We start from the raw sequence: 72089 nt of genomic DNA on the forward strand, positions 1-72089 counted from the left end.
TCTGTCCTTCAAAAGACTTGATGTTCTTCTTGCTTTGTTGTACCTCGATATTTTTGACTTCATATTTAATAATTTCGGTCAGGATTCTTTGAGGGAGATGAAAGGAAGCTGAATTAATTGTGCAATAGCTGCATGAAAGAATCTGTGTTTGCACCATCTTGTTCACACTTCCCCCCACCACCTCTCTGTGGGATCGAGTGAAGAGCTCCAATGGCTTTATTAACTACAGATGATGAAATCCCAATACAGGAGTCAGGGTCACAGCCAGAGAGAACTCAAGTGACATTAGACGGCTTGAAAAGGCTGCAAGTGACAGAGCTGAGGGTTAGGCTGGGATTATTTGTGTAGTGCCTTCAGGCTGAAATCAATTGAAAGGCCATGGTAGCCATCCCCATAGGATATCCTGTACATACACATTTATTTTTTAAAAAATGTGATTGGTGAATGGTTAATGACAAATAAGAACATTGCACAGCTTTGAAAAACCAGGGCAAGGGGCAACACTTCACTTCACTTTGGCTTGCTGCAGAAATTGAAATTTTTGCAGCTGTTCTTGGTGATCTGAACATTGACTTAATCCAGACTCTGCGCCGACGATCAGAAAATATTTACGTGACCGATTTACGTAGCAACATTTACAAAAAACGTTGTTCGTCAACCAGTCCTTGGGTTGGCTAAAGAATGGATTTAATTGACTAATCAACTCTCAAATTTGCAGCCAACCTAAGCATTCCATGTCAATTGACCAAACCTTTTCCCACTTTGCTCATAATGTACAGAGAGCAACCTATCAAGGTTCCTTCCCATTTAACTCCCTTTTATACACTGTAAGTAACAGAAAATAAGGAAAAAAGATGAAGAATGTTCAAATAATCAGGGATTTTAATAAACATTCTGTTGGACATATCTGAGTGCTGTTGCGGTAAACCGCTGTAATATGCTTCCAGCAGCAGCTGGACAGAAAGGCTGATGTCGATCTGACAATAAATACATTACAGATAAAAGAGATGTTCTTGATCGACCTTAATCCAAAGAAAACTGTACAGTCAGATCTGTTAGCTTTACATTAGTAGTAAGGAAAATACAAGACTCTAGGCCCGAAACGTCAGCCTTTCTGCTCCTCTGATGCTGCTTGGCCTGCTGTGTTCATCCAGCTCTGCACCTTATTGTCTCTGTTATTAAAGGTTGTGCTAAATGGTTGCTTGGATAATAATGATCAGATTGAAAATAATCAGCATGGATTTGTGAATGGGAAATTGTCTTTGCCAGTTGGAGTTTTTTGAGGATATTATGAATAGAATTGATAAAGTGGTGGATGTGGTATAGGTGGATTTTCAGAAGGCTTTTGATAAAGTCTTGCACCAGAGGCTGGTTAGCAAAATTAAAGCATTTGGGATAGAATGCAAAGAACTGGCATGGATTAATGATGAGCTAACAGTCAGAAAGCAGAGGATAGGAGTACATGGGTCATTCTCACGTTGGCAGGCTGTGACTAGTCAGGTATTTGGGCCCCAGCTGTCCACAATATCTATATACGAATTGTATATAGGGACCACATTTAATATTTAAGAGTTTAAGAATGTCACAGAGCCAGGTTGGGATGTGTATTGTGAGCGAGATACAAAGCACCTTCGAAAGGATTTGGACAGACTTAGTGAGCTGGCAAGAACATGGCAGTGGGATATAGTGTGGAAAGATGTGAGGTTATCTGCTTTGGTAGGAGGAACGGACATAAGGGATATTTCTCAAATGGTAAGTGGTTAGGAAGTGTAGATGTTCAAGGGAACCTGTATGTCCTCGTCAGTCAGTCATTGAAGGCTGACATGCAGGTGCAGCAAACTATTGGTTAGACCAATGGAATATTCGCCTATATTGCAAGAGGATTTGAATACAGGAGTCGTGAAATCTTGCTTCAATACATGGAACCTTGGTTAGATTACTTCTGGTGTACTATGTGCAATTTTGATCTCTCTTATCTCAAGAGAGATATTCTTGCCTTTGGATGGAGTGCAATGTAGGTTTACCAGACTTGTTCCTTTCCTACAAAGAGAGATTGGACAAATAAAGACTGTATTCTCAAGAATTTTGAAGAATGAGAGGTCATCTCATTGAAACCTACAAAATACTTAAAGAGTTAGACAGAGAGATGCAGGTGAGATTCTCCCCTGGTTGGGGAGTCTAGAACCAAGGGACTTTCAAAATAAGGGCAAAAGCCTTAAAGCCAAAATTAGGTAGTCTTTCTTTACTTTGCTTTGGAATTTTTTTAACCCAGAGGGCCGTGGAAGTTCAGTCATTGAGTATGTGTAAAGTAGAGATTGACATATTTGAAATACTGATGCTGTAAAGGGATATAGAGGTAATGTGGAAAAAGGCATTGAAGTGGATATACCCCCAAGGTCATATTTAATGGGAGAGCTGACTCAATGGGCTGAATGGCCTGCTCATATTTTGCTATCAAAAATGTTTGCTCAGCATAAACTCAAGTTAAAGCAGTTATTTAATTATTTCTCTTTTTCACCCCAGTAACACAGCTTCACATCAAACCCAAGGATAATTGAGGCTTCTGAGGGTTTTGAGGTGTTTTGTATCTATGTGGCAAGTGTACAGATGAGTCTCATGGTACCAAAAAAGTTAAAACTTACCAGTGATTCACAGCTATGCCAAATCTCACTCTGTTTAACCACACAGCAAAATCTATTCTGTTTGCATTTGAAATAACTTCATAACCTCAGTTCAAAGTGCTCCATAAGACTCTGTCGGTTGAATCCTCAATGAAGCTGGAGCTGAGCTGAAGGAAGCAGCAAGATTTAGAGGTTGATTCCAGTTTGTATTGAGCTCACAGACTGCAGCCAGATTAGTACTTTATGTCCTGGCATCTGATAGGTTTTGATTACTGTTGAATACTTACTGATGACAGAAACACTTCAGATTGGTTTTTTGTAACTAGTTGTTGTGCAGGGAGTCATGATGAAATCTCCACCTCTTGTTATCCATCACCATTCTTGATTGGATGTTGTCAGGATTGAGAGCTGTACTCTGATCAATTGTTGCTTAGCTCTTTCTGCACCCTGCTGTCTTTAACATTGAGCTTCATGGTTCGTAGCTCACTGTAAGGTGCAGCTGCTGTTGCTTTCGACACACCTTTGACCTTTAACATTGAAGCTGGATTGCTCTTCAGGCCTAATGGTGCCCTAACACTGGGCATGAGGTTACATATTGTGGTGGGACATAATTCTGCTGCTGGTGATAGTTTACAGAGTCTCATGGATGCCTAATTATTGGTTATTCGCTCATCCTTAAGTCTGTAAAATGCAATGTTGTTGTGCCACATACAGGAAAAGAGTGTCCTCACTGTGAAGTCCCAACTTTATCTTCTCAAGGTCTATCTTACCAATATAATTATGGGCAGATGTACTCATGATAGGTAGATACAGAATGAGGGCAAAGTTCAGTTTTATTTCCAGAAATCACGATACTGTCTGAATCTGCTGTTTAGCCCCCATCAACCACCCCTCCCCACCCACACACTACCACTGTACATAACAGTGGTTATTTTTCTTCCCCACGTCACCCGTGGTTGTGTGCGCAGTGACTCAGTGAAAAAGACACCGTTGTGTAAGAGCTTTATTCAATATTTCCACCATCAGGAAAAACACCTATGCGGCCAGTGAACCGGAAATAAGCAATGCCTGAACAAAGTTCAATTATTATCATTGTGAAGGATTTGAGGGATTGATTAAATGCTCCAAGACTACTTTTTTAAAATTCATTCATGGGATGAGGACGTCATATCTAGGCCAATATTTATCACTCATCTTGCCCAGTCAAGAATCAACCATATTGCTGTGGGCCTGGAATCACATGTAGGCCAGACCAGGGAAGGATTGGAAGCCTTGGGAGCCTACAACCCAATGGTTTCAATGTAGACTTTACCAGTTTCAAAATCTCCCCAACCCCAGCCTCATCCCACGACCAACCCTCTCTGTCATCCCCGCCTCCTTGACCTGACACAACCTGTCCATCTTCTCTCCCACCTATCCTCCCATCCCACCTCACTGACCAATTCCCACCACTCTCTACCTACACTCACCTATCACCTATTGAGGAGAGGTGATGGTCTAGTTGTATTATCGCTGGACTGTTAATCCAGAGACCCAAATAATGTTCTGGGGACCTGGGTTCAAATCTCACCATGGCAGATGGTAGAATTTGAATTCAATAAAATATCTGGAATTAAGAATCTAATGATGACCATGAATCCATTGTCGATAGTTGGGAAAAACCCATCAGGTTCACTGATATCCTTTAGGGAAAGAAACTGCTGGTCTGGCCTACATGTGACTCCAGACCCACAGCAATATGGTTGACTCTTAACTACCCTCTGGGCAATTAGGGATGGGCAATAAATGCTGCCTAGCAGCAAAGCCCTCATCCTGTGAATGAATAAAAAAAAAATCCCCCCTACCTTCCCCAGCCCCATCCCTCCTCTCTCTATTCATTTCGGAGCTCCCTTCCCCCTCCCCCATTTCTGAAGAAGGGTCCTGACCCAAAACATCAACTTTCCTGCTCCTCTGATGCTGCCTGGCCTGCTGTGTGCCTCCAGCTCCACACTGTGTAATCTCTGACTCCAGCATTGGCAGTTCTTACTATCTCCCAGAGAAGGCTGGCAGTTTCTTTCCCTGAAGAACATTAGTGAACCTGATGAAAACTGTTTAAGGTTTTGTTATTGCACTTCCTACACTTCCATAAGCTGGTTCCCTAGCATTGACCCATGCTGTTCATTTCTCTCCCTCTTAATGCACATTGTTTTGGCTAGAACCCTCACTCCCTGCCTGACGGGAGACGTCCTAGACATGGCGTTCATTTCCATGTCCACTGAAATAAATCTACTTCACCTTTCAACTTGTTACAACTCCCTATCAGAAGTGAATGAGATCATTACAATGAGAAACTGACAATGCAGAAAATTCCTTACTGAAAATTATCTGATAGGCTGCCCAAAACAACTCAATTTACTTTCTCAAAATCTTATATTCTCTACAACTTTATTCAGTTGGAAAAATTAGAACAGGAGGACACGTTGTAAATCAATGTGATCAGCTTTTCAAACATCAGACGTTAGGAAGGAACGTGGTCATATCTGAGTTGGGAGCGCACGTGGGCAGTGCAGCCCCTCGAACCTACTCTGCAATTTGATATACTCATGGCTGATCTCATTTCAGCTTCAACTCCATTCATCTGCCTGCTCTCCATAGCCCTTCAACCTACTGCCAATTAAAAATCTGTCTATCTCCTCCTTAAATTTACTCAATGTCCAGCACTAATGGCACTCTGGGGTCATGAATTCCCATAATACAGTATATTGTAGCTGGAGTCAGAGTTATTAATTCCAGTTCACGAGAATGAAGACACCAAATTTATGTGGGTGAGGAAATAGATATTCAAACTCAAGTCATCCTAATAATTTTCTGTCAACCAATTCATCGAAAAATTTCAGGCCAATAGTTTTGTTGGGTGATTCCAGCCAACTGAATCATTGGGTCACGTCTAGTCTACAGCAATGGGAAGTGAGGTAATTTTGTGTTTAGGTATTGATTTTATAAGCAGATTCTTTTCCCATGTGTTCCTGTGAAACATGTTAGCACAGGACATACAGTAAATCAGGTTTACACTTATTTAGCAGCAATGAATGACCAGCAAGCTGACTTCATTATGTGGCATTCTTGGCTCATTTAGATTTGGTGCTAAAGACACAACAGAACTGGGGATCCTGGAGGAAAGTGTAGGTGTGGATCACACTTGGTAATCTATTACGTATTATAAAATATCTCTGTCCATTTCCTGTCAACTATTGTGATATATATTCCTATGTCCACTTTTGTAGTAGGATCTATCTTTGTATTTGTGTCGCACTACCACTCCGCTTATTCCTACTCTCTGTGCCCTGCTCCAACAATCCCCTCACCTTTCGCTCTGTTTCAGCCAGATATCATACTTTGTTGTGCAGTGCACACTGAACTACAAGATTGATTCTTTGCTAATCAGGGGCAGCAATAAAATTAACCAAGGCAATGCAACTTTTCTATTGATCACAGGATGTGGGCATCTCTAGTAAGGCTGTGATTCACTGTCCACCTTTAATTGCTATTGAGAAGGTGGCAGTGAGCTAACTTCTTAATTGATAACAATTGGGAGGCTTGCTCAGCTATGCCAGAGCCAGTTAAAAGTTAACCACGTTGGCATAGGGTATCTTTTATAGTAGGCTTTTATGTGGAATTCTAGGATACTGGCTAATGCCAGCATAATAAAGTTGAAGCCAGTCCAGGGGCAATCAGCAGATTTGAATCGTCCGATGTAACCATAAAACTGGATTGATGAGTCTGCTCTGATGTATGGAATTGGATCTAATTGCATAATTACCATGAGCCTGATCCCAAATTCTGAAATCTACAATCTGACTTTAAAGCTCAAAATAGAACTCATTTTAGACGCCGACATCCCTAAATGGAGTCAATAGTCTCGCAGGGGCCACACAATAATCAAATATTGATTTCATTTTCAAATGCTGCATGTGCATCCTGAAGAGATTGTCAATCTATTCAGCAAATCCAAAGTGACATTAATGGGACTTTGCTGACAGTGCAAAGCTGTCAATGATGCCCATGGTCCCAGCATATGAGTAATATTTTAGATGACAAGAAATTGCTTTCCGCACTGTTAAATGGAGGATGGGTTAGGGTTAAGTGCTTACAAAGATGCAGAGTTCATTATCAAAAGATGAATACAGTAATTGCCATATAGTGAAAGCTGAAGACAAACCAGTAAACGTAACCGAAATGGAGCAAAGATGCTTTTTCGATTTTTTTTTTAAAGAGATTTTGGGGTCCCTATGCTTTGAAGATGGGTTGATTGAGGTGAACTGCCAAATACAGCATCGGTCAAATGTGATGTCCACTGCTCACTCCCAGGTGATCTAAGACCATTTACTTCACATTTCATTCCTCTCATGTAAACAATCTGGGTAGGAGATCTGGGTCTTTTTTCTTTTAGCTGTTTTTACAAGATTTCTGGTGAGGCCAGCATTTATTATTACTCATCCCTGACTGTCCTTAAGAAAGTGATGATGAGTCACCTTACTGAATTTCTGCAGTAACTGCAGCAAAAGTGTTGCTTTAGGGACAGACGTCAAGGATTTTGACAAAGTGACAAGGAAAGAACTGTAATATTTTTCCAAGACAAGTTGGAATATGACTTGTAGGGGACTTGAAAGTGATGGGATTCTCATGCATTTGCTGCCGTTGTCCTTTTAGATGCTAGAGGTTATGGGGTTGGGAAGGTGCTGTCAAATAAGCCTTGCTTTTGCTGAGTGTGTTGAGGTACATACTGTTGTCACTGTGTTGGAATGTTTAAAATAGTGATGGGGTATTGATCAAGTTTACTGAATTTTCCTGGATGTTGTTGAGCTTCTTGAGTGTTGATGGGTTGGAATGCACCCAGGAAAATGGAGAGTATTCTGTTGCAGTCCTGACTTATGTTATGTTTTATAGTCAACAATCCTTGTGGAGTTGCCATTAAATGCCAACCTTTGTCCTCTTATTGATGTAGTACTTGTGTTTCTGGTCAAATTAGTCTTGACCGAGGTCATTCTAGATTTGGTCAATACAGTAAAGGATTTGCTTTGGAACTGATTGCCTTAATGTACTAATGGGTCATTTTTGTAAGTTCACTTTCTTTGTTGTTTACCTGCATCCTCCAGACATTTATTGATAAGGTACCTAGACTAGCTCGAAATCCCTAGTTTCATTTGTGCTCAATCCACTGTCAACAAAAGATAACAAATTGTTGATAACAGTACTAACGCTTTCAGCAATACATCACTTGGCTCATGCCTCAGAATTATGCAGGGAGGTCCAAAATTAAACAGGAATTGCCAGAGGATAAAAGTCCTTAAAATTAATACGAAAAGAAGAACCTGTGCAAGGAACTCGCTTTAATTAACTGTTGGCGTAATCTTCAGTGGTGAGAGATTATGATATTGCTACTTAGAGCTACCAAGCCCGGGATCAGTTTCCTGGGTGAAATGGTGCAGGGTCTTGTAAAGCCATGAACAAATGCAGATCTCCATCACAAAGGTGACAACTTGCCTCCAGATTCCCTTTGTACAGAGTAAATTATTAAGGTCTTAGGGGGTCTGCATTGAACTATGACCTTTTGAGATCCTACATCAATTGGAAAGGCTTTATGGGTCTGTATGTTCTGTGAGGTTTTGAGGATCTGTTTAATTTGGGAGATTTAAAGAGTGTCTGCATGCACCAACTATGAACAAACACGTCTTTTTTAATATTCTGCAACTGCTCAAGCAGTGCTGGACCTGAGCTGTTGATGTCCTGTGAGTGCAGACAGCATCTTTACTGTTCAACTCAGCTCTGCAGATGAAATCCAATATTATTGAATTTATGTCAATTGGCCCTCTGAGGTTGCTTAATGAAGACACCTCACTCACTGTCCTGTCATGTGTAGTATCCATCAAAATGAATGCTCCTCACGAGAAGTGTCCATCACCTGGGACCACATGAATAGTGGGTTTCAGTGCATTTACTTCAGGATAAATTTTGACTTTTTGCTCTGTGAATTAAATAATTGTAAATCATACAGACTACAAATCAGGAGATCAACCATCAATTGGCTCTCTGAAGATAGTTTCATTGGTTAGGGTCAATGCATTGTTAGGTACAAAATTCCCTTTACACTGTTCTATCAATCACCCAAGGGCAGTTAGAGATACAGCATGGATTAGAAACAGAATAAAGCTTTAAAGAAAGGTACAGAATGTATTTAATTCAGAGTACAACTCCAGTCAAAATGCCAAATAAATCTCTCTCTGCACAGCTCCATCAAACACTTGGTGTGCAACTGAAGCATGGGTTCAATACAGCATGAAGCTCTTTTGAGACTGTCCCATGAAAGATGTCAAAGTTAGTGGAGCATCTTTTAAATGCACAGTAAGTCTCTCCTTGCCCTACCCCATTAAAAAATCTCAGTCCAGGTATAGCATGGCTTATGCCGAGTAAAATACAGTCAGTTTGCCTATGAAACAATCTCAGGGCACATATAGCACAGATTAAATACAAAATGAAGCTGCTTCTACATTGCTCTATCAGCACTCTCAGGTCACACACAAAAGTATCTGATCCATTCCAACAACTAATCTTTCTTTTATTTGTCTATGATGGCGTTGTCATTATTTGAGTTGTGAGACAAACTGAACATTATTCATTCCCTTATAGTGAATCCTCTGTAAAAACAAAGAAAAACATTGAGCTACCAATGATATTGAGAAGCCTCTCAAGTCCATTTACCTTAAATAGCTTAAGATTTGATTGTAATAGTTGTGGATCAAGAGTGACACAGAGGCATTGACAGTTATATCACTAATATTGCACTACATGATTTCCAAATTTCCAAATATCTTTTGTTCCTGCAGAGTATGGTTAAACAAGGGTTAACAATGTTCTGCTGCAGGGCTCTGGGAACCTTTCATTTACTTGCTTACCCATTCACTAAATATTTCATTGGATATTTTGCCACCAGGCAGCTAAATTCCAATAGTCGAAAGAGCAAGACTCTGTCCCACTTCAAAGCTGATTGGAAAGCACTAACTGGAGACAGCCTAGAGGGACTGAAGTTAGTAAATTCTGGTTTAATCTTACCAATATTAAATCTCATGGTATTACATATGTAATGAGGCAACGTAATTCAGCTCATAAAGAATAGAGACACAATCCTTTTGCGGGCACTCTTTATGATTTCCCTAATTTTATTTAATAGACATTTTTAAAGACAAGTTAGAGAGCTTTGGGGGAAAATAAACAGGTTAGTTCAGACTGAAGTACCACATTGAAACCTCAAACAAGGTCTTAGCCGCTGACGAGTAAATGTTAATGGAGGTCCTGCGTGTTTATCTTTTTCCAGGCTTACTGTGAGATAAAATACCATTTTATAACAGACCAGTTTTGTGGTAAATATATTTATATTTATTACGTGGGCTCCTCTGAGATGATCCAGTGCTTGGGAGAGACTGTGGGGTCAGACACTCGGCTGTTGACCTGAGCAAATTTAGCTGCTTTCAGTTCAGCGCTGGGATAAGGTGACCAAATAGGCTTCCTGTTTACTCTCATCCTTCTGTAATACCTGCTGCGGGTAGACCCTTTTCAGTCTCCATTTGTACTTAAGGATGAATTGACCCAATGTCCTGCACTGCCTAGGTTTGTGCATTTGCTTTTCTATGTTCGTTCTTGGATGTGGGCTCCTCTGGCAAGGGCAGCATTTTCTCATTAGTTCAGAGTTAACCACTGTGGATCTGGAGTCACATGTAGGTCAGACCAGGTAAGGATGATAGATTTCCTTCCCTGAAGGCAGGAGGTTTTTACAACAATTCATAGTAATTGTTGGATATGCAAATTTAGTTTAAATCCTAACAATCCCATGCTGGGATTTGAACCTGTGGTCCCAACATATTAACCTGGGGGTGTGCTATAAATTATATGATATCACTTTTATAGTGAATGAATAATTGGACAAGTTGCAGGATTAAATTGAATTGAATGCAGTGTAGCACACAGTTCACTGAGGGTGGACCACTATTGAACAACTACTTATCAGCTGTATATACATATTGCATCGGCTGTCTTTTAGTGTATGGTACTGTTACCTCCCAGTTAGAAGCTGGTAGATTCAAATCCCACAACAGAGATATAAGCACAAAATCTAGGCTGATATTTCCAAAGCAGCATTGATGGGGGTTTAATGTTTTGGATGGAATGCTAAACTGCTTTCTCAGGTGATTGTAAAAGATTCCAAATGTTTCAAAAAGTTCTCCCCATTGGTGGCTAGCACCCAAACATCATCCAACAGTATGAAAATAGATGATCTTGTTAGTTATCTTGTTACTGCTTGAGAGAGCTTGTTCTGCACAAATTGACTGTCAGGTTTCCTAAATTACAATTGTGACTACACTTCAATAAGTATGACTTGAGTGTGCGGGAGTCTTCGGATGTCCTGAGTCATACAAGGCACTGTAATACTGAAGGTTTACTTGAGGGTCAGATTATGGAAGACATGAGGGGGATAATATTTGATGCTTATCAGAACTGAACAGAAAGGACAAACAGAGGGAGCAAAGAGGCTTCTTATCACAGTTACACAAATCAAAGTTGGAAGAGGAAAGCGAATGTTAATCTTAACTTCAAAAATGGTCAAAATCCTGGAACTCACCCCGTACATTATCATTAAAGAAGTCACTACCCACTCAAGGATAATTAGAGATGGGCAATAAATGCTGGCCCACATCCCACAAATAAGAAACCAAACAGCCATGCACAAGGAAAATAAAAGGAAATAATGCTGTAATTTCAGTACCTCTGTCGTTAAACCTCAACACTCATGAACCAAATGTCACTGTAGTTCCAACCGTTGAGCTACTCAGGAATGTGAGCTGGTTTAACCCATCATTCCACCTACTTGTAATACAATAAGGGGCAGTTATTCTCTGATTAATAATGTATAAAAGGCCAGAACAATATCTGAGAAGATACCTCCTGCAGGAAGAAAAATATCATCCAAACCACAGAATACATTGAGAGTTCAAAATCACTGAAAGAAGAGATATTCTGATGTATCTGACTCTTAGCCTCCGTGAACACATTAGGCTCTGAGCCAGTCTGTGTGGGAAGCTGCTGCAGGCTTCTATAATTAGCAGCAACAAAAATATATAGAGTCTTTATACTAAATGTTACATTTTTGTTCCTTTCAAAAACCAAACTTTATAGATCAGAAGAGTATCTGCTCTGAAGTTGGTTGGTGTTAGTGCACGATAATTAGCCTGAGTATCCCCAAGAGGATTGCTGTGACCCCTGTTGGCAAGTGTTTTCTTTTTCATTCATTCAAGAATGTGGGTGGTGCTGGCATGTTAGCATTTATTGCTTGTGTCTCATTGCCTTTGAGAGGCAGTGCATGTGATGCCCCTTCAATACTGTATAGTGGTTTGGTGCAACTGAGTAATTTGTTGGTCCACCCCAGAGAATGGTTAAAAGTCAACCACACTGGAGTGGGTCAGGAGTCACGTATATCTGCAGACTAGATTAAGGAAGGTGGGTTTCCTTCTCTAAGGACATTAGTGAACCACTTACATTTTTAGAAGAATCTGACAGCTGCATCCAAAAATCTCTTCCATAATTAAAAATAAATGAATTTGAGTCCAGTAACATAACAATGTGTAGAAATTTAGTCAGGACAAAAATGGAATAATAGGTGAAGCCCCTCCATGGTCACACATCAGAGACACAGGGCTCAGGTTTTTAGGACTGTCTGACTTCCCAGTGATGAGACCAGAGGAGGGTGGCCCTGCCACTTGCACAGTATGAGCCAAGCCTGGGGTCATGTGGTGGCTGGAGGAGGAGGTCTCTAGGTGGGTGCAGGAGGCAGCATCAGGTCATGCCACTGAGAATGCTAATGTTATCTTTAAAAGGCTCTTGGCAATGTTTGGATTGTTGCAGCAGCAAAGAAGTCTCAAGCGAACAGAGCAAGAAAGCAAGCCCGTCTAACAATAGCAGGGTCAGGATCCTGTCTGGCCAGTCTAACAATAGCAGGGGCAGGATCCCGTCTGACCAGTCTAACAATAGCAGGGGCAGGATCCCGTCTGACCAGTCTAACAATAGCAGGGGCAGGATCCTGTCTGGCCAGTCTAACAATAGCAGGGGCAGGATCCCGTCTGACCAGTCTAACAATAGCAGGGGCAGGATCCTGTCTGGCCAGTCTAACAATAGCAGGGGCAGGATTCTGACTGGCCAGTCTAGCAATAGCAGGGTCAGGATCCTGTCTAGGCCTATGCTATGGCCCATGTTCTTCTCTAGGGAGGGGCCAGGTAGGAGATGCAGGGATAGGAGGAGAGTTGCCAGGCAGATTAAGTAAACTGGGATGGAGGGTACAGAGGAGGTCAGCAGCTGTGGGTGGCAGCTTATGCCTAGATGCCGTGCCATAAGTGGGTGAAAGATCTCACTAGATGCACCAAGGTAGGTGTACCAGAATGTACTTGCTTTAAAGACTTACATGTGATGAGGAACGAGGGTCAGCTATTTAAGAAGGGATGTCAACCTGGTACAAACAAAAACAGAAATTGCTGGAGAAACTCAGCAGGTCTGGCAGCGTCCGTGGAAAGAAAAACAGAGTTGACATTTCAAATCAAGTGACTCTTCTTTAGTTGTCTGAGCATTTGAAGCCTCAGGCTTTATTGTGCATAGTTTTAAAAAAATCAGAAATTCTGAGAAAAGCTTGTGACTTGCCTTTTCAAAAAGCTTAATTACTTGCCTGCAGTGTGGAAGCCCCTCACTTTCTTTTGGATTCAAAAGTAAGGCCATTAGACTTTTATCCTGACATTTTCCCACCCAATCACATACTGCCTCCTCGCCTACCTCCAAATGGCTAAGAAAACTCAGTCCACTGTCTAGACCTAAAGCCTCACATGCATTCTAACCCCTGTGTCAGGATGTTTTAGTAGTGAAGTAGCAGTTAACCCTATCTCCTCTTGATCATGCCTCTGGTTGACTCATTTGCTATTACTTGTTCTGGTACGTTTTAGTTTAAGTATATTAGTTGATGTCAGGAAAATGTTCGTGTATATGAGCTGCTGCTGAAACACGCAGAGAACCAATTGCTAACAGATGGCAGTGACTTCCCAGCTATTGTAGGCTCAGAGTTAGTCCACATGATGATGTGTAGGGATGCTTGGCTGAGATTGACAGTGAGTATCAAGTCAGGTTTACTGGATAATTGAGGAGCATGTTGGTATTCTGACAATGCCAGCATTGACATTTAGCTTGGTTATTAAAGTTCCTTACTATCTCTGATACTGCTGAATATTAAGATAAGCAAAAAGCTCTTTTTAAGGAACAGTTGTCTGACTTTTACGTCTGTGTTTTAGCAGTGGTCAGGATACCAACATAAACTGGGCACAGGCTGGTGACTGATAGTTTGGTTCATACTTTCCCATTTATACATATGTACTTTGTTGTGTTTCTCTGCTGTATCGCTAAATATCATCTCGATGTCCATGGTTTCAGCTCTCTAGCCTGGGGCATTTATTATGCAAAAGATATTATTTAAATGGAAGTTGTAGTAAAGGCTAATTGCTTTTCATGGAGTTGGGAATTTAACGCAGTTGCACTTCTCATTAATTAAAAATGTACAACATGAATGTTCAAAACTGAAAAATGTTCTATCACTTGGGAAGCACCACTGAGCTGCATCTAGCAAACTGCTAAACTGTTGATAATGATCTTTGTGGTGATTGTGGCATTAGGTTTCCCTGGTCCAATGTGGACCTGCTCCAACTGTTTGTTTTATGAATTTAGCATTGTCTTCAGTTTATTGTGTTGACACCATTCTGTGGATTGAAGTGATAAACAATAACTGTTAGGATAATATTCGGAGAAAAGATTAAAAAAGTTAAGTAGAGATTCGTCTTTGGGGAGAAAGTGAGGTTGCGAAGAGGAGGTGGAAATAGACGTGAGAATAATTACACTTATAGAAAACAAACAAGAGGCCGCAGAGCTAAACATGACTAAATATTACAACTAGATTTACAACAAAGAAGGAAACTACTCGACTCAATGGGTCAATGTCAATGGTTATGATTCATATGAGCCTCCTCCTATCTTTCTTTATTTAATCACATTAATATTATCTCCCTCATATGCTTATCTATTTAGTTCATCTCAACTATTCCCTGTGGTGGAGAGAGATAGTAGGAACTGCAGATGCTGGAAAATCTGAGATAACAAGGTGTAGAGCTGGATGAACACAGCAGGCCAAGCAGCATCATAGGAGCAGGAAAGCTGACGTTTCGGGCCTAGACCCTTTATCAGAAATCCCTATTCCCTGTGGTAGTAAGTTCTTCCTAATTCTTACTAAGCTTTGGTAAATAATTTTCTCCTGAATCCCCTATTGGATTTATTCGTGAAATCTTTATATTTTATATAGTTCTAATCTTGTTGATAAGTGACAATATTTTCTCTGCCTACTCTCTCAAGCCATCTTGTAATCTGAAAGAGCTCTATCTGGTTATTACTCAGACTTCTCTTTTCTGGAGAAAAGAGCCACAATATGTTCAATCTTTTCTAATAGCTATTACCACTCAATTCTGGTAGCATTCTAATAAATCTTTTTCTAACTTCTCCAGTGTCTTTATGTTCTTTTTATTACATGAAGACCAGAACTGTTCAAAGTATTCTAACTTATGTGCAAAGCATAACTGCTTGTTTTATCAATTTTATCCTTTCAGAAATTTAACTTTAATTTTGGACTTTTATTATCTTATTAACATGGATGGCTACTTTTATAATGTGCGAAGCTGTAGTCCCAGGACCCATTGTTCCCATTTCACATTTAGACACTCATTTCCCAAGGAGAATGTGACCTCCTGTTCTTCTAACCAAAACGCACCACCTCATCCATTTGAAGTCTGATTACCTTTGACAGCCTGCTTTACAAGATTGTTATTGGTTTCCTGTATTTTGCTGCACTTCTTCTCCGTATTAACTGTGCACCTCTCAGTTTGGTGTCCTCAGTAAGTTTGGAGATTGTATCTCTGATTTCCAGGTCCAAATCTTGATGTAACTGATGAACAGCAGTTGTTCCAGTGCTGATTGTTATGGGATGTCAATTCATATTGTTCACCCTTACTGATTAACCATGGAATAAAAGGACGCACTTACATAGGAACTTTCATAACCTCAGGATATCCAGTAGTGCTTCACAGCTAAGTACATTTGAAGAGCATTTTCCTCCACTGTAGGAGATGTAGTCACTCATCTGTGCACAGCAATCTCCCACAAACAGCAACCCAGTTGGGTGATCATAACCTAGGCACCAGGCAGAATTCCCCACTGCTCTTCAAATAGTGCCATGGGATCTTCCACGTCCATCTGAGAAACATATGGTTTACATGTGAGGCGCCAAGTAATATTGCACAGATGCCACTTGTTTTCTATCAGCGAGGATTACATGTTCCTAACCTTTCTATACTGACTCGAGGTCCAGGAACTGCAGGTTAAACTTCAGGTGCAATGATTAACACTCTGCATTCAACTAATAGAGGCTTCAAAAATGCACATATTTATTTATTTATTTATTTGAATATTCTTTAATATGCTAAATTTTCTAATGATTCAAATATTGGAGATTGGAAGATAAGATTTGTTGACTGGATGTAGTGGTTGAATATGAAGAAAGCTCCAGACGTGTGCCAATCAGAGTTGGCAAACCAGTTTCAACCTTTGGATTTGATTACCTGTTTCCCCACTCTGGATGAAATTGGCAGTGACCCATTTATGTTAAGAATTCCATTCTATCCTTCATGTTCCTCAAAAGAATGGAAGCAGAAAGTGGAGAAAAAGAGAAGCCCAAAAAGCTCAATATTTTTTTAAAAATTGAGAAATGTTAAAATGCAGACATAGGAGCTGTTTCATTTTACTGCACACAATCCAGTTAATAGACTCAATGAAGGAAACTTACTATGTGCTAAACTGCATCTATAATGTATGTGAGAAGGAGAAATATTTGACAATCTCTGAGGTAATACTGCCTGCCATTATTGATGGGTGGTTCTGACTCTGCTATTCTCTGTTCTCAAAACTAATTTACACTTTTAGCCAATTTAGTTGAGTTTGGGCGTCAGAATTGCCAGGTCTGACTGTCAACAATCTACTCAAGGATTGGAAAAGAAATGAAATAAGAAATCTGAATGAGAGTTCTTATTTTCTTTTTCAAAGAGAGAGAGCACAGGACAGTGCTCTCTCCTTCTCTCTGTCTCCTTCCCTCTCTCTCGATCTCTGTTTCTTCTCTGACTCTCCTTCACACCGCATCTGTTTTTGTCTCTCATTCTCTGTCTTTCTGTCAATAGGCACATGCTAATCCGAGTTCTGGCTCATCTCTCCCTGTCTTCCCCTCTTTCTCTTTCACTTCCCATTCTCTCTCCTTGGCTCTGTTCATATTTCTCTCTCTGTCCCTTCTTTCCTTGTCTCCCTAAGTGTATTTTCTTGTGATATAAACTGGAACATGTGCCAGGCCAAGTAAGTTTAATTATTACTACGTGTATTCTGTGGGTATTTTTGATCTCCTTGGTTAAAGAGGGATGTAAATACATTGGAGCTGGTTCACAGGACATTTACTAGATCAGCACGTAGACTGAGCAGGTTGTTTTATGAGAGTAGGTTGTACAGGTTGGGCCTATTTCCACTAGAGTTTAGAAGAGTGAAGGGAGACTTGATTGAAGTGAAAATTCTGAAAGGTCTTCGTAAGGTGGATGTGGAAAGGTTGCTTCCTCCTGTGGGGCAGTCCAGAACATATCATGTGGGAAATCTACAAATATGCTCAGAGATTTTGTTACTACCTTCCTAATTCTGTCACCTTGCCTAATCCAGTTATTTGCATGTCATGTTTTGGACTCTTGCAGACACCATAAGGTTGCTCCCTCTACCTGGCATCTTCCAAAGAGTTCTAGGTTTGTTAGATCCCTCTTTCCCTTCATAAGAACATACCTTGACTGTACTTGGACTATTCCTTCTTTAAAGGGAGCCCATTGTTTAGTTACAGTATTGACAGTTAAACTCTGATTCCAATCTATCCCATTTCTACCCCATTGATTTTGATGTTATGTCAATTAATTCCTCTTCGTCTGTAAATCTCAGAATATTCTCACATACAAATATAAGAAATAGGGGAAAAGTTAACTATTCAACCCCTTGAGCCTGCTCTACCATTCATTAATGTCATGTGTTTATAATTCTAAATTCCCAACTACTGTCCATCATCTTTGATGCCCCTGCCTAACAAGAAGCTATCTGCCTCTGTCTTAAAAGTATTCAATAACCCTGTGTCCCCACCATCTCAGGCAGAGTTCCAAGGTCACATAACACTCTGATATAAAAAGCATTCTCCTCATCTCTGTCCTGAAAGGGAAGCCTCTAATTTTAAAACAATGATCTCAATTTCTGGACCAAGCCACATGAGGAAATGTTTTTCCATGTCCACCTTGTCAAGACCATTTAGGATCTTCACCTCAATCAAGCCACTCCTGACTCTCTGAAACTCCAGAGGAAACAAACCCAGCCTGTCCAACCTTCCCCATGAGCCAAACCACTCATTCCAGGGATCATTCCAGTAAAGTTCCTCTGAACCAGTTCAAACACGTTTAATCCTTCTTAAAATAAGGAGACTAAAATTGCTCACAGTATTCAAGATGTGGTCTCACAAATTACCTGTACATCTGAAACATAACATCCCTTTTTTTCTAATCAACCTGTTCAGAGATATTATGAAACATCTCGCCAGCAGATGGGACTTGAACCCAGGCCTTCCTGGCTCAGAGGTAGGGACATTATCACTGTACCACAAGATAATGCCTATATTCTTAGTTTTAATATCCTTACTTTTATGTTCAATTCCACTTTTAACAAAGGATAGCATCCCATTAGCCTTCTTAATAACATGATTAATGAATTGTGTGCTAACATTTTGTAATTTGTTCACTAGAACACCTAAATCCCTCTTCACACCTGATTTCTGTATTTGAAGTAACACTGTTTGTTATTCTTCATGCTATAGTGAATTTTCCCACTTTTTTCTCTACGTGCACATCTTTTCCCCAGTAACTTCACCACTCTATCCATCTTCAGCCTCCGTATGTCCTCTTTACAACATACTTTCCTACTTACCTTGGTGTTGTCTGCAAATTCCTTTATCGTGCCTTTGGCTCCTTTCATCTAACACACAGAAGCTGCTTCCTTCTGAGGGAGCACCCTTATGAGCTGATTGTTTACAGTGCAGTAGTTCAGACCCCTGCACTTCAGAGGCTGGTGTGACAGCTAGTTCGAGATTCACACTTCACATGTCAGGAAAAGCCGAGGTGGCGATAGAGACAGCTGTGGAGAATCTGTATCAGTTGGATGCAGATGATATATCCTATGAGCTACTGATGAATAGGAAACTCCTTCAGGCACAGCAGAGAATATGTGATACACTGGCAAGCTTCCCAAGCACACATGAATGGCAATAACTGTAGGGAGAAGGGAACAGTCTTCCTTGAGGAAGCATGAGCTGGTGTTTGCTGCTACGGCTAGAATAACCAGCGTTGTGGAACATCAAATATGACTATCACATGCACATCTTGCTCATGGTCATTCAGATTCCAGTGGTCAATCTACCTGCCATCTTAAATAGGTTGTAAGCTACATCAGCTTTGACTGTGCAGTACTGCAGTGCACTGAAAGAAACTGCTCTCCCACAGACTGGCAAGATTCAATATGAGAGAGATGATGGAATCAGTTGTTCGTTTGCTCACTGAGCCGGTTGTTCTGTGGTGTGCTGATGTTTTGTTACCCTTCTAGGCAACATCATCAGTGCGATCTCTAATCGAAGCATTGGTGTTCTGCTTCCTTCCGGATTTATACGATCCTCTGGTGTGATGGTCTTGTCGCTTCTAGTTCTATTGTTTTAGCAGCGCGCTGTACATGGGGTCTATTTCAATGTGTTTGTTAATGGAGTCCCATGTTGAGAACCAGGCTTCCAGAAATTCCCTTGCATTTCTGGTTTTAGCTTGTCCCAGTATGGTCACTTTGACCCAGTCGAACTGATGGTCCTCATTGTCTGTGTGTATCGAGACAGGTGAATATTGGTTGTGTCTTTTTACTGCTAGCTGGTGTTTGTGTATCCTGGTCGTCAGTCTCCTCCCTGTTTGTCCAATGTAAAGTTTATCGCACTCGCTGTATGGTATCCTGTATATCACATTGGTCTTGTTTACTGTTGGAATGGGCTCTTCAGTCTTTGATAACACTTGGCGCAGTGTTGCTGTAGGTTTGTGTGCAATCATGATCTTATGTGATCTAAGTCATTTCTGATATATTTTTGATGTACAGTAGCCTTGCTAGTGAGTTCTGTTTTTTGTTTTGTAGGCATCTGTGGACAAAACTTTTTGGGTATCTGTAGAAATAGAAATAGACCCTGTATACAGACCGTTGCTAAAACAACAGAACCGGAAGTGACAAGACTATCAACCAGAAGATCACATAAATCCAAAGGAAACAGAACACCTACGCTTCGAACACAGATCACACTGATGATGTTGCTTAGATGGCTAATGAAACATCTGCACACCACAGAACAACCAGCTTGGTGAGCTAATGAACAACTGCATCCATAACCCAAGGTACAAGTTTTCACTAAGACCTTAAAGGTGTTGGAATCACCATGAGACATGGATTTGGGAACTTGACTCAATGTACTTCCACTTCTCATCAACTTTTTACCCTCAACATCAAGTCTGCCCCCGCTTAGGTCACGGCTGGGCAAAATCTCCTGGGACCCTGATAATCTCCAGAACCAGACGGACATTAGCCAGGAACATCTCAGCAGTCAGGGATCAGAGAAGCTGCCTCTCCTTCTGACCAAGATTTGAACAAAAATTAGGAGAAGTAGTAAAAGGAAGATTTGATCTTTGTGACAAGTAAAAGCAGAAATTTCTGGAGAAACTCAGCAGGTCTTGCTGCATCTGTGGAGAGAAAGCAGAGTTCAGGTTTCAAGTCCAGTGACCCTTCTTCAGAACTTTGGTTAATTATAGATCGCTGTGGCAGCACAAGGATATGTGTATGGATGCATGCAAAAATATCATATTACACGATCCCTATTCTCTAATAAAACTACAAATTTTATTGTTTTGCATTACTTTCCCATCTTGCCCATACTTGGCTGCAGGGTGGCAAATTGCCTTTAAGCTTAATTAATGAAGAATAAGAAGATGGTGATCAGTAGGCAGATGGCTGGTGGCAGGATTGCTTTGTGCCTGTGGCATTGGTTGAAGGATGGGAAGAATGCTTCAGGCAATGATCCACTGAAGTGAACCTTGCACTAATAAAGACATTCCTGCAACAATGGAAGCAGCTGAGGCTGCATTTTCAATGTCTATAGGCGTGAGGCTGGAAAAGCACAGCAGGTCACTCAGCATCAGAGGAGTAGGTACGTCAATGTTTCTGGCTGAAACCCCTCGTCAGGGCTGGAGAAGGGGTGGGGGAAGGGAGCCCAGAAGTAAATAGTGGGAGGGTTTGAGGCTGGGGGAAGGGTAGGAGAGATGGTGATAGGTGAATGCAGGTAAGGGGTTTTTGTGATTGGTCCATGGGAAGGGTGAGTGGGAAGATGGACAGATTAGGTCAGGTCAGGATGGGGAGGGCTGGACCTTCTTTCTGCTGCTCAGAGCCTTCTGCAGATGGCTTGAGTTATTGCCTCTCTTGTAGACCCAAATCTTCCTGCTGTGCAATAGGCCATCCTGGAGATTATTCAGGCTGGTGCGTATTGATCATCAGAACTGCTCAGGCACTTGTGGCACATCATCATCCTTCTCCTGGCTTGTTTGATTACATGTCCAGTAGTCATATGGTATTCGCTGTAGTCATTTTTGGTTTCATTGGTGGGGTTCTGATTGGTGTCTTCAACCAAACTTAAAAAGGGGCATCCCTGGTGTTTCCAACTGTGACCCACAGTGTGCTGCAGGTCTGTAGACATTAGGACTGCAGTAGGATGAAAGCATCAGGAATGTCATGATTGCAAAAAGATATTTTTGTGGCTGTGATCAGCTCCACTCTGATGAAATCGAAGCCTTTGTGGCTCCTGCGTGATGTTGTGTGCAGATTAACATGTATGTGCAGCCAATGACTGTGTACACCTGTGGGGAACTCACCTGAGAAACAGAGCTAAGGGCCTGCTCACTCAGATTAGTCTCATCACAGGCAAAGTGGCCACAATGGACAGACCTGGCAATCAAGACCCATCAGTCACTGATCTTATACTTCTCTGGTTCACTGACTGTGAACTGATGGACATTTCTCCAGCAGATCCCTGGAATTACCCAATGACAAGAAAACTATGGTGTCCAGTTCTGGTTGCCTCATTACAGGAAAGATGTGGAAGCGTTGGAAAAGGTGCAGAGGAGATTTACCAGGATGTTGCCTGGAATGGAGGGAAGGTCTTAAGAGGAAAGGTTGAGAGAGCTAGGGCTTTTCTCTTCAGAAAGACAAAGGATGAGAGGTGACTTGATAGAGGTGTACAAAATGATCAGAAGTGTAGATAGAGTGGACAGCCAGAGACTTTTTCCTAGGGTGGAGGTAGCTATTACAAGGAGGCATAGTTTTAAAGTGAGTGGAGGTAGATATAAGGGAGACGTCAGAGGTAGGTTCTTTACTCAGAGAGTGGTAGGGGCGTGGAATGCATTGCCGGAGAGGATAGTGGAGTCGGCCTCATTAGGGGCATTTAAGCGGCTATTAGATAGGCATATGGATGATAGTATAAGGTAGGGGTGGAGGTTAGATAGACGTTAGGTTTAGGATAAAAGTTCTGCACAACATCATGGGCCGAAGAGCCTGTACTGTGCTGTACTGTTCTATGTTCTATGTTCTAAGTGAGGGTACCTGGACAGCTATTGTTAATATGTAGCCATCAAATCCAGCAAGGAATGCTGCAGGCGTCTTCCACCAACAAATGCAACATCCTGCATTCCCTGACATTGCTGTTCAGAACAACTTAAGGGAATGCAGCTTCTGCCACTAGATTCATAATCACAAATAGTGCTTCCTCCAAGTTGCACCTCTCCACTGAACGCCTCTCACTGCTATGGCCACTTATGTTGGCCCCCAACCCTGTCTGTTGACCCTTCACTCCCCTGTCTGCTGGCTCCCATCCCTCTCTGCTCACTCCTACCCCTCTCTGCTGACCCTCCACCCACATTGGAGGGTCCCACCCCTCTGCTAGCTCCCACCCTTCTCTGCTGAACCCCCCCGCTTTCCGCTGACACCCGACCCCGCTCTGCAGCCCCCTGAGCCCTCTCTGCTGGCTCCCACCCCTCTCTGCTAGCTCCCACCCCTCTCTGCTGGCTCCAGCCCTCTCTGCTGGCTCCAGCCCTCCCTGCCGAACCCCTCTCTGTGAAGTTCCCCGGTCTCCTCCACAGCTACAGGTTGTCACCAGTGGGCTCCCGGCACTGGTGTTGCTGCTGGTCAAATTGCTCCTGATCTGAGGTCAAATCTAAAGTAGCCAGAGCTCATTCCAACGTAGTGTGACAGAGAACCGATTGAGTGAATATTGGGGGGGGGGAGGTCAGTTACTACCCGTGGAAGGAAGGCCAAGCGAAGCAGTCAGGACATCTCAGTGAAAATATTGAAAAAAATAAACCTCAGAACATCTGGCAAGGCTGAAAGCACAGCGTGAGGTGTATGCTTGGGGCTCATGCAGTATGAATGTAGATGTTCTGAATGTTCTGCACGTGTCACATGTTCTCACTCAGATGAAGTGAAGCAAGCAATAAATAATTTATTAATTGATGTGAATACTTATTGACCTGGATTTTGCTTTTTCGCATTCTCCCACTATGCTGAACATGTTGAAAGTCTTCTGTTTTCCTGCAGAGTAGTTTGTTTACTGCCACAGCTGCATGTTGATTCACTGTATCCTGTACTAGACTCATTAATGACAGGTCCTGATTACTTGTAACCTTTGAGGCTCCCCCATGCTGAACTCTTAGTTTCCTCGATATTCTTCCATCGTTCAGGTGAGACATTAAACAGGCTCTAGCTGCTGCCTCAGGTGGATGTAAAGATTCGATTGGTATGTTTTGAAGAAGAGTAGGGGAAATCATTGCAAAATTTCTGTCTTCAATCAGCATCACAGAAAAGATTATCTGACCATTGTCTCATTGCTATTTGCTGGAACTTGCTGAGACCAAATTAGTTCTCAATCTCTTATGTTAAAACAGTTAGTACACTTCAAAAGTATTTCAGTGGCTGAAATTCTTTGATATGTCCAATATTTGGAATAGCGCTACATAAAGACGCATTTTCTTTTACCGAACCTGAGTTCCAGACACATTGTCCTTCTCTTTCCCTTTGCACCCTTTGTATATAAAAATGAAGACTCCATGCCCTATCTCCAAGTTGTACCTTCCCAAACCTCAAACTTGGAGACTCCTCCCTTCATCTTTTTGCCTAATCTTTCCAAAGTTGGCAAGGCCTCATGAGTGCTCTGTGAATGCATACTGGGTGGTAAAGGCAGCAAAGTCAATGGACAATGTTTCATTAATTTTATATCCTTAAAAAGATGATACAGAAAAGATGTGTAAAGTCGATGATTGCTGACTGTATTAACCGTAAGATCTTGCACCTGGATTGTGATGTTCAGTAACAATCTCCCAGCACCAAGTCTCTCTGCAAAGACTTCACCTCATTATTTTATCCACAGAAAGTCAGACAAACTCTGTAGCTGAAATAGTAAAGTGGCAACTGAATTGTAAGACTCTTAATCATCCAAGCAAGGACTTGATCCTTGGCTAAAAGAGTCCTGATGAATGATCTATTGAGTCCATTCCACCAAAGGAGTAGGGTAGCATTGGCAAACCACTGAACACAGACCAGTCATTCCCTTAGCTTCCATTTGGAAGGAAAGAGTAAATGTCACCTCAGGAGTCGTGCCCCTCATCATTATCCACATGTCCTGTTTCTGTTTCTCCAAACTTTCTTACTAACCTGAGACAAATTTCAGGAACAAAACATTTTCAGTCTTTGCCCTGAACTCAGCAACTTGCGATAGGGCAGGGATGGGAGGATGAGCAGGTAAGTGTGCGTGTGGGAGGAAGGGGAGACGGTGAGACACTTATTGGGAATCCTACACCTGATCACCAAACAATGTTGGACAGTGTACACAAGGACAAGATTAGGTTCGTTGGTGCAGTCCTTTGTCTCAGAATAGCATTTACAGCATCCGCAGTTCTTTCGGCTTCCATTCATGATGTAGCTTGCACACATTTCTAATTATTTTGGGAAAAAAAAAGATTCAGAAAACAGAGGAAAACAGGGATTAGAGATGGAGGGAGAAAAAAAGTGTGAGATAATAATGTGTAGAATGGGATAGTAAGGAATTAGAAAAGGAGAAAAATACACTGTATGACACTAATGTTGGAGAGGAAACAGTAAGACATTATTGATGGATAGAAGATGGAGGGAAGAGATGTAGTGTTTGAATATGAGCCTGTTTATTATTGATCTTCACTCTGTTGGATTGATTATGCCTAGATGATGAAAAAGTTAACAAACTGAGGGAAGTGAGAGCTGTAAACATGGATTAGATTTTTTAAGGCACCACATGTGCCATGGTAAAGCAAAAGGCTACCTTTGGCAAGTCAACAGGTGCCCAGTAAATCAATTTGATGGTGGAGATTGGGCTTATATCAAACAGCCAAAACGCAATCACAAACTTGCAACATCTCTATCTGGAGGTATTTTCTAATAGTTTTGTTGAGAGGACATACCTTTGGAATAGATGGGACTTGAACCTGTGCCTCCTAGCCCAGAGAGAGGGATACTACCACTGCACTGCAAGATCCTTCATCTTTATCTGGACCACACAAAGCAGAATACAAGACACTTATTATTGAGCAGACTAGGATGCTGCATGACTATGTGGATACATTTCCTTTCCGATGAGCAACTATAATGTTGAACATCCACCTCATTATATTGATCTCACACAAATATGACCTCAAATTCTTGCATTTCAGTGTAGCCAGCGCCAACTCTCAAAATCCATTTAGTTCTTCCATTTGATTATATGAGTCTGTTTACTATTAATGCTCACTTTGCTTGACTTTTCTTTTACTCATTCATTCATGGGATGATGGTGTCGCTGGCTAGGCAGCATTTATTGCTCATCCCTAATTGCCCAGAAGGCAGTTAAGAGTCAACAACATTGCTGTGGGTCTGGAACCACATGTAGGCCAGACCAGGTAAGGATGGCAGTTTCCTTCCCTAAAGGACATTAGTGAGCCAGATGGGTTTTTCCAACAATTGACAAAATCATTAGATGATTAATTCCAGATATTTATTAAATTCAAATTCCACCATCTGCCATGACAGGATTCAAACCCAGGTCTCTAGAACGTCATCTGGGTCTCTGGATTAACAGCCCAGCGATAATACCACTAGGCCTTCACCTCCCCTGATTAAGTCTGGGCCAGGACGCAAGGGAAAAAGTAGATGGAGCTAAAAGCTGGAGCTAAAAGCTAGAGCTAAAAGCATGGAGTAGTCATGTTAAAACATTTTATGAAAGTCTTGTGGATATGTTCCTGGAACACACATAGAAATTAAAGTCATCTCTGCATGAATCTGAGATATAAAATATGTAATAAGAGACACTGAAGGATTGGAAATGGAGGGATACATTTAGAGAAAGGTGAAAATGTAGTGTCTTGGTTTAGTGCACAGTAATATTTTCCTGCCTCTGCTATTGCTTCTATTCTGACTTATTCAGGACTTGTACCTTCATTAAATTATTATCACTTCATATGCATCAAACCCAGTTTATGAGCATATACTCAGAGTTGATGGATTTATAGATTGGGATGGTTCAGTTTTCTAACTTGATGTAATGGTGTGGGTGTAAAGTAGAAAATACTGAGAGGTAGAGTGCAGGGTAATCCAATCGCCTGATCACAGCTAAACAATCTCCATAATCTTGACACTCTCTGAATACGTACAGCCAGTTTGTAACATGGGTGTTAAAATAATGAACATGTCTTGCAGTTTACAGTCCCATTTAATCCACACTTCCTTCTTGTTGGGCTAACAGTGAGAATTAGGTACTGAATGTGGTCAATGCTGAAATATTTTGGGAAGAGTGGAAAATATTCAGTGCATGTTCACCTAACTTAACATTGCTCGGGCAGTTATATCGGATTGTACCCTTATTGTCGTAAGTACATATTGTTAGAATTGAGATACATTTATGACACTTATGATGCTCAAATCTGATTGATCTTAAACTGTTACATGAAGAAAAATGACCATTAAAGAGCAAATTTTCCCTTCCAGTTCCTATCCTTCTTCCTGATGGTTCAAGCTCTCATTGGGGTATGGGCCCATGGGTACCTTTAGTATCTGCCATAAAGAACTGTGTGTTCCTAAGCAAAACGTGGCAGAGATAATTCCACTACAGGCAGCAACATCACAGAGCCTCATCCTGTCCTCATTGACTGGGTACTGTACATACAAGTGTATATGCTCACACACCTGCTCACACTCACATACATGCGCACACAAACACACTTTTAGTAAGTTCTTTCATGATAGTGGTCAGTTTTGTTTATCCCTAATTGCCCTTGAAAAGGTGATGGTGAGTCACCTATTTGAACCATCCGGTGCAGGTATACCTTGGTATGCCTCATTGGAATGGTGTACTGGGAATCAAGCCCAGTATTCACCACAAAGATTTTTTAAACAACACAAAATTCCCTCAATCTACGTGTTTTTTAGGCCCAGCTTGGCAGAAAGCATGGACCAGGTTTCTGTATAAAAACCCGAAAGATCTGTGGATGCTGTAAATTAGGAACAAAAACAGAAGTTGCTGGAAGAGCTCGGCACGTCTGACAGCATCTGTGAAGAAAAAATCAGAGTTAACGTTTTGGGTCTGGTGACCTGAAATTGAGTTCTGAGGAAGGGTCACCGGACCCGAAACGTTAACTCTGATTTTTTCTTCACAGATGCTGCCAGACCTTCTGAGCTTTTCCATCAACTTCTGTTTTTGGGTCAGATTTCTGCACTTAGCAAAAATGACTACTTATTACAAATAAGTCGATTTTTGACACAGTGGCAGTGGTGATATAGTTTTAATGAGAATTTGCTGCATGACTTGGATGGGAACTGGCAGGTATTGGTATCCCTGGTCTCTTGTCCTCTAGGTGGTAGAGGCATGGGTTTAGAAAGTGATGTTGGAGGAAGTTTGGCAAGTAGCACAGTGGGAATGTCACTGGATGAGTAATTCAGAGAAGCCAGGCTAATAATTTGGGGACATGGGTTTGAATCCACTGTAGCAAATGGTGAAATTTGAATCCAATAAAAATCTGGAATTAAAAGCGAGCATAATTGTGACTATGCAGCCACTTGCTGATTGTCATGAAAACCAATCTGGTTCACTAATGGTCCCTTTTAGGGAAGAAAATGTGCCTTTATTACTGGTCCAGCCTACATGTGATACCAGACCCACAGCAATGCAGTTGATTGGGCAATTAGTAACAGGAAGTAAATGCTGTCCCAGCCAGCAAAGCCAAAACACAAGACTGAACGAGAAAATAAATCGCTGCCATTCATATTGTAAATGGCACCCCGTGCTGCCACTGTGTGATGGTAGTGGAGGGAGTGGATATTTAGGATGTTGGATGAGTGTCAGTCAAGCTGCTTTCATCCACCTGTCCGTGCACACAATCTTGGAGTTTTGTCCCAGTATAATTCTTTAGGGGGTGAGAAAATCCTGGGAGAAAGCAGGATCAATTCATTCCATTCCATGTCTATAACTTATGCTTGGAGCTGCCACTGGGATACACACAGCATATGTGTAGTGTACCAGATGAGAGTGAATCATTTTACCTTGTCCGCGTTGTGCAGGAGTTTTTCTATCACCAGGGTAAGGAACATTTAATAGTTGGTATACGCATCATTCACTGTACTAAAATGAAATGATGATTACACTGAGCCGAGAATCACTCCCTGAAAGTACCCAATTCGTCATTGAACGCTTTCAATTGATCAAATCAGTGACTGGGCACCTCAACAACTTAACATAATCATCCTAATAGAAGGAGAAATGAGTGAAAGGGCTCAACATTTCCTCTTTCCGCATCTAAGAACACGCATCTTTATATTTCTGTACCTCTCTTTATTACCTCTCCACATCACCAGCTCTTGAACTAAATAACTTCATCACCTTGTCAACTTAAACAGATTTCTCCTGATAATAGCCAACTCTTGCACGGCCTTAATGAAAAATATTGATTCCCATGGATTGCTTTACAGATTTATGAGGTGGCGTTGAGCCTACGCTTGCTGATTTGAGGCCTACTCATTCAATGTGGGGAGTAATCCTCTGCATTGAACATTTTCTCCAGTTGGCAGTTCACAGGATTGTGGAATATAGCCTAAAGAGATGGGTAATGAGTTTGAGTGATATGGGGAGAATGTGAGATTGAGGAAATAGGTGTGTTGATGGGGTTATAGATAGGGTCATTTACAGCACAGAAGAAAGCCATACAGCTGATTAGGTTTCTCTGCTGGTTTCCTGTAGAGCAGCCCAGTCAGTCTGATACCCTTGCTATATCCCTCTAACTTTGCAAGTTCAGTTCCTTCACATGTCCATGCAATTTCCTCTTGGAACTCATATGCCTTTGTGGCCAGCAATTTCAGGTCATTACCGGTCTCAGTGTAAAAATGTTCATCCTCACGTCCCTCTGCATCTTTTACCCAAAGTCGTAAAACTGTGTCCCCTCGTCCTTGTGTCACCAACTAGGGGGAGAATTTCTTCTTGTCTATCTTACTCAGACCTGTCAGAACCTTCAACACCTGCATCAAATCTCCCATCCAGCTCCTCTGCTCCAGGGAGAACAAACTTTTCTTCTCTAAACTAAAATTGCCCCTCTCTGGAACTATTCTGATCAAACTGTTCTCCACATCCTTGTGGATCCTCATCTCTTTCCGAACAGACCAGAACTGGATTCCAGAGCCTGGGCTTTCATCCATGAGGCAGATAGTGGGATTTGAGGAGATTCCTGGCTCTATGTGCCTGCTTTGGGAAATACTGGCCCTGGAGACGTGATCTCCAAGTCTGGAACACAGGTGACAGCCAAGTCAACCCGAGAGGAAATTCAGAATGCAGCCGCAAGGTCTGTCTTTTTTAAAGGCATGCTTTCCCCAGCCACACTAATAAAAACAGCCCCTGACATGTTGTGTACGACCAGCCTTTAAACACCTAGTCCCACTCCATGAAAATTGTGAAGGACTAGGACATGCCAGTCTCCACAATGAAATCAGCCAGGTCAGACATGCTAGATGCAGGTACACAACCTGTACCATAGATCATAGAACATAAAACAGTACAGTACAGCAACGAGTCCTTTGGCCCACAATGTTGTGCTGAACATGATGCCAAATTAAACTAATTCCTTCTGCCTGGCCTTAGTCCATATCACTCTATTCCTTGAGGTTGTTGACTTGCTCGCTGAGCTGGCTGGTTATCGTTCAGACGTTTCGTCACCGTGCTAGGTAACATCATCAGTGTGGCCTCCGATGAAGCAATGTTGTTCTACTCCACTTGGTATTTCTATGATCTGGCCTGTTGAGGTTCATTTCTGGTTCTTTATTGCAAGGGTTTGTATATGGGCTCTAATTCCACATGTTTGTTGATTGTATTATGGGTGGAGAACCAGGCCTCTAGGAATTCCCGTGCGTATCTATGGTTGGCTTGAGGTAGAATGGTCACATTGTCCCAGTTAAATTGATGGCCTTCGTTGTCCGAGTGCACTGAGATCAGGGAAAGTTCATTCTGTCATTTAGCTGCTAGCTGGTGTCTGTGTATCCTGATGGCTAGTTTCCTTCTGGTCTGGCTGATGTAATGTTTTTGGCAGTCCCTGCACAGTATCTTGTACACTACGTTGGTCCTGCACGTCGGAACATATAAATTCCAAGCAGAGTAGAACAACATTGCTTCATGGGAGGCCACACTGATGATGTTACCTAGCATGGTGACAAAATGTCTGAATTATAACCAGCCAGCTCGGTGAGCAAGTCAACAACCTCACCCACAACCCAAGCTACAAATCTTCACAAGAACCTTAAATTCTATTCCTTGCATATTCATATGCTTATCTAAAAGCCCCTTAAATGCCACTATTGTATCTGCCTCCCTCACCACCCTGGCAGTGCTTCCTGGACTCCTACCACTCTCTGTGTAAAACATTTACCCCTGTGAACTTTCCTCCTCTCACATGAAATGCATGCCCCTTAGTAGAGACATTTCAACTCTGGGAAGAAAGATTCTGACTATCAACCCTATATATGCATCTCATAATTTTATAGACTTCTATCAAGTCTTCCCTCAGCCTCCACTGCTCCAGAGAAAGCAACCCTAGTTTTTCTAGCATCTCCTTAAAGCTTATACCCTCTAAGCCAGGCAGCATCTTGGTAAACCTCTCCTGCTCCCTCTCCAAAGCTTCTACATCCTTCCTGTAATGTGGTGTCCTGCAATTAACTATATATTCTTAAGTGCAGCACCTGATAGACACTTGGATTAAACTCCATCTGCCATTTCATCACCCATATCTGCAACTTATCTATATCCCTCTCTATCCTTTGACAACCTGCTACAGTATCCACAACTCCACCAATCTTTGTGTTGCCTGCAAACTTACTAGCCCACCCATCTACATTTTCATCCAAGTCATTTATATATATCACAAACAGCTGAGGTGCCAGTATGGATCCCTGTGCAACACTACCAGTCACAGTTGCCAGCCTGAAAAACACCCTTCCACCACTACCTCTGCCTTCTATGGGCAAGCCAATTCTGAATCCAAGTGACAAGTCACCTTGGATCCCATGTATCTTAATCTTCTTACTCTCAGAAGACTCTTCAAACATTTGGAATGAGTTGGAATTTCCAAATATTGTGTGGGATTTTGTTCTCCCTATTTAAGAAAGGATAGACTTATACTGGGGGCAGTGCAGCAAAATTTCACTAGAATGGTTGCTGGAATGAGAAGGAAAACTGGCTTTGTATTTTTTAGTGTTTAGTAGAACGAGAGGTGATCTCACTGAAATACTTTGGATTTTGAAGGTTAGGTACTGAGATGTTGTTGCTCTGGCCCGGGAATACAGAATAGCATAGTTTCAAGCAAAGAGGTTAATCGTTTAGGACACAGAATGAAGAGAAATGAAAGGGTTATGAATCTTTGGCATTCTCTAGCTCAGAAGGTTATGGTTACATCATTATCAAATATATTTACAGCAGAGATTGTCAGACATTTGCACTCAGGGAGCCAAGTGACATAGGGAACAGGCAGGAAGCTGAAGTTAAAACTTAAGATCAACTATGATCATATTAAATGGCAAGACAGGCTGAAGAAGCTCTGTAGTCTTATCCTGATTGTACGTTTGAGTTCTTGAGAAAATAGTTGAGGGATATAGGGAGGAAAGCGAGATAAATTGAAGAGGCAATGATCTGACATTGAAGGATATGTTAGATCAAGGTGTATGCTGAGAAGGCAGGTAAGTGTGATTGAGGAACATGGATTGAAGCAGATAGAAATAAGGGATATGAGAAACTGGTTAGGTATTGACTATGGGTAGATGGTGAGCATGTAGGATTGAAAGATGTGGCAATTTGGTTGGGAAGTGGATTTGAGAGAGATTGTGGATGGTGTGGATAAGGGCTATAGGGAAACAGCGGGACTATGAAAACTGTGGAGCTGGTCATTAATACACTGCTGTATTTAAACAGACACTGTCTTAAGCCTCATCCCACTGCTCCTCCATTGATCACTCTTCCAGTTAGTACAGAATTACCCTCTCTATCCTTGATTATCCATCATTCAGCTTTTAAAAGCCCTCCAACAACATTATTTTTCCCAACTCCCCAGTCTTTCTGTTTGCAGCCTTTTGCACTGCGCTTGGAATCTGCTTTAAAGGAACAGAAGGGCAATGGAAGGTCTGGACCAAAATTCAATGTCAACTCATTGGGTGGATGGTGGCAATTTCTAAATATCTGGGACAGACCGGCTGGTACAGAGTATTCAGGCTGAAGACAGAACTGTCAATGAGATATTATTTCTGCCCACAATGAAACATGACATTTGCTTTACCTAAGTTTTGTCTATGTTTAATTTAGATAGTGCACTGCAAGTAATGCTTCAGCGAGAGCTAGTAACCTTTGACAAACAGAGATTATTTTGGCAGGGGTACAAATTCCTGCTGGGGAATGAAGCAGAAATAATGAGACAGATGGAGTGGAATGAAAACTAGATGGTTGTAGGGTAGGAAGAAACAGAAAGAGAAGAGAGCGGAGGAGACAGATGTAAAGCAAGAGTATAGAAGGGGTGGAGTCTCATTCATTTGAATAAAATGCATGTAAGAAAATGTGAATATCAAAAGATAGAGAGAAAACAATAGAGAAACACATAAAAACAGAAAGCAGGAAACATTTGAGGGAGCAGACTGAGACAGTGAATGAGTGAGGGAGGGGAAAAGAAATGTTTTCCTGCAAACATGTTATCTGTAGTCGGTTAGACAATACCTGTAGGTGGCAGTAACAAGCTATCCCAATGGTTTAGGGTGTGACTACATCTACCCATTATCATACACTGTACTAAATCCAGGGATCAAACCGGGTTCCTACTCCACAGAGTTAAGGAATGGTTACAATACAGTTGAAGGTCATTTTGCCCATTTTTCCAAGGCTCACTCTGTAATGGCAAACCCATTGCAAATTCTAACCACTTACTGCATAATTGTGGTCTTTGTACCAGCATTGACAAAGAAATAATTACGTGATCCTGAACCTTTCCCAATCAAATTGTATCCTTTATTTTGTGTTGCTTTTTCTGCCTACTACAAAACAAATCATTTCACGGTTCTCTGTATTACGTTTCTGCCCATTTCACCAGTCTATAATACTTCTAAGTTTGGGGTAATTTGCACATTTTAAAATGATGCTCTGTTCATCCAAGCCTAGCTCATTAACAAAGATCAGGAGAAGCAGAGTCACTAATTTGTGCACTTGTAGAACCCCACAATAACCACCTCTAGACTGAAAACCAGTCTCCATTCCCTGTCAACGAGAAATTTCCATTTGGAGTGGGAAAAAGAGTTGTCTTGGAAGACTCAGTCACTGGCCAAGATTTTTCATGTGGGTGCATCTTCATTGGCCAGGAGATGAGCTTGTAGCCCAATTAAGAACAGGCCGTGGTCTTTTGAAGGTAGAGGGCAAGTTGGAGGTCATAGAGTCATAGAGAGTCATACAGCATGGAAACAGACCCTTAGAGCCAACCACTCCATGCCGAACATAATCCTAAACTAAACTAGTCCCACCTGTCTGCTCCTGGCCCATATCCCTTCAAACCTTTCTTGGATAACAGGTCAGAGGCTGGGAATTTTTATGTGAGCAACTCAACTTCTGACTCTCCAAAGCCTGTCCATGACCTACAAGGCACAAATCAGGAGTGTGATGGAATTCTTTCTATTCATCTGGATGATTGCAGCTGCAACAACACTCAAGACACCTGAGTTCATCTACAAAAAAAAAACAGATTGCTTGACAAATATGCACCAACACACAGCGGCAGCAATGTGCACTGTATAAAAGAGACACTGTGGCAACTCACTGAGGCTCCTTTAACATCACCTCCCAAACCCACAACCTCTACCACCTAGAAGGACAAGGCCAGCAGAGGCATGGGAGTACCAGCACCTGCAAGGTCCTCTTCCAGACTGACTTGGAACAATATCGCAATTCCTTCTCTGTGATTACAGCGAAAAATTGGAACCCTCTTCTTAATAACACTGTGGATATACCTATAGTTGTGTGAACTGCAGCAGTTTAAGGATGCAGTTCACCACCACCTTCTTCAGGGTAAATATTATTATTAAACGTTTATCTGGCTAACAACAACCACATTCCAAGAATGAATTTTTTTTAAAAAATGCTACAGTAGAGCCAAGTAAAGGAGAAGTTGCTTCAAAATGGTGGCATCCTCTCTCCAACTTCATCAAACAAACTGAAAAATTAATGGATTCAACAAGTTCTTAACAAGTCCTTCGGCCTACCTGTTGCAAAGGCAAGGCCCCATGCAAAAATGGTCCTGAATCTGAATCACACCACACAACCTCAAGGTGGGTTGTTTTGAGCTCCCACCCTCTTCCTCCTCATTTCCATTCCCATTTCTGCACTCTAGGCTTGTCTGTGAGTTACAGTAGAGAATTAATAAGGACCTTGGAATTCCATCCCATTAACAAGTGAGTTACTCCAGCTTGATAAGGGAGAAGATAGAGAGGAGGAAAATTAATTGAAAGTAAATTATGTGGAGGGTCAATTAATGCTTTCTGTGTTCCTCCCATTACTCTGATGTGAATTGAGTTCAACATGAAGCAGACATGCAGCTCCACATCACATTCACATTATTGTCGCATTTACATTTGCTGAAAAGTGCAAAGTTAAATAATATTCCATGTTCCGAGTGGACCATAGGCTGTTTTCTGATTAGAGAAGCACAACTAGCGAGGAGTTTAACCTGAGGGACACCACATGAGGCCATGAGGCTGATGCTATTGGCATCACTGTGCCTTGCAAATGAGCTATCCAGCCAATTGAGCTGTAATCTAATTGTCATCATACATTTTTAACATAGTGCTCATGAATAGCCTTGAGTAGGAAGCTTCTCCCCATGGCAACCCATCCTCCAAACACATTTCTACATCATAACCAGTTGGAAGAAGCCTGTGTTTAATTGGAAAGGAAGTGGTTTGAAACTTGTTGATAAAAGTTTGAAAAAGAAGAGCATAGCTTCATGCTTCTCCGCTGCCAGTTGTGCCTCCCTGTCTCCAACATACTTATGTCAGATCTCTTGCTAATTCATCGGAGTGCACCTGATATCTCTACAAACATTTTTAATATATTAATCTTCTGAAGAGCTGAGAATGTGTATTGAAGTGTGAGTTTTCATTAATTGATTCCTCTCCATTTGCTGTAAACGAAGCCAAGGCCTTAGAACAGAAAAACAAACTGTAGTTCCTCGGTAACCATATTTATCATCATTGCTTGTTCATTTCAGTTTGGCATTTACCAAATTCATCCCCAAATCCTCAGATCCTCTGGATTGCTTCCTCCTCCTCTCCCTCCCTCTCTGGACTTTGCAAACACCCCCACCTCTACCCCACTCTTATATTCTTTGGCAAAACGAGATAAATAGATCCTGTGGAGTCAGGAAGAGGAAGAGATCTCTCCATTCCCTTCTCACCCTCCCCATCACTCAATGATACCTTCTCAAGACGTCCACCTCTGAGTTACCAGGACATCCCCTCCCTGTGCATCACCCCTCAACCCCAGGCTGCTAGAAGACCTTTTTCTATGCATTAACCTCACTACTGGGCTGTCAGCTTCACTTCAATGAGCAAGCCACCTGCAGCAGCAATATACACAAAGGGATCAGTTAGCAACTGTCATGAACAAGGCCCAGAGTCTAATTTCAGGCCAGCTATGGACCTTCCATTGTTTGGATCTGGTCCCAAGGATATGCCCAAATTAATTTTGTCCTCCATCTGTCTCCAAGGATAAAAGATATTAATGTCAGAGAGCTATAGGAGAGAGAGATTAATGAAGTTTCAACACCATTAGGAAGATATCACAGGAAAATTGAGTCAATGGATTAGAAAGAGATCAAGATAGTTCCAAAAATTCAGAACAGAAACAATTGGTTGTGGACAATAGTAAAACCGTTACTCTTTGCTTATGAAGCTAATGAAATCAATTATCAAGTTTAAACATTAATGTTCAGGTGCTGGAATCTTTGCGCATTGCTAATGGTTTGCAAAGGAGCTCAGACAAAGGTCTCTCCATTTGAGGGAGCAGTGCTGGATCTTTGCAAGAGACTGATTGGATTTTGAAGACTTTGAAGCAGGAAGCTTGCTATCCGTCACTGGGCTATAGCTAAAATCTCTCCTGGGCTGTATGGCACATACAGACAGAACAAGGCAGCAGAGAAGTGTATCTGTGAACAGGGGGTGAAGGAGCAGGTGAGGATAACTGTCAATAGAAAGCTGTACTCATCTGGGATAAACCAGAGGGTACTTTGCCTTACATTTAGGTCAGCTGCTAATAGTAGCTGAAATGGCCAAGCTTCATTAAGGATACTGCCAATAAATTGTGTCACCAGAGCTGCAGCCACAAAACAGGCTGAAGGTGAAGATGCCAGTGGCCAAAATACTGACATTTTATAGAGTCATACAGTCCATAACTAGTCCATGCTGACCATAGTCTCAAACTAAACTAGTCCCAACTGCCTGTACTTGGCCCACATCCTTCCAAACATTTCCTATTCATGTACTTACATAGATGTCTTTTAAATATTGTAAACTGCACCTGCATCCATCACTTCCTCTGGAAGTTCATTCCACATGCGAACTACTCTCTGTGTAAAAGAATTGCCCCTCATGTCTTTTTTAAATCTTTCTCCTCTCATCTTATAAACCTATGCCCTCTGGTTTTGAACTCCCCTACTTTAGTGAAAAGACTCTTGCTATTCACTTTATAATTTTGTAAACCACTAAGGTTACCCCTTAACCTCCTACGCTCCAATGGAACAGTTCCAGCCTATCCAGCCTCTCCTTATAACTCAAGCCTTCATTCCTGGCAACATCCTGGTAAATCTTTTCTGAACTCTCCCCAGCTTAATAATAACCTTCCTATAACAGAGTGACCAGAACTACACACAGTACTCCAGAAGAGGCCCCAAAAACGTTAAATACAACATCAATACGATGTTCCTAACTCCTATACTCAAAGATCTGAGCTTTTCTTTTCTGGATATCTCTTTCTGAAGTCCTTAAAGCTCTTGCAATTTGAAACACCTCTTCACTTTTTTTATGGTCCGAACATTGAGTTTTAAGCATAAGTACAGCATCCATATTTCAAAAGCCTCTATTTTTCTTTCACATATTTTACTTATTGTTGAAGTTTCTGAGGCACAGAGGAAAGAGGACATATAGAATGTTGCATCTCATGAAACTTTTCTTCATTATAGACTTGAGTTTTCATTATTAACACCAAATTGTAACTGAAATTGTCTTCACAAAATTACGTCTGACCATCCTTTGACAGACTTCAGCAATCTACAGATATCTGTTATCATTTGCCCAAAAGAAACTGACTTATTTATTTGTTCCAGAGTAACACCATCCACTTCATTCTCTACTCTAGTCTCTCCTAATGTATGCCCTCTGACTCACATTGTTACCATCTTTTAAGTGTTCATACTCAAAATTATTCTAAACTTTTAGATTCAACTGCATCTGGATGTTTTGTAGAGATATTCTGATTCTGCAAGTAGCACTGAGTCATCAGGACACTGCAGTTTGTTATGTTCCAGCCTCCAATATTTACCCCTAGTACATTGGATTCTCTGAATATTTGTTCTGTGTACGGATTGAATAATTCTGGAGAATGCACAGCCTTGTTGTACCCCTCTCTTTACTTATACATATCTGATTGCCTGTATTGGGACCGAATAATGAGCAACAGGCTAGTAGACAGACAGATAATTCTTGCATCTTTACTGTCAATGTCACATTTCAGCAGCACATTGATTAGCTTTTGGTGATAAACACAATCAAAGGCTTTTTTTAAAATTTATAAGCTTCATAGGCTGTAATTGCTCCTGTTTATTTATAGATATTTATTGAAGATTATTCTCAGGTTAAATATTCTGTCTCTTGTTCGTATTTCATCTCCGCATCCAAATTACATTTCATTATTTCTTATTCAAATGTATTATTGTTTTTTCTGTTATGATTTTCAAGATCACTTCATTGAGATGACTCATTAAATGCATCTTTCTAAAATGATTGCACTTCAGTCCTTTAGGTTTCATTGGTAACTTATCAAATAATGAATATCTCAAATCTCTCGGAGCGTATCCTTTGAAATACATTTGAATACGAACTTCTGTTATCACCCCTAATTCTGTTTCTCTAAGGCCTTTTAGATGTTCTGTTGTTACTTCATCTATGCCTGGTGTTTTTTCTGTCAGCACCAATTTCAAAGTAACCCTTACCTGTGAAATCATGATGGTTGTTCTTTCAGTTATCTCTATATCTTGAGGACACCTTCAGTTTAGATCATTGTGCTATTCACATATATCTTGTCTATATTTTTGCTATTACATCGCTTTCAAAACAATGTTTATCCTCTTGGTCTTTTATGCACTTCTTTCTGCTATTATCTTTGTTTGACTTTTTATTTAGCAAAGATTTCACCTTCTGCTTTCTTTCTAGCTCCGATACTTTAAATACACATCTTCTTGGACTATTTCTCTTTTGCCTGCCTGATGCATTCTTTATTACCTTTTCATCAGACATCAGTATCCCTGAAATAATACTCTAGATCATCATTACTCCACAACTTCTCTCCTGTTGGTCCCTTTGATGGTGATTGTGCTCTCATGATCAATAAAAGGGACCTGCTTCTTAATAACTTAATCTAATCAATCTTCCACCGGTACATACAAGATTAAATTATCCACTCTTGTGCTTTCCCATAGACCCTGGCTTAAGGGTGCCTTTTGCCTGGCCTGGTGCTTCGACACTAATGGCTGTTACTCTAATGGCTGTAACATGATTTATAGATGGCTGCTTTCACTGGGAAATGTTGCCGATGGCTTTGTAGAATGACCAGTAGCAGTGCTAGGCCTTGAGGTTTTGGCTTGAAACGGCACCACCATGTTTGAGTGGCGGCAGCATGGGCCGAAAGTCTAAGAGGCAACACAGAGGGAAGTGGCTGAACAGTAGAGGTAGGATCATGAGTGCTGGCATCCTGACAGACTGTAGCAGGTTTGTGCAGTGTGAAGCCACTGGCAGTAGACCCCCACCCCACCCCCACCAATCCCACCCCCAGGGCAATACCTCACAATCTTAATAATCCACTAGAATACAGTACTGTGAGAAATTATCTTCTTTTGAGTACAGGTATCTCAAGCCTTCAAAGGCTCAGCAGATGCAACTCTTCTCAGCCTGCTCAACTACTACCTTTGTTTGGGAGCCATCTTGTCCTCCAAGAAAGAGCGAGAGAGAGAGAGACAGAGCAATAGAGAGCATCAATGAGTGTGTTGCAATGTTCAACATTCATCCCCTTCACCATTACACCAACGGTATCTACCAACTGCAAGATACAGTGCAGGGACTCACCAAGGCTCCTACAACAACCCCTCCTAAAGCTTTGTTCTTTACCGTCTTGAAGGGCAAGGTCAGCAGCTGCTTGAAAATGCCACCACCTGCAAGTTCCCTGCATGCTCTGCCCCAGCCTGCCTTGGAAGGTGTATCATTGTTCCTTCACTGTTGGTCAAAACCCTGGAACTCTCTCCTTAACAGCACTGTGGCTGTTCCTACACCCAAAGACTGCAGCACTTCAAGAAAATAGTTTACCACACCTTCTCCAGGGAAATTAAGGATGAGAAATATATGTTGGCCAAGCCAGCGAATGACAGATTCTGTCAGGTGATAGTTCAGCCATAGTTGGAAGTCTGAGGAAGCTGCAGGAGGTGTGTAAAGATGACACAAAGCTTATTAGACACAAGTCCTATTTGCTGGAGATAGTGGGAGCTGAATGCTGGGTATGTGATGTATTGAGCAGTGTCAGAGGTTGGTGATGTCGCACTTCACTAACCTGAACAAGTCACCTGAAGGCCCTGAACTTCTGTTTTTGCCTCTGCTGTTTGCTCATTGAAGCCAAGCTCCTTGCATTGACCTTTGTGGTGATCTATTTCCATTCACCTGGTAGCATTGTTATGCAATTTTACTCTAACTTTTTAATCTATAACTTAATTAACTTCAGCCTCCCAATTTACAAGTGACTTAATACATTTATTTTTGCCTATTGAAGTCCTAACTAATTAAGGCACAAGCAGGACTTTTCAAATTGTAAATTTTAGAATATTTATGAAAGGGCAGACTGTACTCAATAATCAGGGCAATGAATTTTCCAACTTCATGCAGTCTGCTGAAGAGTAATCCTCTCAAGGCTCTGTCTTGGACATGATTCCATTTGCATAGATGGACACATGGTGCTGAATCTTATGTTATCTTGGCCATGTGTCAATTTTGTTGTGTTTCACAGAGGATTTCTCTCCATGATGCCTGGCAAGATTTCTTGCCATATCATCTCAAACTCTCCTCATTAATATCTCCACATCCGACTGTCCCCTTGCTGTCCAACACTAGCCCAATTCTGCCATCCCACTGTAGACAGAGGAACTTGCCACTCATTGCACATCCTCGAATGGCTTGGTCTCCCCAGCACCCGCACCATTACTCACCTGGATGGTCACTGGCATCCCCAAGCTGCCCTGCTTCTTTTGTCCCCTTTACTTCAGACTGGGGAATATTTGTGCCTGCTTTGCAGGCAGGGGTCTGCGATAGGGTTAGAGTTAGGGGTCTGGATGTCTTCATGGATGGGGGAGCAGGGGAGGGACATCTGCTTTCCCAGGACCACCAGAGAGGTCCACAACATCAGACTCTGGGCCGAAATTACCACCAGCTTCAGTGCGGTCCCCACAGGGCTGTGGCTGCACAACACTCCTGTAAGAAAGTCCACCACATTCTCCAGTCTTCCAGGGTAAGTGTCACCATCTTCTCTCTGCCAACTCACACTCATTCTATCCTTGCTACTGCCCTATCTCCCAACAAGGTTCATGGGCTACCTCTCTCACTATGGCATGTAACATTTTCCCTCACTTGCCAACCTCCCACACTACTGACCCTGTATGCCTTTCGCACTGCCCACTCACTCACTTGGGAGACCTCGCCGTCTATCCTTCACTTGCACCACTGCTAACAACTGTACCACCCACTTCCATTTGATTTAATCACAACCCCCTCCCCCACCAACTTCTCTTATGCCTGCAGAAGCCTGCATCCAATTGGGCAAAAAGGGCCCAGGTTGGGGGGTGGGAGTGGGGAGTGATGTGTCTGACATTAGGCTCCTCACCCCCTATAAAGGAGAACATCCACAAGCGAGTACCATTCAGCTTCATTGCAGTGAGCTGTCACATTAACCCCTAGGTCAGGGTCACCCATTGCACACACTATCATCCTTTACTGTGATGCTCGTTGCTTTGGTGGTCAACTGAGCTGTCCAGCAAGAAAAGTGTCCAGATCTCTGAGGAGGAGAACTTCAAAGCCTCAGTGAAAGCAGCAGCAAAGCTGCCACCTGCACTCCCACCAGCCGAGATAGTGACACCTCAGTGATCAGATTCAGGCGCTGCTGCACATCACTGCCATGTCTCTGCAGTTGGTCAAGATAGGAACAGCCCAGCTCATGAGCACTGGGAGGACTGCTGGTGTTCAGGCACCTGCTGTGCCCCGAGGTAGGAGAGGATTCCAAGGTGCTAACCATGTGTGACTTAATACAAATCATAGGTCATAGAATCCCTACAATGTGAAAACAGGCCCTTCGGCCCAACAAGTCCACTCTGACCCTTAGAGCATCCCACCCAGACCCGTCCCCCTATAACCCACCTAATCTACACATCCCTGAACACTACAGGTAATTTAGCATGGCCAACCCACCTAACCTGCACATCTTTGGACTGTGGGAGGAAACCAGAGCACCCGAAGGAAACTCACGCAGACATGGGGAGAATGTGTGAACTCCACACAGACAGTCACACGAGGGGGGAATCCAACCCGGGTCCCTGGTGCTGTGAGGCAGCAGCACTAACCACTGAGCCACCGTGCCACTTCAACAAGACATGGGAACACCAGGCAGCTATATGTGAGGCAATGCCTTTCATAACCCAAAAACTTCAGAATGGCAGCTGGATTAACTACCTCAGAATTGTGGCTGTCTAGCTGCCCCCATGAACAGGTTGGTGGCTGTCATTGAAGAGCCAGGCCCACTAGCCTCTGTGCATGCTGGATATACACACAGACCACCACTCTCCTGCCCTCGACATTGGTCTTCAGAAGCTTCTTGATCTCACACTAGGTGCCCTGTCCTCACAAGACACAGGGCAGTGCCAGGAGGTACCCAGCCTGAGGAGAAACCAGATTCAGGTCCCTTAGAAGTTTCCTGTCAGGACACTCCTGCCTGACTGGGCTCTCTGGTCAAAAATGCCCCCGGGATCACCCTACCAAATCTTCAAGGGCAATGGGCACCAGGTGGGGCATTCTCCCACCCCCAGCTGTGGAGCTCGGGTCTGCACTTAGATATAATGAGAGGGAAAGAAAGGAGAGAAACCTCTGGAGGGCACAGGTGACGTTTCTCTGTAAATAAAGTCTGACATGCTCAGAGTGTCACATGTTTGCTCATGTCTCTGTGCAGCCCCTACTGTAGCTGTCACACCGTGAGATCAGACATCAGCTTCGTGCAGGATGTTCCACGGAGCAATGCCTAACCTGAGACACTGCAGTACCAGGTGGACAATGTCAACAGCACATTCAGAAGGGTCTCCAGTGCCAACTGTCTGCCCCCAGAGTCATGGGCTGCAAGCCCTGGAGCAGTGCGTGAGGAAGCAGCACCAGAGCAGAGTGGGCAGTGAGTTCCGGGCAGAGACTGGCGCAGGGGAGGCAGTCCTGGCACTCATCTTGGAGCAGCTGAGTGCAGGTACGGAGTGGACTGGAGGCTTGGAGTGGAGCGGGGACGACTGTTGGACTAGGGTCTGGTGTGGGTGGTCAGACCATGTGCAGAGGCCCTGTGCTGAACTGCTATAACGTAATGTTTATTTGAAACTTTTTTTACCCGGCTGTAAAGTCAATCCTTAATGATGTCTTATTTCTAACTTAATTTTTAAACTATGTAAAGTAATGCAACTACTTTTATTCTCTTTTTCTATCGAAGATTTGTATCTTGGTCCTTGTACCTAAGATGGTGCCATAAGATGCAGACATTATAAAGGCTTCTCACTGTTTTTCTACAATGGAGTACACGTGACAATAAAGGATATTCTATTCTCTTCACTGGTTATGTTTGTGCCCGGGTATCATTGGACGGGGAGTATGCAGTATCCACCAATGCTCTTGAAGCCTTTATTTTCCTCTCTAAATCCATTTTGATTCAGCCCCTTCCCACTCCCCCTTTACATTTGATGGTTTGCATTATCCATAATGGGCTGTGCTTGTAAGTTTCTAATTTGCTGTACAGGCGATCACTGGTGATGGTTAATAGTTAAATAAAAAAGGTCATGGTGACTTGGTGGTGGGGAAACTGTTCAGTTGTGTGTGATAACACTTCTGGATATTTAAAAAAAAGGTTGTCCAGCATAGTTAATGGATGGAAAAAAACCCACGGGTGATTTGGTGAGGGGGGAGAAAAGGCTCAGTTGTGCGTAAGTGAACTTCTGGATATAAAATAAAGAAAAAACAGAGAATGGAAAGGTCTCCAGCACCTTGGCCCCATTGCCCCTGGTGCACAGACATTGGTTTGGCATCACTCACCCCAGCTCCAAAGGTATTGTGCTTGCATGAACGAGGCAACAATGCTTGGATCAGAGAACTGTTTGGCCCACAGTGAAGCAATGGGTAAGGGCCCCCAGGAATTGGGAACCCATGGGATTGCTTCCATCTGAATGGGTTACCCTCACAGGTCAACCCTGCCCACTCCAGGTGTGGTTTGCAGCTATTTTCCTCTCCATTGCAATTTCCAGGACAATAGAAGTTGACAGTGAATGCTGTCGGAAGTTAGTTTCCAGGCTCTGCCTTTACATGTTACTGAGGTGCTGATCATCCAGGTCCTCTTCCTGGTAGCCCTTCCTGTGGACCCCATAGTTTTGACAGGTCCCTATCCAATTTGGCTATATGAACCTATACCTGCCTCGCCAAGCCCCTGGCATATGAAGGGACCATGCCAGCTGTGCTCATACACTGACCCTTCCCACTAGCCAAAGTGATCATTACCATCGACCCCTGCTCTCCCCACTCTGCACGACCCCATTCCATGTTTTACCATCTCCATGCTTTACCATATCCCACTCCTTATATATACAGGCCATAGCTCATGTCGTTCAGGTCCCTGTCAGATTACACCCATGTTTCTTGCCTCGAGGGTTTTTCGGTACTTGATGAGCAACAAAACATAACAGGATTCTGGCTTTAAATCCCCAAGTGATCATCTCCCTGCATCAGATGCAGTCTTCGCTGGTTTAATAACTGGCTCCAGCTATTGTAAGATTAACTTAATTTATTCATTGTCCCAGTGGGCTACCTGGCCTCAGTATCCCAGACAAGAATATGATAGAGTTGTTTCACACTGTTTCTTAATCTGATGTGAACGAATTCTCTATTCACTAAGTCAGACACTGCAAGGCCATGATGTTCCTACCTAGGGGCTTTTATCAGGGCCCCAAAGGTTCCAGTGTTCGAAGTTTCTGTAAATCAGCATTGTTTCTCACAGGCATTTATAATGTGGAATTTAATATATTTTAAATGAAAACTCAGGCTCTGTACCCTGAACTGTAATTACAGTTAGACAGCTATAATAAAAAGTCGAAAGGTCAACAGAAACTTACAAATGGAAGCTTACCAAAATCCCATTACCAGGGGGAAGTGATGCACTCCAGCTCCTGGATACCCACCAATCCCTAAAGGGCTCCACTGTGTCAGCAGCTCAGCTTGGTGGACACTTGAACACAGACATAATTGAGAAAGAGGGACAGCTGGTCGTGTATTCTGGATCCCTCCATGGTATACTGCCTGAACTTGATGATGGTCACATTGGCCCATATTCCTTAGATCAATGGGAGTGGATCTCTTGGAGGAGTGTCATTCTCTGGGACCGAGTGCTGAGCTTCAGGAGGGATCCACATGGACCTGTGAGGGGATGAACTCGCTTTCCCAGACAGTAATCCATGAGGTGACAGATGTTGCAGACTCAACCCAGGCTTTCCAAAATGGATGGACTCATTGAGTTAAAATTAAACAAGGCCAATACTTACCTGGCATTTCCATGAATGGTTATTACCTTAAAAGCAATTTAATGAATACATGCGGTTAATGCAGAATGCAAAATGGTTTCATTAGCCATGTGTTAAGAGTCAAAGTGGCTTTGACCTGAGGAGCTGTTACAATGGATACAATATAAAAATAGTCAAGTTAAACTTAAATCTTTTCACCTAGGCCTGCTTGTAACAGGTTTATAGGGCCTCCTGTCCTCTGCAGAAATGAGACCCACTGCCCAATTCAACCTCCGCACTGAGATCTCTCGTGCATTGAGAAGCTCAGGGCCCTGGCACTCTTGTGGTCATTGCTTCTCTCTGAGAGTCACTTTGACCGTCCTTCAGAACACCTGCTGGCAGAATGTACCTCCCCTTTAAGAGTTGCTGGTCGGTTTTAAAAAAAGATCAGTCTAGCTTTAATTGGTATTGTCGTTATGGAATCTGAATCCCTGCTGCCTTTCACCACTCAATAGCTGACTTACCCCAGGGCTAGATGCCACAATCACAGAGATGAGCAGGAAGCATGAAGATTGCTTACTGAATCAATTGTGAAATAGTCCCCCTGACCCACTCTAATCCCATAATCCTGTATTAATACTAAACTAATCCCAACTCTCCCCGTTGTCTCAGTTCTGTAACAATCCTGAGGAAGTGAGGTGATCCAATTCAATTGCTTCAATAAGAGCAGTAGAGCAATGTTTATCACTAAATAATGAGGATCCCAGTCATACTCGCATTGCAATTTGTAGGACTTCCCCGTGTGCAAGTTGTCTATTGCATTTCCTACATTACAACAGCGACTAGATTTCAGAAGTGTTTCATTTAAAGTGCCTTGGGAAAGCCCAAGGTCATATAAATATTCTCTTTTTCAGGCCTTCCAGTTTACCAAGTAACCTAGTCCCAAACTAAATATTAGCCAAGATATTTCCTTACAATTAGGGGACTGGATTCTCCCTGGGGAGACAAAATGTGCAGTTTCACTGACGTTTTTATCCCAGTCTGAAGCTGTTTGTCTCCAGCACACATACAGCTTCCGTTCCTTAGCTGAAGGCAGAAAAATTCTCAGAAACACTGACAATGTGTCGAAATGATGATAATCTGCCCGCACTAATTAGAATTTTCAATTCTCACTCAGAATTTAAGCTGATGTCAACTCTGCGCTCAGCAAGCCCCACAATACATTTCTACAAACTAAGCTGCTTCACTGGCCTTTATTCTTTCTCTTTAAAACTGCTGCAATATCAGATTATTGGTGCTGCTGCATGTGCACAACCTGATGTTATTCCTTGTGTTACAGAATGCTCCTCCTGCTCCCAAAAGAATCCTCCTTCCTGCTGCAAGTCCAACTTTGCCAATTTCCTAAAGTTTTGCTTCAGGGACATTGTCTGTAATATCCTTGCTCTGCAGAGACTTCTGATGGAGGATGAAATGAACAAATCCACGGGAAAGACAGCAAACAATAGAAAATGGAAAAATCCATTGGCCACTAGTTGGAGAACTAGCGAAGCACTATGGGAAGACCTGACAGAACCAAATCAGAACCAAATGTGATCAAATAGTTGCGATTTATGGATATTGGTATACTTTTGAGAAGGAATTTCGAAATTAATTCAGTCTTTCCAGAACCATGACTTTAAACCCACTATGTCTCAGAGACAGCTGGTGACTGTAAGAACTCCTCGAGTGTTAATGGAATTTTGTTATATCGTTGGGTGTTACCATGGGAGAGAGAAAACATCAAGCCATTAGCTGTAGTAGGATCTCAAATGAGCAAATTAAAAAAAAAATTAATTCAATAGTCTTTGAGCACAGTTTGATGGGCACCTGACTCACGTCGGATGCAAGGAAAGGCTCTCCTGATAAAGAAGATTGTTCAGAGGAGTTAAGAAAATGAGGTACCTCAGTGAAAGAGGGCAGTTTGTGAAGCTTCCAAATGAGGAGCGTTTGGTTAGAAGTCTACATTAGTTATACAAAGCTGAAAAAGTCTAAATTTTCAGTCTGCATGAGTTTTCAACCAAAAGGCTTCATGGCTCACAGGACAGGAAGATTTCGCTGGATCTTGATTATCTGTAAAGTCATGCAGAGTAGATGAGACATTGTTCCCGCCGTGTTTTGAAATCTTTCAAACTGCTATATTTAGATAATTTGGTTTGGTTTCTTTTATTTTTATTTCCTTTGTGCAATAAACTTCTGTTTTCTTGTTAAAACCAAAGCTGCAGCTTTGTATTCTTAACGTTTCAGGAAAGACTGCCATATTAAATTTGAAGAAACACAATATGAGCAATTGGGCCAGTTTTCATTCTGAGATCTGATTGGTCCAATAGAGACATTAGCTGGCATCATAAGACCTTCAAGCACTTAATTGGCCATCACTGGGCCTTCCTTGCGATTGATGGTGCGAGTCTTATCCAAGAATGTAAAAATGCAAGAAATAGGAGCAGGAATAGACAACGCGGCTCATTGAGCCTTTTCCACTATTCAATACAAACATAGCTGATCCTGGGCTTCAATATCACTTTCCTGCACGCTCCCAATATCCTTGGATGCTGAGAGACCAGAAAAATATCTACATCAGAATTAAATGTATTCAACAATGTCATATTCATGGAGTAGAGAATTCTTAAGAATCTTAACATTGTGAGCGAAGAAATGCCTTATTTCAGTGCTAAATAATTGGCCCCTTATCCTCGATCAGCACAAACAGTTTTTTAATATCGACGCAATCACGTCCCTTCGGAATCCCCTATGCTTCAATGAGATCACTTCTTAGTTTTCTATACCCTGGAGAATATAGACTCAGTTTACTCAGGCTCTCCTTTTAGGTAAATATCCTCACATCTGAGGGACCAATTTAGTGAATCTTTTCCAGACTGCTTCCAATCCCTATATGTCCTTCCACAAATATGGAAACCAAAACTGCACGCTGTAATGCACATGTGATCTCACCAAAGCCCCATACAATTGTAGCAAGACTTCTTTATTCCTGTATGTGAATCCCCTGGGAATTATGACCAGTAAACCATTTGTCTTGCTATTGCTTTCTGCACCTACATGCTAACTCTCTTCATCCTTGTATAAGCACATCCAAGAGCCTTTGAGAATCAACATTTACTCTTTACAAAAGATTTCCTGCTTTCTATTTTTCCAACCAGGAGGGGTCACTGAGGCAAAAGTAAGGGGTTTCCAATCCTGACACAAATCCCAGGGTGCTGGGAATGCAAATTGGAGTTGTCTGGAATGAGATTCCTCTTGATCCAGACCACTGGAGAGAATAGGCTGTGTCCGAGCTTCTTGGATGTTGGCAAGAATTTTCTTTTCATTACCAGAGTCTGATTGAGAATCGGGATAGAATGATGATGGTTAAAGGCAGTGGGTAGCTGACGAGACTAAACTGTCTTTCCCCCTCTCTTCCCAAACACATCACAAGGGCTAGAAGGTTCTGAACTTTGTTCAGGAGTGAGATAATGATAATTTGATTTCAGTCTTATCACATTCAGATATGCACAGTCTGACATTTCCAGCTACTTCAAAACACAGTCAAGTTGCCTTTTCTTTTCTCTTCATTTCTTGTAGATGTGCACACACTGGCCACTGCACGGTAGGCACACAGCCAGTGGGAATCAAGTCTTATCATTGAAACAGACCTTATGTATTTTCTGTTTGCAACATCACCATCGAAGCAACAATGATGTGTGGAGTGTTTCACCAGATAAAACCAAAGAAGTGTATAACACAGGAGCTCATTCAGCCCATCATGGTGGTGCTGGCTCTGAAGCAGCAGACATGCTTAGTCCCATAACCCTGCTGCAGTTCCACACCTTTTGGCATAACCCTGCAAGCTCCTCATCCTCAAGCCCCATCCGAGCCTCTGGTCAAAATTAAATTATGAGATCGAATGCCAACTACCAGACTTTAACAACTCAGTGAAAATAAAGGTCATCTTCCAGATCTTTGGCCAATGAGTTCAAATCTATGACCTCTCTATGCAGCGAGATAAAAAAACCTATTCTCTCTTGACTCTAATAAGAATTCTCATTGTACTTTGAAAATCTCTTAACTATCTCAGTTCCGGCAAGAACATTTAATCTTTCCCAAGCCCTCCTCATGAATGGAATACCTCATCTCTGGTAATATCTTAATATGCCCCCTCTGGACCCTGTTCAAGGCTGAGAACTACCAGTTAATCATAGGTGGCCTTCCTCATTGGCTCCAATTTTATTGGTGGCTGCTAATAGTATTGCATCCACTTGGGCCTCAGAATCACAGAGAAACCCGGAACCTCAGGTGACTGAAGGCAAAGTAGGGTCTCGAGGTGGGTTTGCAAGAGAGTGGGGGATGGAGGTCACAGAGAAAAGCAGCAGGTAACAGTCAGTGGCCAGTTCCTTGTGAAGAGTTCCCAATAATGAATGACCACTGTTGGCAAACTGCTGGCCATCACATCAGGGTTTGTTAGGTGGTCTTTCATAGATGCAGGACATCCTTGCCATTTTACCCCTGAGCTACCACTAAATGATGATGGGCTCTGGAATAATGGGCTCCAATTGGCTCATTGATAAGCACCTTGTCACTCCAGGAATCCCATGTCAGTCCCTTTCTTTCCTGCAATTTTGCATCAGAGGTAGTTTTCCGGACACTGGGAGAATGTTACAGAACCCCTCCATGGGTCCAGTCACCATGGTTCCCCACCTCGATGGACTGTGCTGAATCCAGGCCAATGCCATTTCTTGGAGAAAAAGGTTCCAATTGTTTTGAGTCCAGGTGGAGGTTTCCAACACATTGCCAGTTCAGAGATAGGTGCTGGAACATCTCCCTAAAGCTATTGGAGAGGTGATGCATGGACCTTTCCCCACTGTTTGCATAGGGACTGTGGAGATCAAAGGTAGAAACCATCATCATTGACCTTGGATAGTCCTGTTGACCTGTTCAGACCAGGGATCATGCATTCCACCATCATTCTGCCCCACCCCCTTCCTTCTGACCAAAGCACTACATTCATCATGGCTATTGGTAACGCATAACATTTATTCGTTCCTTCTGTTTCCTCCTTTCCAGGCCCTGCTCATGTTTTTTTTAAATTTATTCATGAGGTCATCGCTGGTTAGGCAGCATTTATTGCCCATCCCTAATTGCCCAGAGGGCAGTTAAAAGTCAACCACATTGCTGTGGGTCTGGAGTCACATGTAGGTCAGACCAGGTAAGGATGGCAGTTTCCTTCCCTAAAGGACATTAGTGAACCAGATGGGTTTTTCCCCGACAATTGGTAATGGATTTATAGTCATCATTAGACTCTTAATTCCAGATCTTTATTGAATTCAAATTCCTCCATCTGCTGTGGCGGGATTCGAACACAGGTCCACAAGACATTGTCTGCATTTCTGGATTAACAGTCCAGTGATATTACTTTACAATGATCGATAAATCATCCTTCCAATCAAACTGCTCCTTTATTCATCCGCTGCTCGCTATAATGAGTCATCTGTAGGTGTGGGACGGGATGGTCATTCTTGGTCTCTCAGGCACTGCCCAAAATGTCAGCTGATTTATTACCGGCTGTCCTTTGGGACAGGGTCCATACCTGGGAAGAGGCTCCCGCAGGAAAATGCCCCGATGGATCATTTCCAGTAAGTACCTGCTGCAGAGAATTGATGCAGGTCAGGCACATAGCTCTGAATCAAAGAGAATCTCAATAAAACATTACAGACTGGGTACAGGCAGAGAATAAATAAAATTGAGGATGCTGAGGAATGTCAATGACTGATGAAATATCACAGTGGACTGAATATATAGTAACCAAAGACTATCTGTTCCATATCTAAACCATATTATGCTCACCCATCCTCTGTATACAACCTGAGCTGTATCGAAGTAAGAGTTTGATGTAGATTTGCTCCAGAGATTTGAGCAGATAAATAATAAAGACTAATGTTTTGTATAAGGTGATGGCTCTGAAGGTGAATTTTGCTCTTACGTTGGCTGCATCCGTTCTATTGATATCACACACAGTCTGTGGGTGCAAACAAAGAGATTAACTCTTGCTTTCAGTGAGAGCAGATGTTCTTAAACTTGATGTAGTATTTAAGTGCCAAAGTGACAGAGTCTATTCTGGCTCAGTTTATAGATGGGGCAATATAAATTGCTTCATGCAATGCCTTAAATGACCTGAAGAAGTCTCAGAATGGATCACAACCCATAAGGTACTTAAATGTTTCATCATTGTGGTAATGTGGGAAGGAAAAAACCAACTTGCACACAAGATCTCACAAACCACACTGTGATAAATGCTCAATTAGACTGTTTTGACAATATTGATGGAGGGATAATTATTATCCAGGATAATCAGGAGATCTCCTTTACACTTTATACATAGTGCTGTGGGATTCGTTATTTTCACTTCAGAAACTAGTTGAGGCCTCAGTTTATGGCCTAACTTTAGCAAATGCATGTCTGACAGAGCCATGCCCATTTCCCCAGGATGACCATTTCTATCACTGGGTAGTATTTGCCACCTGCACCAATATGCACCATCATAGATGCCTGAAGGCAATACCAAACTAAGTTTGAGGCCCAGACTAATCACATGGACACCTGTGTTTTGTGGCATGGCTTGTACAACACAATGTGCTGCAAAGCGAAGTCAAACAGATACGCAGGCAACAGCACATCCCTAATCGATGAGCTCACTGCATTCTACGCTCGCTTTTCACAGAAGATCAGTGAAACGTATCACCTATCCCAACAGCCTTGGATGCACTTGTACCCACAGTCACCGCTATAGTTGTTAGACCAGTCTTTTTAAGGGTGAACCCATGGAAAGCAACTGGCCTGGATGGAGTCTGCAGCATGCATTCAGATCCTGTGCGGACCAACTGGAGGTAGCATTTGCAGACATCTTTAATCTCTCCTAAGTATGATCTGAAATCCCATCAGACTTTTGAATGGACTTCTCAAATCTTAATGTTGATCTCTCTCTGCACCTTCTCTGTGGCTGTAATACTGTATGCTGCACTCTGTTCTGCTACCCGGATGCCCTTATATGGTATGATCTGACTGTAGAGCGCACAAAATATCACTTTTCACTTGTATCTCGGTCGATGTAACAACAATAAATGTAATGAAATGAAATGTGGGTAAGGGATGTGGGTAAGGGTTCTTCCTTGGTCTTTGCTATGTCTTGGCCTTTCTAGAGATTAACAGTAGAGGATACACCAATGTTGAGTAGCCACAGAAGGGGAACTGTTCTGAGATAACAAGTATTATAGCAATAAATTCCACTACAGTTGATCATGCATAATTACTGAGGCCTTGGGAAATTGGTGCAGACCCATCTGCTCCCTCGGGAAGCCAGAGTGGAACTCCCTGTCTCCAACTACAGACTGTGTGTGACATCAGCAGAATGGATAGAGCCAATAACAAGAGAAACATTAGTCTCCACAGAATCTCATCCAGCCGCACTTTAAAACCAACTGGTAACTAATAATTCCACACCTGCGTTATGTTCACTTATTATATGCTATGTACTGTGAGCAGTACGAAGAGTTTAAGGCAATGTAGGTATTTTCTAATCAATCTGTTCAGAGAGGTTAGTACTCACCTCTGGACTTAAACCCTGACTTCCCAGCTCAGAGGTAGGAACACTACCACTCTGCAACAAAAGCCCCATTCTCCTTGGCAGTATAATGCTTCATAGAGAAGCAGAAACAGTAGCAGAGGTTTGGAGCAGAACTGAATGCTTGAAGCCAGCAGCAGTGCAGGTACGGGAAGGTCAATCTTTTTGAAATGCAGAGGTAGAATCAGGGATTGAACCACTGCACACCGCTCAGGTACAATGAGCAGTCACGCTGCAGATGGGTCAGGTGCTGGTTCATTTAAGGCATAGGGTTATGCATTTTGAGGAGCTGCTTCACCATTTCTGGGGGTACAGATCTTTTTCATTCACCATGGGCCTCTAATCATTACGCCAAGAGTGGAGTGTAATATCCGTCAGCACAGTACTGTACTACTTAACTAGCCTCTCTGTCCATCACAGTACTTTGTAAATGCATTACATTGCAAACCTTATCGCAGCTCCCAGGAATGGCTTGAATTGTACAATCACTCATTTTTCTGAAGGGTGACAGGGACACTCTCTCCTCCACACACAACCTCTTAGTCTGGGACTGAAAGTTTGAACTGGGCTTCAGGATATGAAACAAATGTTTCCTTTGCTGTCCTGCTCAAACATAGAGGATCAATGTCTATTGATTTCGTTCACCACCTTCCATCTGAAAGACACTGGAAGATGTCAGCTGTGGGTGTATTGCACACTCACCGATGTCAGCAATGGTGTTGCATGCACCTCTTCATTGGGAATTATTGACCTTTTTTGTAGCATAAATTATAATTCTCTAAACACTAGCCATTTACTTCAAACTGGCAAATATTTCAAAGGGGCTGATTCCAGTCCCTCGCCTATAAAACCATGGGATCAGAGACAGCCACTGATAGTGGACAGCATCCCTGTCAAGCCAGATCCTGCTCTCATCCAGCAACCACGTAGGGAAATATTTCAAAAGGAATCGTACAGAACTCACAATGGGAACAAAGCCTGATTGATTTTCCTCTCCTGAGTGCAGATGAGCTTTGACCAGTTGTAAACTGGCTGTGTCTTACCAGAGGAAAGACTTCTCTTAATTTAGTTTTCACAGTCCTTTGGTGAGAGATTTCCTATTGAGAGACCGAAAGTGGCAATGCAGTAACCAGTGCGGCTAATATTTCATACACAGAAAGTTTTTATAAAGTGTTGCATGGTGGAGCTGTATTCATTTCTTCCCACAGCAAATGGGAACACAACTTAAAAAATAATTCTGAAAGAGATACTCCTGTTCTCAAGGACAGAGTTCTATGTACTTCAAGAATATATGGCTCTATCTTCCACTTCACAACCTGCATTATTGAATTTTATATCGGATTTACTGCTTGAATTGCTACCTTCTAAAGTTCCAATGATTCAATGTTGGTTATTTGGTCAGTTAGGGTGGTAACAGACGTTGCATTATTATTCTGTGCCTTCAGCCTCCTGCAATGCTGACATTTTATGTAGATGCCATGTTTTCTTGTTAAAATTGAACAGTAACAAGCCACCTCCCCAATGAAGCCATGCAATCTCACTGTTTGGTGGCTTCAAAAATACTCAACTAAAGTGGTTATTTAATGCAATTTAAATTTAATTACAATTTAACGTTTTCCTATGCAGTGCTCATTGTGACTGGTGTGGCCTTGTACAGTTAAACATTGAGTAACCATCAACCTGTCTTAGCAGTGTGGGCAGCCCTTATCCTATGTAAACAGTGTTTCTGTACAGTTGAAATCCAATCCCACAGTGCCATATTATTTAAGTGTCTCCGAGGAGACATTACTTTTCAAAGTCTGCCTCCAAAAGGTAAGTAACTGGTGGAAGAATGAGTGTGTTGGCAAAGTGGGGGAGTCACCCCCTTCATATGGAAGGGGGAAGAACAGAAATTGCAAACAAGTGTCTTGCATTGTACTGAAAGCAGGGGGCAGGTTTTGCGGCCTCAAATCTGTTTTCTATTTGGTTTTATCACATGTTAATAGACATGACTGACTCATCCCTTCGGTTCTGTCCATTCCATCAGTTAGAACACCAGGCAGAAGAGAAAACCTGGAAAGAAAAATCTCACACTTGGAAACTTGCTAGTCATACTGGAGCACCATGTTGAATTGATACAAGTTGATCAAGAATGCATCATCCTTAAGTTTCATTGTTTTTTTCCCTTCAGTCTCTGAGGATTAAAAGGCAAGCTACATCTTTACTCAAAGAAAGCTACTGAGCATGTGTGAAAGGAGCTATGTGATATCTGAATCTGTGATTTATTCACTCATTGATCGTGGGTGTCGCCGTCTGGCCAGCATTTATTGCCCATCCCTCGGTGCTCTTCAGACGGTGGTGGTGAGCTGCCTTCTTGAACCACTGGAGTCCATTTTCTATATATACACTCACAATGTCCTTAGAGAGAAAATTCCAGGACTTTGGCTCGGCAACAGTGAAAAAAAGCGGCAATATATTTCCAAGTTAGAACATGAATGACTTGGAGGGGAACTTGCAGGTGGTGGTGCTCCCATGTATCTGCTGTCCTTCTCCTAGGTGGAAGTGGCTGTGCATTTGGAAGGTGCCTTCTGATGGTTGTTGGTGAACTTCTGAAGTGCATCTTGTAGATAATATACACTGCTGCTACTGAGCATTGGTTGTGGAGAGAGTGGACATTTGTGGATGTGGTGCTAATCAAGCCGGCTGCTTTGTCCTGGATGGAGTCAAGCTTCTTGAGTGTTGTTTGAACTGCACACATCTGAGCAAGTGGGGACTATTCCATCACAATCCTGACTTGTGCCTTGTAGATGCTGGACAGACTTTGGGGAATCAGGAAGTCGGTTACTCATCGTGGTATTCCTGGCCCCTGACCTGCCACTATATTTATATGGTGTGTCCAGTTGAATTTCTGTCAATGGTAACCTTCAGGATGTTGGTAGAGGATGATACATTGATGGTAACATCATTGAATGTCAAAGGGCAATGGTTAGATTGTCTCTTGTTGGAGATGGTCATTACCCGGAATCTGTGTAGCATGAATGTTACTTGCCACTTGTCAGCCCAATCTGGATATTGTCCAGATCTTGTTGCATTTGAACATGGACCATTCCAGTATCTGAGGAGTTGCAAATGTTGCTGAACATTGTGCAATCATCAGTGAACATCCCCACTTCTGACCTTATGAGGGAGAGAAGATCATTGATGAAACAGCTAAAGATGTAGTTGGTCCTAGGACACTACCCTGAGGAACCTGTGTGGAGATGTCCTGGATCTGAGATAACTGACCTCTGGGACTTTTTTCACTGGAGCATAGGAAGTTGAGGGGCAGCCTGATAGAAGTTTATAAAATAATGAGAAGTATAGATAGACTTAATGGTAGTTGCCTTTTCCCTAGGATGGGGGATTTCAAGACCAGGGAGCACATTTTTAAGGTGACAAGAGAGAGATTTAAAAAAGACATGAGAGGCAAATTTTTTTTACACAGAGGGTGGTTCGCATGTGGAATCAACTTCCTGAGGAAGGGGTTGATGCAGGTATGTTTACAACATTTAAAAGACATTTGGATGAATAGGAAAGGTTTGGAGGGTTATGGGCCAGGAGTAAGCAGGTGGGACTAGTTTATTTGGAATTATGTTCGGCATGGACTGGTTGGACCAAAAGTTCTGTTTCCATGCTGTATGACTCTATAACTATGACCACCTTCCACCCCAACTCTACCATTACCATCAAGCCAGGGGAGCAACCCTGGTTCAATGAAAAGTGCAGGAGGATCACCAGGCATAACCAAAACTGAGGTGCCAACTTGGTGAAGCACCAAAACACAACTGCTCACATGCCAAACAGCATCATGCAGCAAGTGATAGACATATCTAAATGAGACAAAAATCTAAGATCTGCAGTCCTGTCACATTACGCTATGAACAGTGATGGGCAATAAAAAATACTCACTGGTGAAGTAGGCTGTACAAATATCCCTCTCCTCTATAATGGGGGAGCTCAGCACAGTGCAAAAGACAAGGCTGAAATATTTGCAAAAATCTTCAGCCAGAAGTACTGAATTGATCATCCATCTAGTGGCCCCCAGCATCACATATGCAAGTCTTCAGCCAAGTTAATTCACTGCATGTGATATCAAGAAACACCTGGAGACATAAGATACTGCAAAGGCGATGGGCACTGACAACATTCTGGATATAATACTAAAGAAATGTTCCATAACTTGTCATGCCCCTAGCCTAGCTGTTTCAGTACAGCTGTAACACTAGCACTTATCCAACAACGTAGAAAATTGTCCAGGTAAGTCCTATACACAAAAAGCAGGACAAATCCAACCCGGCTATCAGTCTATTCTCCATCTTCAGTAAAGCGATGGAAAATGTCATCAACAGCGCAGTCAAGAAGCATTTGCTTGGCAATAATCTACTCAGTGATATTCAGTTTAGGTTTTCTGGGGCCACTCAGCTCCTGACCTCATTACAGCCTTGGTTCAAACATGGACAAAAGAGCTGAATTCCAGAGATGAGGTGGGAGTGAGAACCCTCAATATCAAGGCTGCATTTCGCAGAGTTTGGCACCAAGGAGCATTAGTAAAACTGGAATCAATGGGAATCAGGAGGCAAATTCTCTACTTGTTGGATTCATACCTGGAAAATAGGAAGGCAATTGCCATTGTTTTCATGGTATCATTAGACAGTTACTTCCAGATTTTTATTGAATTCAAATTCTGTCTGGGATTTAAACACAGTACATTACCTAGGTCTCTAAATTATTATTCTAGTGACAATGCCACTAGGCCATTGTCTCCCTAGTTCCAGGAGATGTCTTCTCTTATAATTCCTCATACATAGCAATGTTTAATAAAGCAGCTTAAATGTTTACTCTCAAGAATTTAGAGCTGAACTTACTATAGCTCAAACTTGTCTGAGACTAAAAATCACAACAGTGGACACTTGTTGGTATCAGACTGATGACACATTACATTAGGTCCTTATACACGCAATTCCACATTGGAGTTAATTCTGACTTCAGTACTCACGCAGATTAACAGCTGAAAGCTGTGACTGGGTGGATTATTCCTGGGTGGTCTATAACTTCTAGCCCATACACACACACACCCGCTCCATACACATAAAGACACACATGTATGCTCACATTCACACACACACACACACACACACACACACACACACACACACACACACGCATAACCAGACAACAATTTACATGAGACATTCACTTACACTGTTACACCTCAATGCATTGGTGTCTTGGAAATCAAGTCTCGCTAACCCGAGAGTTACCACCAAAGTTTAATATTTTATAAAAGTCTACAAAATTTCCCAATTTGCCTGATTTTCTTACCAAGGTTTATGGTAAGCACAGACCAGGTTTCTGTACATAACAAGAATGATTATGTATTAAAGTAAATAGACTCCAGCTGTAGGCAAACTATTATGCATCATTGGCATAAAACTCTACTAGTTAAAACTCTAACCGCCTTATAAAATCCACCTTACATACAAACAGACATGAAAAACATGGGGGTTATGGATGGAGGGGAAACTGGGAAAGCGGTTCAGTGATCTCTGTTCACAGGATGGGCTGAGATGGTTCTTGTGCTGATCAATTGCTTCTCGGCCTTCATTCTCTGGTTGTTTTCAATGGTTTGCAGGACCCACAGAGTGGCTGGTTTACAAATATAAAGAGTCTCTTACTTATAAAAACCAAAGGAAAAATAAATTGCTTTCCTCAGGCTTACAGTAGCTTTAACTGCAGAGAACAGAGAGAACTCTTGCGCTTGTAGAGATCTGTAGACTTCACACTATCATATTCGCTGCCCCAAACTGTTTAGCTACCTGAGAACAAATCACATGCTTGTTGGCTGGTAGAGGGCCTTTATCATTGATAATTGGTCACTAGTCCACAAACCAATCATCTACTTGTTGCAGGCTGAATCATTAATTATACACACTCTTAGCTCCAGCTCGTCTACAAACTACACTTCAACAATTACTTGAACAAAAAGCTGTGTGACAACACTTACAATGATTATTAGGTTACTTGTTTGCAAAATATAAAGTAATCCTTCTTTGTCTTTTAAAATAAAAGAACAGTTCTTTTCCCACCTTAGTCCACAATCAAAAATGCACATCCATGGATATATTCAGAGACTCAAAAGCAAAACCTGCTGTTCAACAAATGTGTTCAATCCTCATGTCATCACTGACTGATCAATTTGACTTTCTCAACAAGATAAAAGGAATTTCTCAAATTGTTTTGTGACAAGTTACTGGCAACTTTTCAAATCCTGCAACACTGGTCAGTGACTGGGCTAGGAATTCCAGTTATGTGCAATATTAATCTTCAGATTTTGGCTGAAAGTTTCAGTTTCAAATTATTCAAATCCAACGGATCACAAACTGAAATCTCCAGGCAGGCTCAGAAAGAACAAACAGAACAAGGACAGCGAAGGGATCAGAACAAAAGAAACTAGACAAATTAATGACAAAAAGTGATATAATTGGTCCCCGCTGAGTAAAAGCAAATCCTTGTAACTAACCTGCTCTGGAAGCACCGATAATTGATATATGTTTGAATGTTTCACACTGTGATATTTTATAGAGGACCAGTGAACAAAATGCTGGGAAATGTGGGGTCTGGTTATTGATTGAAGTGAGAGAGAATTAGGCTTGACTTTGATATCCCTGCGGTTCAGTAGACTGTTGACAATCTAGCGCGTAAGTGGACATATAAGGGATGTTAGTGGCAGGGCAGTAAAGTCACTAGACTCGTCATCCAGAACCCCAGGCTAATGTCCTGGGGATACTTTGGCAGATGGTAAAACCTGAACTGAATTTTGGGGGTGAACAGCAGCAGCGGGAGCTGAATCCACAGATAGAGCTCCTGAGGTAATGTCAAAGTTCAAAAAGTGACCTAGGGCAAGAGGATTGGCTGCTTGAGAACCAGGGCTAGAGACTGTCTGAGTATTACTAGAGGGAGACAGAATGTAAAGTCCTTATTTTGTAGTTTTTTAGAAATAGAGAGAGAGAGAGAGAGAAATCTGCTTTAATGAGTAGTGGGTAAGGTTGACTAATTAGTTCCTAGTTTATTGTGTTTAGTTGATAAGGTTCACAATAGCGGAAATTGGCCCCATGGAATAATCCTCCTGCAATATGTGGGAAATCAGGACACTCCGAGTCTCCATAGTGACCTTGGAAGGAGGCAGTGTGTTCAGCTGCAGCTCCTGATTTGCCACAAGGAGCATCCGGAGCTGTGGATGGATTCACTACGGAGCATGAGGCTGAGGACGTCATGGATAGCACATTTAGTGAACTAGTCACATCACTAGTGAGTGACTACCAGGAACACTAGTGAATGTGGGCAGGCAGTGCAGCAGTCCCCTGTGGCCATTCCTCTCTCAAACAGAATACACCATTTTGGATGTGCAGCATGGGTTAGAGACCTTCTGAAACATATAGCACAGCAGGAATTTCTGGATTGTTATCAAGAACACAGTCATAGCCTTCCCCAAGGCAAAGAATCAGGAAGGGCAAGATGTGACTATAAAGGAGCTAGTAGCAGATGAGGTTGCGTAGACACTTGTCCAAGAGAAACAATGTGTTCTAGAATCTGGAATTCTTTTATTCCCTGAATCAAGTTTTCTATTATGTTCTGCATCTGGAATCGACACTTTCCCTGCAAACTACCATGTTCTAGAATCTGAATTTCCCCTTGTTCCAGAATCTAGGTTTCCCTTGTATTTTCAAATCTAGATGTATCCCAATGTAACAGTTTTGCTGAATTCACTCTGTGACAATATATTGGCTAATGTAACTCCCCAATCCCCCACTATCGCTCAGCATACTGGAGTCACACTGCACAACGAGATTTCCACATAAGCTGCAGAGCCACAATAACTGGCAGTCTGTGATATGCTGCGGAGCTTACCCTAGAGCCTGCACTGAGAGCTGGGGAGCAGGTCAGTCCCAGGCACAAGCTGCAGTGTCGACAGTGCATTTGTTGAGCTGAGCAGAAAAATATAGAAAGTATTGACTTCGGTCAGTGCAGATTTCGGACATAAACAGCATGAAGTGTAGCATCAAAAGCCTCAAACTCAGCAGCTGGTATTGTTCTCCCACTGTCTGGTGAAGCAAGTTCTTCAATTATTCACTTTCTGAGGCAACAGCGTCTTCAGGAAAGCAGCTTGGTCTCATCATGGTCTGGCTGCTGGGAGAATGAAGGAGGATTTTTGGAGGAGAGCACACAATACGCTGCAGGGAGCAGCCTTTCTATTTTACTGTGCAACATTGAGTAGAAATGATGTTACTTTCCTTTACCTGTTGTGCAGGTGCACTCTCAAGCAGGTTAATACCCATCCTCTAGCCACAGTTACAACAACTCATAGAGAGCAGGCTTTCATTAACTCAGAGCATAGTCCAGCTCTAGGGCTGGATATCTTTCACATTTCTGTGCATTTCTCTACATGACCCTCCAAGTTTAATTGCATTTTCCTGCTTTCTCATTGTAAACCATAATTTTTTTGGTTTAATTTCCTTTCAAATAGATTTCCGGACTTGGCTTCAAGAAATGTCTGCTCCGCAGAGAGTGGGAAGGGACGTTTGACAACAAATTAATTCCAGATTTACAGACACAAGTTGGGTATTGAATAAAACACTCTCTCTGTTGTCCCATTAAACACTCCTGGTCAGGTACAGAAATGATGCGCTCCAGAATCTGGATTTTTTTTTCCTCTGAATTTAGTTTTGGTTTCCTGCCATCTGGAATTCCCCACATGTTCCTGAATCTGGTCCGCTGCACAGTAAAACTCCTTTTACATTATGCCGTCAAACATTGTCAGGCCAGATACAGCACAGGGTTAGACAGAGAGTAAAGCTGTCCCCATAGCGTACTGTCAAATATTCTCAGCAGCTTAGTGACGGGAACAGACAACAGACAACATGAGAGGTCAGCACACTTATCATTCAGTACAAGTGTGCATTGTAAAGGGATTATACTTTCACTCTGTCTAGCCAATGAACATGTACAAAACAGGCAATGTCACAGTGATGTCAGATCACATGGAACAGGGGCCTGGGTCTACAGGTCTCTGGAGAAGATGTCCTCCCTTCCCATCTTCCAAATTTGTCATGGTTACTTCAGGCTGTTTTGTTCACTTAGAATATGGATCTCATAACCACATCATGGCATTGGTGAGCAGGACACAGAAACATGAAGCTCAGCAATAGGACAGTGCTGTGGGAAGAAATTGTGAAGCCAGCCCAGGGGTCCAACCCAGAGGTGGAATGAAGCCAGCGGGTTGGCCGGCGCTGGACTTTGAGGTGTTTATAGGCATCAAACTGCAGAATGGGAAGCCTGCAGAGAGGCTGAAGAAAGTACAGGAGAAGTCTCCCAGCAGGGAGTGTGATTATCAACATAGAAAAATCACATCAGTCAGAGGTAGTGAAGTCTTACTGAAACAAAAAAAAGTTATACAGAGGTGGGGAAGAAAACAGCACTCACCAATAGCAAGCACACAGAGAATCAGGGTGTGGTACAAACTATGAAGAAACTTCACTGGTGGGAAACCAGTGTAGCCAATGTTATAGTGGATCATGAGTGAAGAGAGACCAGGCCATGGCTGCAGTAGCAGGGTAGAAAATTAAACCCAGATCATAGCAGCCTGTGGGAGGCCTAGCTGTAGGTTAGAGTGCAGTATAGCTCCCCAATCCTGTTGAAGAAGTATCATCTTTTACTATGATTAGTAGATGTAAATCATTGTGTGCTAAGATTTCTGAGACCAAAAGCTTTTTCCTAGATAACATTCCAACACCAGTGTTGACCTTGGCATAATAGATGCCTCAAAGATTTGTTAATTTCTGCTCAGTTTATAAAAGCCTGCCCAGTTGATTAAACATCCTGAAATATCTTTGAAGTTCTGCATTATGTGAAGTGATGGGAGTTCCTTAATTGCATTGGTTTTCTGAGGATCAGTTGACTCCCATAGCTTGGATAATGTACTCAGGAAATGTTATTCACTGGTTTACAAATTTGGACTTCTCATTTAATGTTAGATCTGTGTTCTGTGCTACTTTTCTGACTGCTCTAACCCTATGGGCATGTTGTTCTATTGTGGTGCCATATATTAGTATGTTATCCAAGGGACATATTACTCCAGCAGTGCTTTCCAATATGTTCAACATAGTTTTCTGAAATGTTTCTGGTTTGGATACTATTTCAAAAGATAGACTGTTAAAGCAATAATGCGCAAAAGATGTAATTAATGTAGTCAACTTTCCAGAGTCTTCATTCAGAGGTAATTGCCAAAATCCACTATTGGCATGCAGCTTGTAGCACAGGATACTTTTGGCTTGTTTTGCTTAACGTTCATCTACTGTAGCCATTGTGTGACTCCCATGTGCCACAACTTTATTAATTTGAGTTGAATCCACACAGATTCTTATTGAACCATTTGGTTTTGTACTACAACTATGTCCGAAAACCATCTTATTGGCATTGTAACCAATGAAATATCCCTCTCTCTGAGCATATACTCTACCCCTTCCTTACCGTTGCCAAAAAATGGGCATGGCTGTTTTCTTGGTGAGTGTAAGCAGATTGGTTTTCCATCTGCCCTTTGGGAATATTGTACTTGGAGTTCAATTTCATCAAACCTGAGAACAATTTTAAAAGCTCACTTCGGAAATTCACTTCCTTGGTTGCACATCCAATTTCATTTTCTTTAAAGATTATTTTCAGCTTTAAGCATGCCTTCCTGATTAGTAGAGAACTTTCTTGATTCTGAATGACAGAGATTCTATGACACCTTTTTCCCTGTACTTGAACTTTTCTGTGAGTTGGCCTTTTACTTTCAACAATATTCCTCTGTGATCCTGTAACATTATTGTGGGTGGCTGACATTTGATCTGTTTAATCCATTTAAATCAAAATGATAAAGCCTAAACCCCAGTTCCAGTGTGAAGTTTAACTCTGTTGCGGTCCCATTTATTTTCAGTATGACACTCCATTATTTGTTTCCAAAATCAATAACGTCACCCTAACATGTTTTTTGTTTCTGTTCTTATTTTGACCTCTTGAATACAATATTGCTTTAAAGTAAAGTTTTTCTTGGTTTATTGTGATTTGTATTTTAAACTAACCTAGTATTTTAAACAACCCACATTTCCGCAGTTGTGGCATTGTTTTCCATCTGCTGGGTTGTCTTCCCATGTGGCTTGTATGATGATATTGTGGCTTTAAGAGGTGTGTTTTGTCCTGGTATCTTTTAGAGAGAAATTGGGGGACTGGAGTGGAGCAGACTGAGAAGATAAACAACTTGAGGCCATGGGTTTTTTTAGCTGGAACAATAGAAACAGCCTGAGTGGGTGTGGTCAAGCTCTCTCAAATTGAGGATTTTTAGTTAGCTTTTGGCAGTTGTTGTTGGGGCCTCAGTAAGATTGAAAGGCAGTGAATCTCTCCTGGCTGCTACGCTCTCTCTGAGTTTCCTTTCGGAATTGTCTTTTGATATTATTTCCTCCTGGATTGGAGAACTGCATGTGAGACAATCTGTTTTCTAAATTTGTGTTTTGCCAAGGGCGTGTTTCTGTATTGGTTATTGTTTGATGTTGTTGTATTGGAACAGTTACTGTTTAGTAATAAAATAATCTATTATTCTGTTAAGTTTTCCAATAGAGTTAAGTTATGCCAAGTTCATCTTTCATTTGTTGTATTTTAACTACTGTGTTTGAATAAATTGCGTTTTGCTCAACATTGATTAGTTTGACCAATCCAGTCGCATTTGGAACACAGCACCTCACATTTACCTTTGAAATAAGGATAAGTTAGGGCGTAGGCTACCTTCTTAATATATTTTGAGGGGGTCTGCACTGGCCCATAATATTTGCTTCCTTCACATCACAGACATTTCAAAATAAGAGTGGTGCACTTTTCTCTGTTTTAGCATGCTATGGTTTTCCTGTACATTGTCCCTTGCAACTGAAGAACTGAATTACCTGAGTCAATTTATTTCATGGTGCCTAATTTTTTGTTTGAAAGCAGAACTGGGTGTTTGTTCAAAGTTCTGTTTGCTTAGTGATCTGCACCAACTCCAACAGCGTGAAATCCTTCCTGGCTTATAAACAGGTGCCTCATCTGTTACTCTGACTACCACACAGTCGTGAATTAATTCTGCTTTCATCCCTCTGCCAGCCAATAAAGATCATTTCTGAATGAATCCATGCTTTCACCTGGCCTCTGCTCTCTTTGATTAAACTTTGCACGTTCAATAATTAAATTCCTTTGAATATTGAAATAAGAGTCAAATGCCTACAACACCTCTTCGTGTGATATTGAATTCTCGTCATTGCCCTGGGTCTTGCTATTATATCATTACTGATGATTCCCAAAGCATAAAATAATTTACTAATTTGAACCTCTGGCATTTCATATATAAACCTGAAGCTGTTCGATTCTTGGTAAATCTTCTTGCAAACCTTCCATTCCTGGGTCTGATGTGGTCCCTCAATCACCTGCTAGTGGTAGGTTAGCCTCCATGCCTTGCCTCAACTTTGGAGCTGTTCCTTTATTTATGACTGTGTTTGCCCCTCTGTATCCTGTTTCAGGTCGAAGTTTTCTGCTGTCTACTCTCTGAATCTGTTTTCCAGCTGCTGTCTCCTGCCATATCGCCCACATTCTGGTGACTTTTGGAAAAATTGTCTTACTTTTCTTCATGAAAAGGTTCACTTCAATCGCCTGTTTTTGGCTTTTCTATTGCTACCATGTTGTGTTGTGTGTTTGGGGTCCAACTCTGTTGAGTCTCCTAAAGTACTGCTGCTCTAATCTGCAGAACTTTCTGGAAGTACTCATCATTTGCAGCCTGAGCAGCACTAGGTCGGAGCTCCTGAACTCTTGCTGTTCTCTCCACTAATGATCATGTCAGCGTCACGTTATTATGTCATACATCATTATACGTCCATCTGCTATTAGTCCACAGGATCACCCTCCACTACTGAAGAAACCCCCATTGTCCCCAATAATCAGTACTGCTCCAATAAGATTCAAGCCACAGCAGAGAAGAAGAGCTTTCATTTTCTTCCCCTACTGGATATAAATTGGCACAGGACAACAGAAATAAGAATAAAAGAAATAGGAGCAGGTGTGGGCCATTCCCTTAGATGTGGGAAACATTCCAGCGGATTGGAAAAATGCTAATATAATATCCTTATTCAAAAATGGGAGGGAGGCAGAAAGTAGGAAACAATAACGTGTTGTTGGGAAATTGTCAAAATCCGTTGTTATGGAAGTAATAACAGGACATTTGGAAAGTCAAAATATAGTCAGCATGGTTTTATGAAGGTTAAACCATGATTAACTAATTTGCTAGAGTTCTTTCAAGATGTAACAAGCAAAGTTGATAATGGGGATCCTGTAGATATAGTATATTTGGACTTCTAGAAAGCATTTGAAAGGTGCCTCACAAAAGATTGATGTACAAGGTAAAGTCACATGGGCTAGGGTAATTTATTAAATTGGATAGAGGATTGGCTAACCAACAAAAAAACAGAGAGTCAAGATAAATCAGTCTTTTCTTGTTTGCCAAGATGTAACTAGTGCAGTGCTACAGGTTCAGTTCTTGGGCCCCAATTATTTGCAATCTATATGAAAGACTTGGATGCAGGCATAGAAAGTACTGTAGCCAAATTTGTAGATGATGCTAAAATAGGGGAAAGTGAGTTTCAGTGGAAATTAAGAAATTTACAAATAGATATTAGATATAGATAGATAGATTATAGATATAATTAGGTTAGGTGAATGGGCCAAAATTTAACAGATGAAGTTTAACATGAATAAGTTTGAGTTCATCCATTCAAATCAGAGGAATAGAAAGGCAACTTATTACTAAATGAGAAAAATTTCAGAGAGCTTTGCTGCAAGGGATGTGAGTATCCTCGTGTAGGAATTGCAGAAAACTAGTTTGTAGCTGCAGCAAGTAATAAAGAAGGCGAATAACCTTTTGGCATTTATTGCTAAAGGAATGCAGCATAAAAGTAGCAAAATGTTGCTGCAGTTGTATGAGGCATCAGTGAGACTACCCCTGGATTTTGCAAACAATGTTGGTCCCTTTACTTGAGGAGGGATGCAATTGTATCAGAGACAATTCAGAGGAGGTTCATTAGGTTGATTCCAGAGACGAGGGGTTTGACTTTGGAAATGGAATTGAGCAGTTTAGGCCTATATTCTCTGGAGTTTAGAAGAATGAGAGGAGATCTAATTGAGGTAAATGAGATGCTGAAGGGTATTGACAGCGTAGACGTAGGAAGAATATATCTGCTTATGGGCAACCTAGAATAAGGAGTCATAGTTTTAGGATAATGGGTGACGATTTAAAACAGATGAAGAGAAATTATTTCTCTCAAAGGGTCATGAATCTGTGGAATTCTCTACCTTAGTGCAGTGGATGCTGGGATATTGAGTAAATGTAAGGAGGAGACAGACAGACAGATTTTTAATGAGTAATGGGTTAAAGGATTATGGAGAACAGGAAGGCAAGTGGATTTGAGGCTGAGATAAGATCAACCGTAGTCGTATCAAATGGTGGAGCAGATTGAAGGGGCTGGATTGTCTACTCCTGCTCCTAGTTCATATGTTCTTATTCAGTGCCTCAATCTCACCCCATCATTTTATAGAATCATGGCTGATCTGCTCCATAGGTTAGCAACAAAAGCTATTTTAAAAATACAAATGACTGAAACATTTCCAGTCCCTTAAACTTGTTTTCCATGATCCAACGAGGTCACAACTGCACAGTTGCATATTTGCCTCCAGCACAAGCACCTGCAGCCACGTAAGTAATCATACATAAGATGCTTTGAAATATAATAGTTGTAGTTGCTATTGTGTCAGAGGATCCACAGTTGTCCCAAGTTGGTGACGGAGCAGGACGCTCCAGCCGGAAATTGTCTACTCTGCCCATTCTTTTTCTTATTCTTCTCCCTCTTTTCCTCCCTTCTGCGCTTTTCTTCTCCTTCTGTCTTCTCGGATTCTTGGCCTCAGAGACCCAGCCCCGGCCCCTGACTCGCAGCCTCCAAAGTGGACTTGGCAGCCAGGAGCAGGATGCCTGCCACCAGCGGCCTGGTGTGGGCGTGTGCAGGCTCCCTGCTCTGGCCTGCTGTGGAGATCCACTGGAGACAGACTGTGATGTTTGTCTTTTTAACTTTACTGCTTGTTTTGTCTGACCTATGGTTGTACTGTGTGTAACTGTAATATAACTTTTCTTTTCTCTATTCTGTAACTAAGGATTGTACTTGGGTACTCTGTACCTAAAATGGCACCATGTGTTTGACACTGAAATATAAAAAAATTAGTTACAGTGTAGCAAACATACTTTATTCATAAAAAAATTTGCATATGTACACATTGTCACAAATGTAGTTCGGGTCTGTACAGTTGCATGTCAAATAAACAAAACATAAACATTGGACTTTGACTCTATCCAACATCAATATTTACATATATTTGAGACACTGGGAGGGTCTGATAACTGAACAGACCCCCATTTACCTTCAGCAGGAAGACTCAGACGGTGGTCTTTCCCCACTGCCCCTTGGCAGCAGCTGCCCCAAGCTTTAATGTGTCCCCCAGCACATAGTCCTGGACCTCGGAATGTGCCAGTCTGCAACACTCGGTCAGGGTCAACTCCTTGTTCTGGAAAACCAACAATATTCGGGCAGACCAGAGAGTGTCTTTCACTGAGCTGTTGGTCCTCCAAGTGCAGTTAATGTTTGTCTCAATGTGCATCCTGAGGGACAGACCGTAGAGCAGAGTCCCATGTCACAGAGCTGCTTGGGATAGATCTCAACACAAACCTCTGCATCTTTTTCCAGACTTCCTTTGCAAAGGCACATTCCAGAAGAAGGTGTATGACAGCTTCAACAACCACCCCTCTGTGCCCCCTACCACCCTACAGCCACTTCGAGGGCAGTGTGCGGTGGCGCAGGCTGACTGGGTGTACAAAGAGGATCTCACAGGTAGTGCCCTTCTCACCACCAGCCAAGCGATGTGTTAGTGTTTGCTGGAAAGTTCTGGTGATGAGGCATTCTGCCAAATGACTTTGATAGTCTGCTCAGGGAACCATGTACAAGATCCGCCCTCTGCTTTTCCCTCAGAGTCTCAAGGCTGCTACGTGCTGACCACCTCCTAATGGAATTTGGTCAAAGGTGTTTTTCTTTGCGAATTTCTCCATGAAGGACAGATGATACGGAACGGTCCAACTACTTGGAGCATTCCGTGGCAACGCAGCCAGTCCCATCCTTTGCAACACTGGGGACAGGTAGAACACAGTGACACTTGGTGTTTGTGTACTGAGGGTCTACATACAGCTTGATGCAGCCGCACACAAACGTGGCCATCAGGATGATGGCAATGTTGGGTACATTCTTCCCCACCCCCCTCCTTATCCAGAGTTTTGTACATGGAGTCCCTGCAGACCTGGTCTGTCTTGAGCTTCCTGATGAAATGAAAGATGCCTTAGGTGACAGAAATAGTGTAGTTTTGGTGATGGGAAAGACCTGTGCTACGTACAACCGAGAAAGTGCATCCCATCTGATGACCAGGTTTTTATCACAATGGAGACGGAGCTGCGCTTCCAAAAGACCAGTTTCTGCTTCACTTTGGCAATATGCTCATCTCAAGTTTTTGCACATGCCCTGGCCCCTTTGAACCACATTCCGAGCACCTTCAGGTAATCTGTCCTGACAGTGAAGGGAATGAAAGATTGGTCGGTCCAGTTCCCAAAGAACATGGCCTTGCTCTTGCCTTGATTTACTTGGCTTCCAAGGCCTGTTTGAATTGGTCACAGATGCTCATGAGTCTGCACACCGACAGCGGATCTGACCAGAAAATGGTGACATCATCCATGTATGCGGAGGTTTTGACATGCAGGCCTCCATTGCCTGGAATAGTCACCTCCCTCAGGCTCACATCCTTCCTGATAGACTCAGCAAAGGGCTCTATACAACACACAAACAAGGCAGGAGAGAGTGGGCAGCTCTGCCTGACTATAGATCTGATCGGGAAGCTTTCTGATTCCCACCCGTTGATTGAGACTGCACTAATGTTGGTGTAGAGCAGTCGGATCCAATTTCGGATGCCCTCCCCAAAGCCCATTTTGGAGAGCACATCCCGCATGTATGTGTGTGATATCTTGGCAAAGGATGGTCCAGGCTGATGAGGTAGGCTTCCATGTCCCCCATCGCGTACGTAGGCGATCGTATCCCTGAGGAGTGTGAGGCTCTCAGAGATTGTCCTGCCCAGTGCAGTAGAGGTTTGGTCAGGGTGAATCACTGATCCCAGAGCAGACGTGACCCAGTTGGCGATGACCTTAGACAGGATTTTACAGTCTGCACTCAGCAATGATATTGGTCACCAATTTCTAATTTCCTCCCTCTGCCCCTTCTGCTTGTAGATGCGGGTGATGATGCCTTTCCACATGGATTAGCTCACAGTACCTGCCAGAAGCACACTGTTGTACACCTTCAGCAGGCCCTGGCCAATCAAGTCCCAAACTCACTGGTAGGCTGTCACTTCCAGGAGTTTTATACTTTCCTAAGGACTCGAGGGCCTTGGTCAGCTCATCCAGAGATAGTAGCTGGTCCAGTCTGCCCTACGTGCTGTTGTCTAAGACCTCAATGACTGGGAGGCCATGCTGTCAGCGGGCTTTGTGCTATACAGTCTGGTATAAAAAGATTTGCTGATACTCAGGATGTCAGACTGAGATGACTTTACCAAGCCATCTTTTTCCTTCAGACTGCTGAGCACAGAACTCTCCTTGAGCACCTTCTGGAAGAAGGAACACAAGTATGTTTCATCCTGCTCCATGGTGCGGACCCTGGAGCGGAAGATTATCTTGAAGGCGTTTACACCGTAACTGATGAAGCTGTACCTAGGTATCTTTGTATGTAAAATGGTGCTGTAAGTGGTGACTTATAAACTTGGTTGGCACGGTGGGTCAGTGATTAGCACTGCTGCCTCACAGCGCCAGGGACCCGAGTTCGATTCCACCCTTGGGTGACTGTCTGTGTGGAGTTTGCACATTCTCCCCGTGTCTGCGTGGGTTTCCTCCGGGTGCTCTGGTTTCCTCCCACAGTCCAAAGATGTGCAGGTTAGGTGGATTGGCCATGCTAAATTACCCGTAGTGTCCAGGGATGTTTAGGTTAGGTGGGTTCGACATGGGAAATGCAGGGTTAGGGGAATGGGTCTGGGTGTGATGGTCTTTGGAGGGGCGGTGTGGACTTGTTGGGCCGAATGGCCTGTTTCCACACTGTAGGGATTCTATGATTTTCACTGTACTCATTTGAGAACATGTGACAATAAAGCTAATTCTAATTCTAATAGGGCTGCTCTCTCATGAGACAGGGAGATGACTGTTGGTGATTTAACACCTTACCATAGGTGAGGGATGAGGTTGTGAAGGCAGGGGTGTGATAACACATAAATACAAATCTCTATGAAATAAAATGGTTCAATATTTAATTTTACAAATTCACACAGTATTCATTACAATTGCATTCAATGACATTTTCCACCATGTAGTAGCTCCTGAACTCCTGCTGCTTTAATCTAGACAGTGTACATTAATTTGTAAAGAATTTATTACCTCAGTTGACCTGTTCCCTGTTTCATTTCCTTTGTTGAAATGTTTAAAACTGTTTGCTTTCTTCCCGTTAAGCTGCTCTCTCCTATTCCAGGACTTTGCTACACTGTACAAACACTTCCCACCTTCTGTAGCCCCTCACTACACTTTGCAGTCCCTCTGTCTCTTCTTTGCAGTTTTGTACCTCCCCCTGCGACCTACCACAGTCCTTCTCTGGAATTTTTTACTGCCTCATTGACTGTACCCTAGGCCCCAGCCTC

Source organism: Rhincodon typus, chromosome 21 (genome assembly GCF_021869965.1).
Source record: "Rhincodon typus isolate 14 chromosome 21, sRhiTyp1.1, whole genome shotgun sequence".
NCBI lineage: Eukaryota > Metazoa > Chordata > Chondrichthyes > Orectolobiformes > Rhincodontidae > Rhincodon > Rhincodon typus.